This window comes from Theropithecus gelada, chromosome 2 (genome assembly GCF_003255815.1).
Source record: "Theropithecus gelada isolate Dixy chromosome 2, Tgel_1.0, whole genome shotgun sequence".
In the NCBI taxonomy this organism is placed as follows: Eukaryota; Metazoa; Chordata; class Mammalia; order Primates; family Cercopithecidae; genus Theropithecus; species Theropithecus gelada.
This window is the reverse complement of record NC_037669.1, coordinates 151,520,854-151,572,943: the sequence shown is the minus strand read 5'-3', so window position 1 is coordinate 151,572,943 and position 52,090 is coordinate 151,520,854. Positions and strand designations below refer to the sequence as shown.

General features: G+C 41.6%; 1 protein-coding gene across 1 annotated transcript; it reads left to right on the top strand.

Moving 5' to 3' along the window:
• The first annotated feature begins 7,979 nt into the window (after nt 1–7,979).
• TRIM42 (tripartite motif containing 42) lies at nt 7,980–30,479 on the top strand. The gene is made up of 5 exons (XM_025376921.1): nt 7,980–8,526; nt 12,406–13,103; nt 17,666–18,486; nt 20,877–21,101; nt 30,217–30,479. Exons 1-5 carry the CDS (start codon nt 8,186–8,188, stop codon nt 30,301–30,303), a joined length of 2,172 nt encoding a protein of 723 aa, XP_025232706.1. The 5' UTR covers nt 7,980–8,185; the 3' UTR covers nt 30,304–30,479.
• The last annotated feature ends 21,611 nt before the right edge of the window (nt 30,480–52,090 follow it).

Here is a 52,090-nt window from a genome sequence, read left to right as displayed (position 1 = left end):
GAATGTGTTTGCTCTTGCTTCTCTAGTTCTTTTAATTGCGATGTTAGAGTGTCAATTTTTGATCTTTCCTGCTTTCTCTTGTGGGCATTTAGTGCTATCAATTTCCCTCTACACACTGCTTTAAATGTGTCCCAGAGATTCTGGTATGTTGTATCTTTGTTCTCATTGGTTTCAAAGAACATCTTTATTTCTGCCTTCATTTCGTTATGTACCCAGTAGTCATTCAGGAGCAGGTTGTTCAGTTTCCATGTAGTGGAGCGGTTTTGATTGAGTTTCTTAGTCCTGAGTTCTAGTTTGATTGCACTGTGGTCTGAGAGACAGTTTGTTATAATTTCTGTTCTTGTACATTTGCTGAGGAGTGCTTTACTTCCAATTATATGGTCAATTTTGGAGTAAGTACGATGTGGTGCTGAGAAGAATGTATATTCTGTTGATTTGGGGTGGAGAGTTCTATAGATGTCTATTAGGTCTGCTTGCTGCAGAGATGAGTTCAATTCCTGGATATCCTTGTTAACTTTCTGTCTTGTTGATCTGTCTAATGTTGACAGTGGAGTGTTGAAGTCTCCATTATTGTATGGGAGTCTAAGTCTCTTTGTAAGTCTCTAAGGACTTGCTTTATGAATCTGGGTGCTCCTGTATTGGGTGCATATATATTTAGGATAGTTAGCTCTTCCTGTTGAATTGATCCCTTTACCATTATGTAATGGCCTTCTTTGTCTCTTTTGATCTTTGATGGTCTAAAGTCTGTTTTATCAGAGACTAGGATTGCAACTCCTGCTTTTTTTTGTTCTCCATTTGCTTGGTAAATCTTCCTCCATCCCTTTATTTTGAGCCTATGTATGTCTCTGCGTGTGAGATGGGTTTCCTGAATACAGCAGACTGATGGGTCTTGACTCTTTATCCAGTTTGCCAATCTGTGTCTTTTAATTGGACCATTTAGTCCATTTACATTTAAGGTTAATATTGTTATGTGTGAACTTGATCCTGCCATTATGATATTAACTGGTTATTTTGCTCGTTAGTTGATGCAGTTTCTTCCTAGCCTCGATGGTCTTTACATTTTGGCATGTTTTTGCAATGGCTGGTACCGGTTGTTCCTTTCCATGTTGAGTGCTTCCTTCAGGGTCTCTTGTAAGGCAGGCCTAGTGGTGACAAAATCTCTAAGCATTTGCTTATCTGTAAAGGATTTTATTTCTCCCTCACTTATGAAACTTAGTTTGGCTGGATATGAAATTCTGGGTTTAAAATTCTTTTCTTTAAGAATGTTGAATATTGGCCCCCACTCTCTTCTGGCTTGTAGAGTTTCTGCCGAGAGATCTGCTGTGAGTCTGATGGGCTTCCCTTTGTGGGTAACCCGACCTTTCTCTCTGGCTGCCCTTAAGATTTTTTCCTTCATTTCAACTTTGGTGATTCTGGCAATTATGTGTCTTGGAGTTGCTCTTCTCGAGGAGTATCTTTGTGGCGTTCTCTGTATTTCCTGGATTTGAATGTTGGCCTGCCCTACTAGGTTGGGGAAGTTCTCCTGGATGATATCCTGAAGAGTGTTTTCCAACTTGGTTCCATTTTCCCCCTCACTTTCAGGCACCCCAATCAGACGTAGATTTGGTCTTTTTACATAATCCCATACTTCTTGCAGGCTTTGTTCATTTCTTTTTCTTCTTTTTTCTTTTGGTTTCTCTTCTCGCTTCATTTCATTCATTTGATCCTCAATCGCTGATACTCTTTCTTCCAGTTGATCCAGTCGGTTACTGAAGCTTGTGCATTTGTCACGTATTTCTCGTGTCATGGTTTTCATCTCTTTCATTTCGTTTATGACCTTCTCTGCATTAATTACTCTAGCTATCAATTCTTCCACTTTTTTTTCAAGATTTTTAGTTTCTTTGCGCTGGGTACGTAATTCCTCCTTTAGCTCTGAGAAATTTGATGGACTGAAGCCTTCTTCTCTCATCTCGTCAAAGTCATTCTCCGTCCAGCTTTGATCCGTTGCTGGCGATGAGCTGCGCTCCTTTGCCGGGGGAGATGTGCTCTTATTTTTTGAATTTCCAGCTTTTCTGCCCTGCTTTTTCCCCATCTTTGTGGTTTTATCTGCCTCTGGTCTTTGATGATGGTGATGTACTGATGGGGTTTTGGTGTAGGTGTCCTTCCTGTTTGATAGTTTTCCTTCTAACAGTCAGGACCCTCAGCTGTAGGTCTGTTGGAGATTGCTTGAGGTCCACTCCAGACCCTGTTTGCCTGGGTATCAGCAGCAGAGGCTGCAGAAGATAGAATATTTCTGAACAGCGAGTGTACCTGTCTGATTCTTGCTTTGGAAGCTTCCTCTCAGGGGTGTACTCCACCCTGTGAGGTGTGGGGTGTCAGACTGCCCCTAGTGGGGGATGTCTCCCAGTTAGGCTACTCAGGGGTCAGGGACCCACTTGAGCAGGCAGTCTGTCCGTTCTCAGATCTCAGCCTCCGTGTTGGGAGATCCACTGCTCTCTTCAAAGCTGTCAGACAGAGTCGTTTGCGTCTGCAGAGGTTTCTGCTGCTTTGTTGTTGTTGTTGTTGTTGTTGTTGTGTAGCTGTGCCCTGTCCCCAGAGGTGGAGTCTCAGTTGAAAATGCAGAAATCACCGGTCTTCTGTGTCGCTGGCGCTGGGAGTTGGAGACTGGAGCTGTTCCTATTCGGCCATCTTGCTCCGCCCCCCCCTTAAATCCAAATATTTAAAGAAAAATTAACACCAATCCTTCACAAACCCTTCAAAAAAATAAAAGAGAAACATTTGATAACTCATTTATGAGGTCAGCATTATCTTGATACCAAAGACATCACAAGAAAATAAAACTGCAGACCAATAACCTTTATGAATATAAATATAAAATTTCTCAACAGACTCAGTCCAAAAAATTCCTTAAGCTGATAACTTCAGCAAAGTCTCAGGATACAAAATCAATGGGCAAAAATCACAAGCATTCCTATATACCAATAATAGAAAAGCAGAGAGTTAACTCATGAGTTATCTCCCAATCACTATTGCTACAAAGAAAATAAAACACCTAGGAATACAACTTACAAGGGACGTGAAGGACCTCTTCAAGAGAACTACAAACCACTGCTCAAGGAAATAAGAGAGGACAAAAACAAATGAAAAAACATTCCATGCTCATGGATAGGAAGAATATTGTGAAAATGGCCATATCCCCAAAGTAATTTATAGATTCAATGCTATCCCCATCAAGCTACCATTGACTTTCTTCACACAACTAGAAAAAAATGAACTACTTTAAATTTCATGTGGAACCAAAACAAGAGCCCATATAGCAAAGACAATCCTAAGCAAAAATAACAAATCTGGAGGCATCACACTACCAGACTTCAAACTATACTACAAGGCTACAGAAACCAAAACAGCATGGTACTGGTAGTAAAACAGATATACAGACCAAAGGAACAGAACAGAGACCTCAGAAATAACACCACACATCTACAACCACCTGATCTTCAACAAATCTGACAAAAACAAGCAATGGGGAAAAGATTCCCTATTTAACAAATGATGCTGGGAAAATTGGCTTGCCATATGTAGAAAACAGAAACTGGACCCCTTCCGTACACCTTATACAAAAATTAACATGAGATGGACTAAAGACTTAAACATAAAACCTAAAACCATAAAAACCCTAGAAGAAAACCTAGGTAGTACCATTCAGGACATAGGCATAGGCAAAGACTCATGACTAAACCACCAAAAGCATTTGCAAGAGAAGCCAAAGTTGACAAATGGGATCTAATGAAACTAAAGAGTTTCTGCTCAGCAAAAGAAACTATCATCAGAGTGAAAAGGCAATCTACAGAATGGGAGAAATTTTTTGCAATCTATCCATCTGACAAAGGTCTAATATCCAGAATCTACAAGGAACTTAAATAAATTTACAAGAAGAAAACAACCCCATCAAAAAGGGGGCAAAGGATATGAACAGACACTTCCCAAAAGGAGGCTTTTATGTGGCCAACAAACATATGAAAAAAAGGTCATTATCACTGGTCATTAGAGAAATGTAAATCAAGACCATAATGAGATACCATCTCATACCAGTTAGAATGGTGATCCTTAAAAAGTCTGGAAACAACAGATCCTGGTGAGGATATAGAGAAATAGGAGTGCTTTTACACTGTTGGTAGGAGTGTAAATTACTTCAACCATTGTGGAAGACAGTGTGGCAATTCCTCAAGGATCTAGAATCAGAAATAGCATTTGACCCAGCAATCCCATTATTAGGTATATACCCAAAGGATTATAAATCATTCTACTATAAAATCACATGCACACATATGTTTATTGCAGCACTATTTACAATAGCAAAGACTTGGAGCCAACCCAAATGCCCATCAATGACAGACTGCATAAAGAAAATGTGGCACATATACAACATGAAATGCTATGCAGCCATTGAAAAGAAGGAGTTCATGTGCTTTGCAGGGACATGGATGAACTTGGAAGCCACCATCCTCAGTAAACTAACACAGGAACAGAAAACCAAATACCGCATGTTCTCACTCATAAGTGAGAGTTGAACACAGGGAAGAGAACATCACACACCAGAGCCTATAGTGGGGTGAGGGGAAAGGGGAAGGAGAGCATTAGGACAAATACCTAATGCATACAGGGCTTAAAACCTAGATGATAGGTTGATAGGTGCAGCAAACCACCATGGCACATGTATACCTATGTAACAAACCTGCACATTCAGCACATGTATCCCAGAACTTAAAGTAAAATTTTTTTAAAAAAAAAGAGAAACCAATTTTTCTACAAATTAATTTGAGTGCCATTTTGTTCCTACCAGGAGCTTGATGGGAATCAGAGGTTCCTGTATATTTATAAACTGTATATTTACTTTAGAATAAATCATATTGTATTAGTCTGTTAAAAAACCCTTTAAAATAAATTTTAAAAATAGAGCTAACAGTAATTTCAGCAAGGTTGCAAGATACACATAGAAGTCAATATAAATGGCCCTATTAAAAATCAGCTGTATTTCTACACTAACAATGAACAATCCAAATATAAAGAAAATCAATTTTATTTACAGTAGCATCAAAAGAATACTTAGGAATAAATTTAACCATATAAGAGCAAGACCTGTACAATGGAAACTACAAAATATTGTTAAAAGAAATTAAAGATGACCTAAATAAATAATAAAATATTCTATGTTCATGGATCAGGAAACTTAATATGGCAATTCTCCCCAAATTTATCCACAGACTTAATGCAATAGCTATCAAAATTCTAGTGGACTTTTGTACAAAAAATAGTAGTGCTGATCCTAAAATTTATATGAAAATATAAGGTAATGTTAAAAGAGAAACAAAAGAGAAACTTTCCAATTTCAAAACATACTACAGAGCTGCAGTAATCAAGACGGTGTGACTAGCACAAGGATAGACATATAGATCAAAGGAATAGAATTCAGAGTCCAGTAATAAATCATATATGTATGGTGAGTTGATTTTCAACAAGGGTTTTAAGACTACTCAATGGGAAACAATAGTCTTTTCAACAAATGTTGCTATGGCAATTGGATATTCACATGCAACAGAATGAAACTGGGCCCCTAACTCCCACCAAATACAAAAGCAATTCAAAATAATTCAAATACCTCAGTGTAAGACCTCAAACTATAAAGCTATTATAGGATTACGTAGGTGTAAATCTTCATGGCCTTGGATTAGGCAGTGGTTTCTTAAATGACACCAAATGGGCAAGCTACAAAAAAATATAGAGATAAATTTGACTTCATCGAAATTAAAACCTTTTGTGCTTCAAAGGACACCATTTAAAAATGTAAAGACAACCACAGAATGGAGAAAATAGATGCAAATCATACCTGGTTAGGGTCTAGTATCTAGCTAATACAAAGAGCTCTGACAACTCAACAATAAAAGGATATTAACTCCATTTTAGAATGGGCAAAAGATTTAAAGAGACCTTTCTCTAAAGAAGGCATACAAATGGCCTATAAGGACATGAAAAGATTCTCAACATCACTAGCCATCAGGGAAATCCAAATGTAAATCACAATGAGATCCCACTTTATAACTACTATAATAGCTATAATCAGAAGAAAAAAAAAAAGACAAGAAGTTTGGGAAAAGATGTGGAGAAATGGTAATTCTCATACATTGCTGGTGGGAATGTAAAATTGTGCAGTCACTTTGAAAACAGCTTGGCATTTCCTCAAAAAGTTAAACATAGGGTTACCATATGATTCCACACCTAGGAACCTACCCAAAAGAACTGGAAACATATATTTCTACAAAAATGTATACAGAAATGCTCACAGAAACATTCAAACATTTAACAGCTAAACGGTGAAAACAATCTAAATGTCCATTAACCGACAATGAATACAATGTGGTATATCCACACGAAATTATTCAGCCACAAAAAACTAAATACTGATACATGCTATAACACGGATAAACCTTGAAAACATTATGCTAAATTAAAGCCAGACACAAAAGCCACATGTTATATGATAGCATTCATATGAAATTTCCAGAATAGACAAATCCATAAATACAGAAAAGTAGAGTATTTGCTAAGGGCTGGGGGAAAGGAGAAACAGGGAGAGACTGCTAATGAGTGTTTTACGGGGGTGATGAAAAGATTTTGGAATTAGATAATGGTGAGAGTTGCACAATTTTATGAATATACTGAAAACCATTTATGTGTTTACTCTAAAATGGTGAATTTAATGGTGAGTGAATTACATATTAATAAGTTTTTAATAAGACCTTATAGAAGGCAATCGTGAAAATGTATCATAAATCTGGGAATGAAACTCTAACCTGTGTGCCTGGAGAACAGAGAGAGATATTGATAAAACTGAGTTTTGGCAAACATGTGGGGAAAAGGTGTTTCACTTTTTTGAATGTCTTATATTCCTTGCTGGTATTAACTGGCACATTTGAGTAAGAAACTGAGCATTTTGCATTAAAAAAAAGACAGATAAAGCACATATCCTATGATCCAGGATTTTCACTTGTAGAAATCTAATATCGATGTGTGGCTGGCATAGTTGGCACTCAGTGATTTTCTCTCCTATTATAAAGGTGATAACCATAGGGAGAGATAATAAATTATGCAGTAAATTCCTGCAGCCAAATTCAGCTCTCACTTCTGCTTCTTTTTATAAAAATAAGACAGTATTCATACTCTAATGTACCATGACCATGAAATTTCTGTTCGTTTAATCTTTGCAAGTTGCATAAATGGGAAAGCGGAATTCTTCCCTAAAATATAGGGTCTTTTTTCTAGGGATACTGAGCGTATACTAGCAGAACAGTTAAAGATTTCACGTAGAGTTCCAGCCTCTTTTTGGAGTGGGAGTAGGATGGGAAAAGACAGAAAGCCTGAACCTCACCCAATCACCATGAAGCTACAAAAAAGCAAAGAAATATTCAGAGTGACTTATGTATAAAGCTTCATGAAAATGAGCAGTGTCTATGCATTGATAAAATCAAGTACTACTGAAAGAAGTTCCTAAGTGAACCTGTATATATTTTTTCTTTAACTCTCTCTCTGAATGGTAATATCTCTTTAAATATGACACTGCTATTATTTGTAAATACTGTCCTTCGTTCAAATAGAATTCTATCAATTCCTCTAACATGTGGAAAAACATGTGAATCTACTTTTCTAATTAACCATACCCAAGTCTTTCAGTCTATGAAGACATAATCTGAAGTCCACTTGCCCAAATCGCAGGCAGAACACCAAACAAGGAGAAATAGCTTCAGAAATCTACTCCATTATCCAAAAGGTGACAAATGACAACTAAACTTCCAGGATGCTCATTGCATCACCACTCCTCTACAGCTGGTTCCATGGAAGCATGGAGTGTCCACCAACATACCTGCTACCACCCACAAGGCCGCATCCTCCTACCCACCCAGCATGGTAGAGACACAGGGATTGTGACATAAGCAAATACCCTCAGACTGATATATGTAAATGCCAGCCTAGGAGCTTCCTGGTAGGGACACCAGCTGTGAAGGCCTCATAACAGCCAACTTCTTGCAACTCTCAAGCTGACAGCCTCACGAAGGGGAGGAAGGACTCCTCCACTGGAGAACTGATAGCAGTATTCTGGTAGAGGAGGCATCAAGAGCCCTAGGAGGCCAGCGGTAATCATGTAGGCGCTATGGAAACTGCTATGTGCGTTTGCTGTCCATGTTGTACATGGCAGAGATGTTGTCCTCAGTTATGCTCCTGTCTGTGCTGCAAGTTCATCTTCACCTCAGAGCGGAACTGCACCTGCTTCCCCTGCCCTTACAAAGATGAGCGGAACTGCCAGTTCTGCCACTGCACCTGTTCTGAGAGCCCCAACTGCCATTGGTGTTGCTGCTCTTGGGCCAATGATCCCAACTGTAAGTGCTGCTGCACAGCCAGCAGCAATGTTAGGTGCTACTACTATGAGAGTCGCTGCTGCCGCAATACCATCGTCACTTTCCACAAGGGCCGCCTCAGGAGCGTCCATATCTCGTAAGTGTCAGACACTGGATGTGGGGCCACATTGGCTCATGAAAACTAGGGACCACTTGCCAGCTGTGAAGTCCACAGGGCAGGCCAGTGCGCCTCTGAGTTCATTTCTTTATCTAAAAGAAGGAGCTAAGAATTTTGTAGCAATTAACTGTATCCTAAATGGTCACTATGTATGTAGACCATGAGTTCCAAATCTAAGCGCCATTAACTATGAAACTGAGCACTTCACTCCTCTGAACCCCAACTCTCTCATCTGTACAAAATAGTAATAGCTAATAGTTAGTGCTTAAGCAACTTGCCAGGAACTTCATGCATGACCCCAGCTAACCCCTCACCCTAAGTCCACTGTTTCCATGAGGAAACTGAGCCTTTGAGAAGTAAAGTTGCCCCAGGATCACACAGCTAGAAAGATGCAGTCAGGATTGGAACCTAAAATTTGGGATCTTAACTTTAAAATGCTATATTGCAAAATGGAGACAATACCCCCTTCCCATGATATTGTAGATATAAGGATTAATGTACGTGCTTTGTAATCTGTATGTGACATAAAAATATAAACTGCTCTTTCTCTTCCTATGAACTCTTAATACCTGCAACATTTAATGGAAAAGTAAGAATTTCTACAGGGCACTTTTGACCCTGAGGATCATATAAATACCCCATACATCCATGAACTCCTACTACCTTGTTTTTCCCATCCAGAAGTCATAGTACTCAGGGTCTCAATTACGCATTTGGAGTACTAACCCTCCATATTAGGTCCTACATTATCCTCACCTGCTCTACCAAACCAGTCTTTTTACGTCACAGATGAGGGGAGTCTGAAGTAGTAAGAGCACACTTCTTAGAAGGGGAAAGATGACATCACCATAAGACGACAGGATTAGAAGAGGCAGAAAAATAGAAGGCAGTTTGAAGGCTTTCAAGCCTGGAAAAGCAATTCTGTAAGCAAGGGTTCAGTGAATTCAGGGGAAAGATATTATCCATCTTGCAATTAAACATTTAGTAGATGTTTAACAAACATAACTCTCCACCCATGACCCTCTCATAGTGTTTGCATAAATAGGAAATCCAGGGATTCTCGATGCAAGTCTAGAAATCCTAAAGCATGGAAAATAGTGTCCACACTCCTCTCTTAACTACCTCATTTTCTGTGCAGCAGCAGCTGAACCTCTGAGCCCATTTCAACAGGAAAGGGATAAAATTGGTGCTTTAGGAAAATGCCTTAGGCTCAGTAGCTCCCCAACATTATTGTGCATTGAAGTCACCTGGGGATCTTTTAAAATTACTGATGCCTGATCCCCACCCCCAAAACATTGATTTTATTGGTCTGGTGTACCACCTGAGCATCTGAATTAATTAGAATCAACCCCCGCCTTCAGGTGATTCTAATGTGTAGAATGGCCTGCAGGGGGCTAGGAGGGAAGCCAGGAGATTTGACAGGTGATACATCAAGAATCCAGGTGCAAGAACAGGCCTGATTTTGGGAGAGAGGGGGCTGTGCAGAGGAGCAGAGACAGTATATCTCAGCAAGAAGATAAAAGCGCTGGGCTTGATGACTGTTTTGAAATGGAACCATGGCCACTGAATGCCCCATCCGAGCCTAAGGCTTTTGGAGGATGGGCAGGGATGCTATCACAAGTGTTAGGAGGTCAGCTGCGGGTGCTTTTCTTCAATCTAACCTCTCTCCTGGCTTCTGACCCTCTGCCTCCCCTGTTTCTCATCACCACTTTCTGTTCAGCACCTTGCTTGTCCTGCCTCACTCTGGTCTCATTCATCCCTCTCCATCTTAGTCTTTTTCTCACTTCCTTTTTCACCTCTAACACAGCTACCTAGGCCATTAATACCTGTCTCTTAGCCCTGAGACCTCTTTCTCGTCCTCCAACACCTCCCTCCCCCCTTCTTCTTTCTTTTTTGTGAAAATGCTAGCTCATGAGCTTCCTAGTAGAGATACCTGCTATGAAGGCCTCATAACAGTCTCTCTTTATGTTATACCTCCAGTCCTTACTTTTTTAGGAAACTAAAGTCCATCTGGGCACTACATGGACAATTGACCTGTACCTCCAGGTGATCCCTTAAGGACCCATGCAGGAATCTGGGAAAGCAGAGAGGAAACAGAGCTGAGAACATCGAGGCCAGCATGCCTGGAGTTCCCAGATCCCTAAGGGACAAATTTTCCAGTTGCCTTAATCCACACAGGAAGCATTCTCTGTCACCACAGGGCCACTCCATTCCAATATACTTGGGAAGCACCTGTGACTGTCTGGACTCAGACATAGGGAGTGGGGAAGACAGGGACACATAAGGAATGCAAGAAGACAAAAGTAGAAAGAAACACAGCCACAATGTCAAGATTAGTATCCAAATACTATTATGCAAACAGAGGAGATAGCAATAGCGGCAAATTGTGTGCCTATTTACACCTCCATTCCCACAGCTAATTCATTTATTTTTATACATTGCATTTGCTGATTTTAAGTTCTTAGAACAGGCACTTGAATTTTACAAGTATGCTTTTACTCCATAGTTCTTACAATTAAATATATGAAATCAGCCTCAGGCATTAGACAAATGGAGAGCTTTAACACACACAAATGAAACAGTAGAAACACATACTTTTCACAGACTTGGCCACTATTTTCCTTTACTGTGATTTCTCTCTACTGCAGACATTAGCTGGCTAGTAGCAAAGGGATGTAATTATAGTGGCCACATTTACTGATTGCTTACTATGTACCAGCAGTTAAGCACTTACATGGATTATCTCATTTAGACTTTATAAAAACCTCACAAAGCAAGTAGTACTGTGAGCTTTGATTTATAGTTAAGAAAACTGAACATGAGAGAGGTTTAAAAAAACATCTCAGAAGGTACAACTGTAAAGTGGTGCATTTTTATCACACACGCTCTGCCTCTCAAGCCCAGATCCATTACCATTACCTATTCGTCTGGTTGGCAGACCACACAGGTTCTAGGCTTGGCTCAGGTACAGACTTGCTCTGTGTTCCATCTATGTACAATAAATAATGTCAATGTCCTCCAGGAAAAAAAAAAAAAAGCCCTAAGAACACACCTGTAGTTGGACAAGATTGTATTTATTGACTCATTGCAACAAGTGAGAATATAAAGCATGGGAAAGTGTAAAGTACCTTGAAAAGTTATTACAGGATTTGAGCTCATGTTAGGTGAGGACACGGGAGTAAATCTATTGAATATTTTAATAAATCTTATCTAGAAGGTGGGAAGAACAGAGTGACCCGAAAGCTGCTAGAAAAAAAAGAAAAAAGAAAAAAACACCATTTTTTGGTTAAAAAAAAAAAAAAAAAATCAACCAGGATAGGGGGATGTTGGGTCATTTTTGTGATTTAGACAACGTTCTTGTCTGAGTCCAAACATTATAAAGTGGTCTTCTTTCTGCTTTGATCCAAAGTTACAGAGTGGCCTTCTCTGATACTGTGTTCTTTGATATTACCGATGTCCAACGGAACACCAAGGCCTAGCTGACAACGCCTGACCAGTCTCTGCGGCTTTTCCCTTGCTTAATAACAGCAAGCAGTTGCAGCACACTGGCTGTGTACCATGGACTGCTCTTAGTCCATACAAGCGTTAAACTCAATTTTAATCTTCTCAAGAAACTCTGACATGGGTACCAATTTTATAACAAGGAAACAGGCCGAGAGGTTAACTGGCTTACCTGAGGTCACCCCGCTGAAAAATGGTGGAGACAGGTTGAGAACGCAGGCACCTTGGCACTCAGCTCAGGCTCCTCACCACCACCCTAGACTGCCCCTCAGGAACCAAGAGTTCTTTCAGAGGTAGAGAGGCAGAGCAAGCTCTTGAGCCTGCCTCCTGAAACCCTGCCTTTGCTTCTCCTTTCAGCTCCAAGACTGCCCTGCGCATTGGGAGCAGCAATACCCAGCTGGATGAAGTGAAATCAGTACCAGCCAAGAGCCACCTGGTGAACCACCTCAATTGCCCCATGTGCAGCCGGCTGCGCCTGCACTCATTCATGCTGCCCTGCCATCACAGCCTGTGTGAGAAGTGCCTGCGGCAGCTGCAGAAGCACGCCGAGGTCACCGAGAATTTCTTCATCCTCATCTGCCCAGTGTGCGACCGCTCGCACTGCATGCCCTACAGCAACAAGATGCAGCTGCCGGAGAACTACCTGCGCGGGCGCCTCACCAAGCGCTACATGCAGCAGCACGGCTACCTCAAGTGGCGCTTTGACCGTTCCTCCGGGCCCATCCTCTGCCAGGTCTGCCGCAACAGGCGCATAGCATACAAGCGCTGCATCACCTGCCGCCTCAACCTGTGCAACGACTGCCTCAAGGCCTTCCACTCGGATGTGGCCATGCAAGACCACGTCTTTGTGGACACCAGCGCCGAGGAACAGGACGAGAAGATCTGCATCCACCACCCATCCAGCCGCATCATCGAGTACTGCCGCAATGACAACGAATTGCTCTGCACCTTCTGCAAGTTTTCTTTCCACAATGGCCACGACACCATCAGCCTCATCGACGCCTGCTCCGAAAGGGCCGCCTCACTCTTCAGCGCCATCGCCAAGTTCAAAGCAGGTCCTCCCCTTCTCCACTCCTTCAGCCTAACTTCTAGTTCAGGAACACATGGGGAAGATGGCGCGGGGCAATCTGTTAAGTGAGTGCCTTAACAGATTCCACCTAGTGGAGCAATCAAGGCACCAGGAAACACTGTGCTATCCTGCAAGTCACTATCCTGGTGTCCGCTCCTGGTAACCACTACCAGTCACTTAACTTCTCCGTGCCTTGCTTTTCTCACCTATGAAATAGGGGAATAGTAGTGACCCCCTCACTGGATTGCCGTGAGGATTAAGTGAGTTACTCTATGTAAAGAATGCAAAAAGTCATATGACAAGTGCATGAAGATTCTATAATCTTGATTATAATCTGCATGTCCTCAGGTCTCATTTTCTCCTTTGGAAAATGAAGACTTTGATCCTATAGTATACTGACGTTCTGTGACGTTCTAAGGTGTTCTGTCACTGTTGGATCGCTTTGGTTTTCCTAAATGTGCAGGGGGGAAGAATTAAGTCAGTGCTGAGGATTATCTCAATGTTAAATTTCCCTCCATGAATTTTTTCCAAAACTTGCAGATGCCAAAGTAAATAAACTGGCAGCAAACATATAACAACAGGGACAACTCATAACTAGCCAATGGTATTCTAGTCAACAGCTTGTTTTTCCTCTGCATTCTTGTTCGTGGTGATTTGGTTGTTTTATATTGTTACATATAATATTGCTTTAAGTGAAATAATATTTCAGTGATGGAACCAAGCGTAATAATATTTCACAGGATTCAGCAAAGAGCCCATAATTTCTTGTTTCAGTGACAAAACCAAGTATAATCATATTTCACAGGATTCAACAAAGAGCTGCATAATTTCTGGGTATGTCTCTACCTGGTCAGACATTAGAATCCAAAAGATTCCTTTAGTGCCCTTTACCCTCAGGAATAGTTCCTTGTATAAGGGCCAACTTTACTCAGGCCTGTGGAGCACATTTTGTCTAATCTCAATAGTGCTACAGTACAGGCATTAAAATGTCCTCCATGGATAAGCCAACTGCGGTTCAAAAAAATAATTAGGACAGGCAGCTAATAAGTGGCAGATGCAGTCTATTTGACTCCAGTGTCCACCATTAATTCCACAACATTTATTTGACAATCTACTCTGTGCTAAGCAGCGACCAGAATCTGAAGATGAAGAGATTGAAGGGGAGGAAGGGGGAACCACTGCCACCATCCATGGTCTGTTTCATTAAGGAGTGGCCTGCAGTCAGTTACCAAAGTGCACCAGATCAACCCAGGCCTTTCCCATTGTCAGATCTGTTAGTCTCCAACATTCAGATAGGCCTATACATTGGGAGGGAGGCAGCTTTTCCTTGAGCTGCACAGAAAGGTCCCACTGGATATAAAGGTGGGTCCAAAACAGGCTTTGCTAATGACCACATCACCCCTGACTTCTCAGCAGCTTCAGGAATACCTCGAGTTTTCGCAATTGCCACATACCTGGAAACATTGCTTGTCAATTGACATTTATTTAATTCTGGAACCACCACCAGGGAAGACTTCATATTAAAGGAACCCTGCAGGAGCCACATATTATCAAGAAAATGGTAGAACTGTTGGTTCCAAAAGGGTTTTCTGAAGGTGGGACTCACTGCTTCCCTAGGCCAGGGCTTGTCTGAATTCTTTGGCCAAGCATGGCAAGGGTGCTGCTCTCTACAGCCTATTGTGCCTTCCATCCCTCTGTAGGGAACCTTGTCCTTAATACATGTGAAACTTACAATAGTTTTCTGAGTCCAGGGCACCTAAAAGTCAGACAACAAAGCTCAATTCTAGGTGGGGGGGAAATGCCTGTCCAAATTCCAAGGAACCCAGCAGTTGGAAAGGGAAAAAGGGATAATAGGTAAATTAGATATTAGCTATAAGTAAATAATTTAACCTTTCATCCTTGACGAAGACAGAAACAGACACACAACATTTTTTTAACCAGGGTTCAAACTTGTTCGTGAGCACTTGATTCACTTTTCTGGGAGGTACCATAAATTGGCATTCTAAACAGATCTCCGTGTTATTCAAAAGCAAGTGATCTGGGAATACACATTGAGAAACTTGGGGACCTAGAGAGATCCATTTTAGAAGCTTTACTAAAAACTGATGCCCCTCTCCCATCCACACAGAGGTGCAGGCTCAGCAAGACGGACTTTTAAAAAACTCCTCATGTGATTCTATGGTGCAGGCAAGGTTGAGAACCACTGGAATAAAGGGAGCTCAAAAGTTTAGGTCCCTGCCACTCAAAGTGTGGTTCGAGGACCAGTAGCATCGGCATCACCTGAGAGCTCGTTAGAAATGCAGAATCTCAGGACCCACCCCAGGCCTAGTGCACTAGAATCTGCATCTTTAACATGATCCCAGGAGATTCTCTGGGTTAGCTTCTAAACCTCACTGCACACTGCCTCGCCTGGCTTCCTGAGCCCCACTACAGGCCCGTTCATTCAGAATCTTAGCAGGTGAGTCCAAGGGAAGAGGTTTTTTTTTTTTTAACACTCTCTCAGGTTAATCTGGTAGTCACAGAGTGCTGAGAGCCACAGCTGAAGCAATTAAGAACCTAGTTTGGAGCTAGGCAAATAGAATTAGGGACAGAGCCAAGTTTCTCCCATTTACCTGATGTGTACCACTGTGCAGTCACTTCACTTCCCTGGGCCTCAAGCTTTTTCATCTATAAGTGGAAACAATATCTTCCTTGTAAGAAGATATATGTGATATATAATAACATATGGATCTGGTCCATAAAAAGTGTTTAATAAATAACAACTAGTTTTAAGTGTATTACCTAAAAAGAGAGCTTGATTTGACTTCATTTAAAATCAGCTCTTGCAGAGCTTTCATATTTGTAGAAGTTTGGGATGGGACATTTCTGGCTTCCTCTGTCTTTTTTCTCCTCCTGGAGATGCCTTTTTCCCCTCATCTAAGAAATTTTTATCCTGCTTCTCAGGACTTTGCCCTACATAAGCCTAATTAATCCCTCATACAGCAAGAAATTTCCTATCCAAGTATCTTTAACAGTAGGTAACTATTGAATAGTCAAAGAAAATAATGCACAAAGTAGAATTCTGGCTGCTATAGTCACAGTGCATTGGGGAGGGCAAGAAGCACTTCTCAGCACTGAAATCGCACCCTAGTAGTTTCCCTTTCAGTCTCACCTGCATCACCTCATCTTTTCTGAGCCACTGTGAGAAAGGAGATGGCAAGAAAACAGTGGGGCTTCAGGGAGTTAGCCAGAGAGTGACACTGCTGGCATTCACCAATGAGATGTTAGAAGACAGGAAAGAATGGCTTTTACTCAACAAATACATTTGCTCACCTCTACACACCATAGTCATAGTGGTAATGTGGTCCCTGTTCGCATGATCTGACAGAACTCTAGGGTTTCCCATACTCAAGTGCACACCCTTGTTATAATGACCACCACTCACAGAAGTCCAGCTTCCTATGAACCAGGATAGTGTTATGAACCAAGTCCAAAAATAGCTAGTCATCCCTACTTCTGAGTAAAATTTGATGAGGATTATGGCCCAGCAATTCACTGAAGAGTTTACCTTCATGAGAAGAATCTTATCTGTAGAAGATTGACATTCTTCTAACGGCCACAGAAGGTTGACATTCTTCAAATTGCTCCTTAATGCCTCAAATCCTCTAAAGCTAACAAAGGTATTCATTTCACCTTTCACATAAAGCCCATTTCACAGATAGAGATGTGCCACATGCTCACCCTGCTATAGCATCCTTCAATTATAGTATCTTTGGATTTATTCATAACTTGAGCACAGATGCCCTCTCATAATCACATCCATATCCTTAGTGCCTAAAAGATACATGGCATGTAACAGGACTCCAGTAAATGTTTGTTGAATGACTGAGTGAACTTAAAGTCCAAATACCATATGAGGGGCACAAGATAAATTGGTTTTCCTTGAAGTGTGACAGCAGACTCTTTTTTGAAAGCAGTGGGGGAAAGGCAAAGAGAAGTGACATAGCTGAACCACAAGACAAACAAAGGGGGGAAAGGGCATGTAAGAGAGCCACCTCAATGAAGGGAAGCTTTGCTAATTTCCCACTGTTGCATAGGGCTGGAGGCTTAGCGAATGATGCAAGACAACCTTTAGAAGTAGTCAGCAGAAACTTAGTTCTTCCTCTCACCATTGCAAAAGCTTAGGTTTCCGACAGGGAAAAGCAGGCACCAGTCACTTTGTGACTTCACCTCTTCTCAAGTCCAACTTGCAGACAATTGAAATCTGGTAAAAACCAATATCAAGGGTGGGCTTGAACTTCCAGTCTCAGACCCAAGGCCATAGGGATTACTGTTACAAGATAGAAATATCCCAGGGAAGGATCAGAGGGAGAAGAAGGGGAAGGTGTACTAAGGAGGCCAAATTCATTTCATAAACCTATTCTAGCCTGTTTCAGCCCAACTACAAGTGCCTTCCCTCCCTCTTCATTCACCTCCTTGGAGCCTAGGGTAATTTGTTCTAGCTTGCTACTGGCTTTGACACCTGGGGAGATGAAAATTTTAAAAGTAACTAACTTGGCATTTTTGCAGTCCGATATGAAATTGATAATGACCTAATGGAATTCAACATCTTAAAAAACAGCTTTAAAGCTGACAAGGAGGCAAAGCGAAAAGAGATCAGAAATGGCTTTCTCAAGTTGCGCAGCATTCTTCAGGAGAAAGAGAAGATCATCATGGAGCAGATAGAGAATCTAGAAGTGTCCAGGCAGAAGGAAATTGAAAAATATGTGTATGTTACAACCATGAAAGTGAACGAGATGGATGGTCTGATCGCCTACTCCAAGGAAGCCCTGAAGGAGACTGGCCAGGTGGCATTCCTGCAGTCGGCCAAGATCCTGGTGGACCAGATTGAGGATGGCATCCAGACCACCTACAGGCCTGACCCACAGCTCCGGCTACACTCAATAAACTGCATGCCCTTGGACTTTGTTGAGCTTTCCAGTGCCATCCATGAGCTCTTCCCCACAGGGCCCAAGAAGGTATGCTCCTCAGGGGACTCACTGCCCTCCCGCTACCCCGTGCACTCAGAAACAATGATTGCCAGGAAGGTCACTTTCAGCACCCACAGCCTCGGCAACCAGCAGATATACCAGCGAAGCTCCTCCATCTTATCCTTCAGCAACACTGAGGAGAAGGCCAAGGTGGGTCTGGAGGCCTGTGGGAGAGCCCAGTCAGCCACCCCCGCCAAACCCACAGATGGCCTCTACACCTACTGGTGTGCTGGAGCAGACAGCCAGTCTGTACAGAACAGCAGCAGCTTCCACAACTGGTACTCATTCAACGATGGCTCTGTGAAGACCCCGGGCCCAATTGTTATCTACCAGACTCTGGTGTACCCAAGAGCTGCCAAGGTAAGAAAAGTTCTGGGCCCAGTGGGGAAGGTGGGAGGGTTTGGGGTACAGAGTAGAAGTGAGTAGTCAGGAAAAGTTGCACTTATCTCTTTGACCTCTAGGATCTGGTCACTCAAATCTGCTCCTCTAGACTCTTTGTGGTCATCCCATTCAAAAGGGATAAGTTCCGGGAATCTTAAGTAACCCAAGATTAGCTTAAACCAAACAGTCAATATATTTAACTTATAGTCGTAAATATATCTGAAAGCCCTACCTCCACTGCAAAGGCAACTTCTCAACTGAAAGAGAACCCAATTTGGGAACCTAAGTAATTTGAAGACACTACTTGGCAGTGTAATGTTTCCCAAAGGAAACCCTGTAATAGAGACAGCACAGAAATTGGAGTTACAAATGCAGGCTCCATTACCTACCAGCTGTTTCCTCTAAATTGCTACCTTTCCTAAAGCAAATATCCAGACTCTCTATGATTTGGAAAAATTGGGAGGATCATCCCCGATGAAATTTCAACTCTTCTGAGATTCAACCCGCCTTGAAGGCAGAGAGTGAAGAGTGGGGTCTCTCACAGATCTCTATAAGCGCCATTGCCTGGCTTCAAGGGACATGACTTCCCTTTGACCCTCTTGACCTAACATGAACAACATGAACAAATGACCTTTTCTTTAACATACCTTTCAAATCTAGTTTAACCCACATTGAATTGTTTGTAGAACACTTTATTAAGGTTTATGGAGGAAAAAAATTAACGTGCAATGAAATATTCTATTTGAGTGCCTCTTTCCTCCTCTTGGATTTTTTTCTAGAGTCAGCCCATGTCCTGCTCCCATGTGGCAGAGTTCATCTTTTGTCTCTCATAATCTGAGAACACTCCCAAAGACTTTTAGATCCTTGAGTTCTAAACTAGCAGTTCTCAAACATCGATGTGCACCTGGGGATCTTGTTAAAATGCAGATTCTATTTTAATAGGTTTCAATGGGGCCTGAGATTCAGGTTCTCACAAACTTCCAGGTGCTGCCAATGCTGCTGTCTACAGCCCACACTTTATTATTAAGGATCTAAAAAATGAAGGCCAGACACAGACCAAGCTCTACTTTTCCATTCTCCTGACACATCATAATCTATGTTTTGTTGTCTATAACTGACACAAAGAACAACCTATACTTTGCAAGATAGAACATTCCATGGGCTATTGACATAATGAAGTGTTTCTGCCCTTCACATAAGCAATGCCCATAACTGAGCAGCTGAACTACATTTCCAAATGATACTAGATCAGCAAGGCCTATAGTGTATGCTTATTACCTCAGGGATAGCACTGGGTCTCATCTCCTGACCAACTCAGACCTCTTGAGAAGTTGGCAGGCTCTTGCTATGGAGCCAGAGGATTGGTAGTATCTGCTCTATACCTGGGCATGGAAAACAGTCACCCCATGCCACCTATTAGTCACCCCTGATGAGCTCAAAAAAGGGACCTATGCAAAACAACTCAGTCAAGTCATTTGCTGTCAAAAGAGAACACCTAAACCTATTTCCAGACAGTGATATTTGATTTTAAAATATCATTGATTCATATTTTAGGATAATGGAATGGACTTCATACAGGAATCATAGTGTTTAGCAATGCAGAAGATTAAGTCTATGTTAACATCACTCTCAAATCTTTAGGATTTTAGCATGGAAAATATTCTAAAACTTAATGTTGTAACTTTTCAATATGTACTGTTAATATCCTAGAGATTTTTTAAACTCAATTTTAGTTCTAGGAATCTCTTCCAAGAAAATTCTTAAAAATTCAGACAAATATTTATGCCCAACAGTATTTATTACAGCATTTATTTATTAGAGTATAAAATTAGAAACAACCTAAATGTTCAACCATAGAAGGATTAAATTATTTCGGGAGAAATTTTAAAGATGGTAGTTTACTGAATTTTTAATGATTTAGGAAAACATACAACATAAGTAAAAGAAAATAGAAATCAAAGCAACATAATCCAAGTTATATATATATGTGTTTGTGTGTGTGTGTGTGTTCTGAAATTGCAAAGAAATAATAATGAATTAACTGAATTGTGAGATTACGAGTGATGTTTATTTTCTTCCCCTCTATTTTTCAGTATTTTTCAAGCAGGAGGACAATTGTCACCTCCACGTTGGCTGACAGTAACAGTCACAAACCTTCTGTTTGTGAAACTCATTACAAGCATGATGCCAGGCCTCATCACACAGCCTTTCAAGACTTGTGCATGGTCTAATTAAAAGTCTTCGGCAGCTACAGGGGATAGGGTCAGCTTAAACTCACCCCACAGATAGTCAACATCACAAATCTTTAATGGAAAGAAAACTGAATGATGTATACTAGTACCACACCAGTATGTTCATTTCTTCCATAGGTTTACTGGACATGTCCAACAGAAGACGTGGACTCTTTTGAGATGGAATTCTATGAAGTCATTACTTCCCCTCCTAACAACGTACAAATGGAGCTCTGCGGACAAATTCGGGACATAATGCAGCAGAATCTGGAGCTGCACAACCTGACCCCCAACACAGAATACGTGTTTAAAGTTAGAGCCATCAATGATAATGGTCCTGGGCAATGGAGTGATATCTGCAAGGTACTGTGTACATTATTTCTCAGATTTTTTTTTCTATGATAGGTTCTGGATGAGACCCTGTTAAGATGATCATAAGATTATAGAACTCACCATGGGACTCTTCCTCTAAGCACAGAACATTTGTTAACTTGAGGCCAAAGAGAGGGCTGCTGGCCTCAACCAGACTTCGCAGATGAAGCCTGAGAATTGTTCTATTTGATTCAAAAACATTTGTTCTAGGCATTGTGTAGAGATGTAGAGATTCAGAGGAAAATAAACATAATCCCTGCCTTCAAGGTGCTCAGGGTCCATAAAAAAATAAGTGTTATGTGAGAAGGATATGAAATGATTGTGGTATGAGAAAGATAAAAATGAGGTGCTATTCTCAGGCAAGGATGGGTGCCAGATTTAACAAATAAAAATATAGGATGCTCAATTAAATTTGAATTTCTGGCACACAATAATTTTTATAAAATATGTCCAGTGCAATATTTAGGACCTATTTATACTAAAAACAATTGTTCATCTGAAAGTTGAGAAACTGCCACTAAGCAGGTCAGTGTGGGTTCCAAAAAAGAAAGGACAAAATTATTCCTATCTTCTTTGTGATCCAAGACTGATTCTTCTTTATATCTCCAGGGAATACATATTCATGAGTATAATTTTACTGATATTAAAAGGAGAAAGAGAATAAAAATACCAAGACTGCCCAGAGCTGCTCTCTTACCATATAACCATAAGGATGTTCTTTGGAATCAGGGTCGATTATGTCTTAATCAGGAATTCTTTAGAAGCAAAAAAAAAAAAAAAATCCATTCATTTCAGCTTTTGAAAAGATAAATTTATGACAAAGATAGAGACCACTCCTAGGATATGCATCTGATCTGATGCCCAAGGGAACTAGAGAGTTGTCAGTTTCTCTCCCTCTCTCTCTTTCTCTTCTCTTCGTCTCTCCGTGCTTCCTTCTCTCTCTCACTCTCTCATTCTCTTTGCTTCTCTCTGGATCTGCACCATTTTGGGCTAGCCCTTAGTTTCTGCTCCCTAAAATTCAGCTTGTATATGGTTTTGAATTGTCATGGCCCAACCTCTGTGTGACCTTAAAGCTCCAATGCCCAACAGCATCTGACCAACCATACTGTCTTTGTTTCCTTAGTCAAATGTTCGAGGAAAAGAATCCAACTGGTTGCTACCTCTAGTAATAAAGGCAAAGCAGGAGTAAGGGTGGTCAGTATACCAATATCAAATCTCCTAGGGTGGGACTACTCATCCTGGTTGCCAGCCCCCGGGGGGGGCATGCTCTACCTCACAGAGTCCAGCACCCATAGACACACACACACACACACACACACAGAGAGAGAGAGAGAGAGAGAGAGAGAGAGAGAGAGAGAGACAGGTCAAACCTGGCACAGGAAGGGCGTGGGATGGGGAATTCTGCTAGTCACTCCTCCTGCCAGCCTCCAGCCAATTACACTGCTGCTCAGTTGCCCCAAAGTCCTTCTCATTCTTGATACCCTTCTCTTCAGAGCATGGAATGGGAATGCCCATGGCTGCCCCACATCCGCATGTCTTCTTGACTATGGATTTTTCCTTTCTTCTAATCCCATCTGCCTTCTCAGTTTTTAGGAATTCCTCAAAATTATCTTGCCCATGAAGGGCACTCAGTGCTGTTGCTAAATACATATATATATAATTTTCAGATGCCAGGGAAGGAACAGGTGGAGATACCAAAGTATGTCATCAGTCACCACCTCAGTCCCTCTTGGCTTTTCTTAGGTAGAGGTTTTTGTTGCCCTCTGAAACTATGGACTCCTTGAGAACAAAATTCACATCTAATTCATGGTTCTTTCTCCCACAGTGCTTACCACAGCACTTTGCAGATAGCAGGTTCTTAATGGTTATTGAATGAGTATATGAGTGAAAATGTGACCAAATAAATGAACATATAAAGAATGTCTAAATTAAAAAGCTAAGAAATAAATTGATAAATAAAATTAATAATTACAAAGTACCATAAGATGCCTGAAAGCTGTTAAGTGTTTTATACAATCAGTCAAGAAATGACATTCCCCTTGAAACTGTGTTTATGTGATTAATTTGCCCTCCCTGTAACAGAAGGAAATGCATTCCAGTCCCTTTCTTTTTTACACAATATCTAAATGAGCAGAGCCCTAATTAATGAGGTTTTCTGAAAGCTTCATTTTTATCTGACTTGAGGAGCTGCAATATAGATTTTTCCTTCAGAAGCAATTCTTCCTCCCTTCTTTGTGATTATATTAGCATTCCAGAGGAAAGACTGGTTTCCTTAACATTTGTCATGATTTGCATAAGTAAAGCCTTCAATACCAAATGAAAATAAGATGTGTGTTTGAATGACATTTATAAAGTTTCATAAAAGTAATGACTTCATTTCTTTCCTATAAAATCAAATTTTTTCCTTGGCATCAGTTCTATGCAGGTATTCCTGAAAGGTTTCACTTAAAATGTTGCAATGAGGCAGCAGAATCATTTCTTATTCAAAATGTGATATTCCTATCACATGTATTTTTGTTTTAAAAAGTGAAATAACACCTTTTATGTTTTATTTGCATAATCTAGGACTTGGTTTTTAAGAGATGTATTTGGTGTATAATACATGCAGCAAGAAAATTAACTTTAATCATTTTGAAAGATCCCTTTTGAAAGTCATCTTTATGTCAGATGGGGTATATTCACTATCACTAATCATCCCAACCACTGGGAAAGGAGGGAGTGATTGCTTCCATTTTACAGATAAGAAAAATGAGGCTGTAAGAAGCAAAGTGGCCTCATGGAAGGAAGCAAAGTGTCAGGCCTCATGGAAGGACGAGGTGAGTGGACACCTTGGTCCGCATCCAAGCCCACAGCCCTTTCTTCCCCCATACCACAATCAGATGGAACTAAGTCTGGAACAGGGTAGGCTCAGCCTTGGGGACATAGTACTTTACTCTGGGAGAATGATGTCAAAGCCAACAGCAGGGAGGGCTGAACTTTTATTTTTTGAAAGTCAACATTATGCATTGAAAAGAGCATTGTATTTGGTCTTGTGTGCCTGGATTCAAGTCCCAACTCCACTAGCTGCAAGTCCATGAGGATAGGTGTTGGTCTTACACACCCTTTTGTGCCCATTGTCCCTAACTGAAAGCTTCTAACGTCAAAGAGCCTAACTAGTATTTTTGAAGGGTAGAGAAATGTGTTTTTAGGTAAGTCATGTACGTGTTGACCTCAGTTTCTTCTCCTGCTCTTCCTCTGGTCCTCAATATATCTGTTGACCATCATTCCCATTTCTGAAAACAGTCTCCTTAGTTTGACTCACTGTCCTCCTCTGACTTTATATCTCAGCTGACTTCCATGAAAGCTTCCCACAACAAATCTAACTGCCCATCTGTGTTTTAGTTTCCTATTGTTGTTGTAACAAATTAGTAGTTTAAATAATACAAATTTTTTATTTCCTTACAATTCTGAAGAAGTCCAAATGCGTTTCACTGGGTAAAATCTGTGTCCGCCGTATTGTGTTCCTTCTGGAGGACCTGAGGGAGAATACATTTCCTTGCTTTTTTCCAGTTTCTAGAAGCCACCCGCATTCCTTTCATGCCCCTTCCTGAATCTTCAAAGCCAGCAATATTGGGCTGAGTCCTCACACTAGCATCTCTCTGGTTTTCTTCCACCTCCATCTTCTACCTTGAAGGTCCCTTGTGATTGCATTGAGCCCACCTGATAATTCAGGCTAGTCTCCCTACCTGAAGACCAGCTGGGCCAGGTGCAGTGGCTCACACTTGTAATCCTAGCACTTTGGGAGGCCGAGGGAGGAGAATCTCTTGAAGCCAGGAGTTTGAGACCAGACTGGGCAACATGGCAAAATCCTGTCTCTACTAAAAATAAAAAAAAAAGTCAGCCGGGTGTGGTGGTGTGTGCCTGTCATCCCAGCTACTCGGGAGGTTGAGGCACGAGACTCGCTTAAGTCTGGGAGGCAGAGGTTGCAGTGGGCGAAGATCATGCCACTGCACTCCAGCCTGGGTGACAGAGTGAGACTCCAAGTAAAAAAGTAAAAAAGACCAGTTGACTAGCAACCTTAATTCCTCTTTGCTCTGTGTGTAACATAACATATTTAAAGATTCTGGGATTGGGACATGGACATCTCTGGGGTCCATTATTCTGTCTACCACAGTACGTAAAGTGGATGTCCTTGGTGTCTGATGTAGCTCAGGAAGTAGTCCTGCCAGCTGCCCTGAATCTCTGCAGTGCTGCTGTCTTCCTACTCAGCCTGCTGAAACCCCAGCCACACAGCAGGACTGCCTGTCCATCGTGAAATTCCCTTCCTGATTTTTCCTCTTCCTGCTGCAGACTCTCAGGGTGAGCCACACACCTTCAAAGATTAGGGTTGGAGGTCATTCAATCTGAATGACCACCAATATTTCACACTCAGAATAACTACCCCAAGCCTACCCGCACAGCCACCCACACACTCATAGTGGCTCTGTGCCCTAAAAGGAAACCAAGATGGTTTGCATTCTTTATCTTCTTAGAATTTATTCTTTTCCAAAGAGCTCCTGACCTTTCATGTAAGTAGAACCCTGTTGGTCCTTCCTTTACTTGCCCTGCAGATAGGCTTGAATCCTGGAACAAGTATAATTTAGGATCATGCTGGACCTGATTTCTTTTTAACCTCATGTACAGAGGTCTGAATTAATTATACACCTCAGTTATGGTCCATCGTTAGCACTGATCTATACAAAGATCTATTCTTATTTATATATTCCCTTTTGTGACATTCATTCTGTTTTATGTGTTCTTCCATGATTTGCATTGTTGTTTTCAATGTGTCATTAATTTACACAATTAGCATTGTGTTACATATCTTACTTTGTCTCTTGCCTGTTCTTAAATGTTGTGTTTTTATGTTCCATCCATGTTGTTATGGGCATTTTGTCTTTTATTCCTTATAATACATGATCTTTCAGAATGTGCATTTGTTCACCGCATGTTACCTCTCTATTTCAGGCAGGATGGACACCCAGGTGACCTCCAATAATGCTGTGGTGAACAGCCTTATATATGACACCTTATGGACACGATAGGGGTGTAAGGGTTCTCTGAGTTATTGATCAGTTTGCTAAGGCTTCCATAAGAAAATGCCACAGACTAGGTGGCTTAAACAAAAATTAGTTTTTGCACAGTTCTCGAGGCTGGAAGTCCAAGATCAAAATGTTGGCAGGGTTGGTTTCTCCTGAGACCTCTCTCCTTGGTTCACAGATGGTCACCTTCTCACTGTGTTCTCACATAGTCCTTCCTCTGTGCATTGTGATATCTCTCTGTGTTTAAATTTCCTTTTCTTATAAAGACAAAAGTTAGGTTGGATTAGGGTCCACTTTAATGGCCTCATTTTAATTAAATCACCTCTTTAAAGGCCCTATCTCCAAATACAGTCACACTCTAAGTACTGGGGGTTAGGGCTTCAACATATAAATTTGGGGTCAGGTGCAATTCACCCCATATTAGATACATATTATGAGTGAAATTTCTAGGCCACTGACATGTGGATACTTAATTTGACCACATCCATGTACACTTCCATAAGGAGTAGATTAGAGCTACTATACCCTAGGCCCCACCTACATTTAGCAAGATCCAACTTTCTATTATTTTGCTAGCCCAATAGGTATAAAATGATATGTCCTTATTATTTTAAATTTAATTTTATATTTTTGTTAGTTTTCAGGATTTTCTTTTCTGTAAAGGACCTGTTGATATCCTTCACCCAATTTTCTATTGCATTTTTCTTTTTCTAAGTGATTTATAGGATGTCCTTATATATTCTAGGTAGTGGTTTTAGACATTGCTATTATCTTCTCTTCTGACATTTGCCTATCAGCTTTGTTCATAGTGTACTTCATAAAATAGCAGAAATATTTAATTTTGGTATAATCAAAATCATCAATTATTTTTTCCTTATGGCTTAACCTTTTGAAGTTTTATTTAAAAAGTCCTTTCTTAGAATTAGATCACAAAGATAACCTTCTATATATTCTTTTATTAAATTTACAGTTTCACCTTTCAAATTTAGCTATTTAATCCGTTCAGACTCTGCCTTTGTATGTATCAAATGTATGTATGTACTCTGCCTATGTAGTCTTAGGTAGGGATGTTCTTTTCCAACAAGTAGTGAACCAGTTTTCCCAATACCATCTACCAAGCAATGTCTATTCTTCATATTTATACAATGGCAATGCCACTTTTATATTCAGTTTCGATATATTTAGGGATATGTCTCTGAGCACTCTATTACATGCCACGGGCCTATATTCCTGCTCTTATATCAATACCATACTTGCTTTATTACTTTTGAACCTCAGCTTTCTGCCATGTCTATATGAACTGCTAAGGTAAGTATGCACATTACCCTTCTTTCTTTTTTAGAAATTATTTAGCTAGTCATAGAAATATATTTCTTCATATACATTTTGGAGTAACTTGAATTCTTAGAAAACATTCAGATAGAATTTATTCAGAAGGCATTGTGTTTCTAAATTAATTTGGAAACAAATGGTATTTTTATAATATGTTTGAACATTTACTCAAACCATAGTCTATGTTCTTTACTGGGGTGTTTAAGTTTTCCTACATAGGCACATGTATTCCTGGTTAAACTAGACTGTTTAGAGATCTAACATGCAGCATGAGGACTACAATTAATAATATTGTATTGATAGAAAATTTGTTAAGATTTTAGGTGCTCTTTTCACACACACACAAAAAGGTAACTATGTGAGATGATGGGCATGCTAATTTGCTTGCCTGTAGTAATTATTTTACTTTGTATACATATGTCAAAACATCATGTTGTATACCATAAATAAATAAGCCAAACAATTTACAGACTGTTGATATTATGAATGTTATTTTATTATATTTTCTAATAGATTACCAGTTTAGAATAAAGACTATTTCTGTTTGTAGGGTAATCTTGATTCCAGCAGTCTCAAAAACTCTCTTACTATTCTGAGACCCAATCTGCTATTTCTGCTTTTTTTTCCAGGCATATGATCCTATCTCCTATAAAGAATGATGGTTTTATCTGTTTACTTACAATTCTTGCAACTCTATTTCTTTTTCTTTCCTTATGACTTTGGCCAGAACCTTGAGTCATACATAAAATTGTGGCAGTGTTAGTAGATATCCTTGTCTTATTCCTGATATTAACGTTTCTCCATTGAGTTATTTTTATTTAGTTTGTATGGTATATAATCCTTATTAAGTTAAGGAAAATTACTTCTACTTCTAAGTTTCTGAGAAATAGGTACTTATTAAGTTTTTTGCATTATTTGAGGTAATTACATGATTTTTCTCCTTCAGGCCATTATTCATGAAGTGAATTACATTGATTGATTTTTCTGATACTAAATTCCACTTCCATTCATGGAATAAATCCTGTGTGTTCATGATGTATTACTTTTTAATACAGTTGACTTCGGTTAGCTCATGTTTTATTTCGGATTATTGCATCTATAATTATAAGGGAATTAGACTCAATTTTTGCTTATATTGTTTTTATCTGGTTCTGGAATCAATATATCACAAGCTTCATAATAAGAGCTGGGAAACTTTTGCTCTTCTATTTTCTAGAATAACTCTTTCTTAAGAGTTTGGTAGAATTCATCTGAAAAGCAATATGAGCCTGGGACATTTGGGGCAGGGAAGAGATGTCAACTATCATTTCAATTTCTTTAATATTCCAAGTTTTGTTTTTCTGTTTCTTCTGTCCTCCTTTCTACCTGATTCCCTTGTTCATAGACACACCTCAATTCTCACTGCTCCATTCACATCACATACAGTCTTTATCTTTGAAGATTCTGAGTATACTTTAAAGAAAAACCTCAATCTCCTATTTATGAGTTAATTCCTAGCCCCTCTAACACCATTCCATCTTCCTCATGCCCTCTGATAATTCTGTGTGTATCTTAGACATTATTTATTACTACTTTTATCAGGATTATCTCTATGCATTATTTCCATTTCTATTCAGCAATGGATAATCTAATATCATGTATATAATATGACCTTTGCCTTGCATGCAACCCTGTTTTCTCTAAAACCAAAAATTTTCTAAAAGTAGACAGCATAATGCTAATAAGGGTCTGGCTTCTTTGTTTTTGCCCTTTCCCTTTATATACAAATATAGAAGGTTAAAAGCTTTGTACATAGAGACCTGTGCCCTGTATAAACATTCCTCTTCACTATCCAAACCTCACCCCCATTCTATCTCAAGTCCTCATTCACCTCAGTAGAACCCATTGATCCAGTGGACTGTCTCATCCCTGGGTCTCGACCTCACTCCATAAATGTTTGGGGGGAAGGAATGGGAATGCTGCCAGACCAGACTAGTGAAGAAACCCAGTATCTTCAAGGTAAGACATGGAGGGCAACATCTAAGCTAACTTGGTGAGATTTCTAGGAGGGTTCTTCTTACCCCTTGTGCCCAGTACAGTCTTTCTTTTTCAGGTAGCACTGACCATTCACTGTGATTAAAGATAGTATGAAATGTTTCTGCTAGCATCAAAGGAAAACAATTCACAGATTTACAAATTATAGTTCTATTCACTGTTCATCTACTTCTCTAAGAATCTTCTCTTTTCCATAACTAGTGTTGGGACTACAGAGATGAAATACTGTCATTTCCCCCACACCCCAATCAAGGTGCTCATGGTCTGGTAAGAAAATCAGACACATTAGCTGAAACTTAACAACTGATAAGAGCTGTGACAGAACCAAGTTCTAATGACTGAGGAAGGATACAGGGGATCCTCTATGGTGAAGCTCACCTGCGGTCCAGCCCCCTCACTGTCATCAGCACTCAGTCACATGAGCTACCCTAAAAGGAAGTAGGATCTGACCTGTGGAATCACAATCCCAGCACACTGTAGCCGTGGGGCTTTGGGAGAGCTGCCTGGTCCTTCTGAGCCTCAGTTTCTTCGTCTATAAAGTGGTGCCAACAGCACTGGCCTCATGTGGTTGTCGTGAGGAGTTAATGAAATGATGTGTGTAGTGTCTGGCATGCAGAAGGGCCCAGGCTACTGGGAGCTGTTGTCTATTGGGTGCCATGACTCTTTGCTTCTGATTGCAGGTGGTAACACCAGATGGACATGGGAGGAACCGAGCTAAGTGGGGCCTGCTGAAGAATATCCAGTCTGCCCTCCAGAAGCACTTCTGAGCCCCTTCAGAGCAGGGAGCAACCTCAGACTCATCACAAAGTAGACATATATACACACACATATGTATGTATATTTTTCTCACCACATTCTTCAAGGAGGTTGTAGAAAAATGTTTCCGTGACCTCTCAGCTTTCCAACAGTAATCTTGTAAGAGCTAATAAAAGGAAATACCTGACATGGCTTGCTGTTTGTTCAGTGACAGCTATTCGTTATGATGGCAGTAATAAGCAAGACAGTCAGTAAGTCTGTATGTTTCCATCTGCTCAGGTCTAGTCCTAGGCTCAGAATTCTGTGGTGTTTTGTAGGAGCACCACCCAGCTTCTGGATGGTAAAAAGAGCACTGTATTTTCCAGTCAGGACCCCCTCGGTGTGCATTCTAATGCAGGCCTAACTAGCTTTGAGTGTTTGGGCAAGTCGCTGATTGCCGCGGAATTCATTACCTCACCAGGTAGTCTATTTTAAGTAGCCAACATTAAAATGTTTTTCCTAATTATTGAACTTGAATTTGCCTTTTCACAACTTTCAGCCCATGGTCTGAGGTCTACTCTAAGTCATAAGGAATGAGAGCCCTCCCTCTTCTTCTGGACATAGCAAAGGAAGAACGGTAGAATGCCCGGTTAGAGGATCCGCTATGGTCATTTGAAACAAGGCATGGAAGAATGACAAAATCATGTATCAGCTCCAACCTCGCTGAACTGAACTTGGCCTTTCAGACAATATGAAGTCCCTAGAATTTCTTGTCATACAAGGCCCTATCTGCCAGAAATGACGCTCTACTGAACCCCACGCCATTTCTTCCCAGAAAGGACCACCTGTCTTTCAAGACTCAGCTCCACCACTTTCCCCAGTGATCCTCCAAATGAGGATGACACCTTTCTCCCCTGGGTCCCCACTAAGCACAGGGCCCTCCTGTCTCACCCCTATTCCCCATAGAGACACCCATTCCAGCCCTATGATACTTAGGAGCCCTTATTTGCCCTGAGTCTTAGAGCAGAGATGGTGTCTCATTCATCTTCTATCCTCAGTGCTTGGGACAGTGAGGCACACATTACATGTTAGTACCAGGAGGGACACACCACAGCTGAAAGGCTGACACATAGAATGACTCTCCTCTGAACATCCCCAGGTGCCAGTTTGCACAGGAAGGTTTACACACAGAACTGGGACTGCCCATGAAAAGGACCAGGCAGTAACTGGTCTCCATTTCCTCTAACGCCATCCTTTTCAGGAGCTGTGCAACAGGCAGATGTGGTCAGCCCATCTAGCTTCACCAGTAAGACTTCAGCTCTGCAACCCTTTATTTTTCATCACTGCCAGAAAAGGGCTATTCCACAAAGAGATCCATAGTGAGGATCTTCTGATAATGTGAGAAAATGAAGCCAAGCAGATTCCTGCTCTACCCCCCAGCAGTATTACAACAAGGCATACCCCAGGGAGCTTCATTATGATCCTATTACTGTAAATGATGGCTGGAATCCACCATCAGATTTGATATTACCATATAATCATTTCTATAAAAGGCTTCAAAATCATTATTAGCACAGAGAACGAATTAAATGACACGCCAGCAGGGATTTTACTACTAACGAACTAAAATGAAATTAAACTAAAAAAAAAATAGAACTCTATGAATATTACATTGCAGTGATCACACCTACTCATGGTGCCAACAAGAACTAGGCTAGAATTAAATAAACCACAGCACCCTGATCTTGTGTCTCTAGAAAACATCGAAACTTGCGTTCAGTGACCAAGACAGCTAGCTAGATTCTTTAAGAAGCCCACTTAACCAGTAGCTGACCCATTCTACCAAATGCAATGTGGGTTTCTTAATGGCACAGAAACTGCACATTGTTTGGTCCCTGAGGTTATGGTTTACATCGCTTCCCTCCTCCCAGGCCCATGTCTGAGGTGCAAACATATATACGTGTGTGTGTGTGTGTCTCAAATATAATCAAGAGATGTGTAAGTATATGTTTATTAAAAATTTCACTAGTTGAGCATATTCTCTCTGTATACAGCTACACATTGTAACATCCCTAACAGCCTTTCTTTAGAGAAGTGTCTATGGCCCTAATTAGAGATAATTAGTGGCAGTGTCTACTTGAGAACATCTTGCAGCCTGTTAGAACAGTTGCTAGCTAAATTTGTAGAAGTTTTTCTTGCCCCTCCCTTTTTTTTTGATAACCATTCTAGATTCATTCTTCCTGTTAGCACATCTGTAATGAGACCAGGGGACTGTGGGGACAGTGGTGAATTAGAGAGAAACAGTCCCCACGCCATGGATGTTATAGTCTAATGAGTAAGATAAAATAAACGAAGATATAAGCATGTAGATGACTGGAAATGAGAAGTACTAGCGAGGAAAGAGGCATGGAGCTAAGAGGTACCAACTCTTAAGAGGATGCCAGTGAAAGTCTTCTCAAAGAGATGAATTACAAGATGCTTCCTCAAGAATAAGCAGGAGCCAGCCATGTACAAGCAGAGGAGAAAAGCATTTCTGGACAGAGGGGCAGTAGGTACCACAGCCCTGGGGCAGGAAAAGGCTTGGCATGTTCAGGTAACGAACACAGCTAGAGGCTGGAGTTCAGGGAACAAGGAGGGGAAAAAAGCAGGTAAATGGCCCTGGCAGAACTTTGGGCCATCACAGAGAGTAAGTGTCTCAGGAAGCTTGTGAAGGATGTGAAGCAAAATAACATCACACTTGTATTTCCAGTTTAGTAGCATTACTTTCAGTTCCATGTGAAAATGAGTTGTGGAGGGCCAAAGGAAAAGGCAGGAAGACTGTTAATAAATCGACGGTCACTTAGGCTGGGAGGTGGGCTCCAGAAGGAGTCAGCAGCCCTCTCTGACCAATAGGGTACATGTGAGTGAGTGGGAGAGAGCAATGCCTATGAAGGATGAGGCCTGTGATTCTGGATTAAGCACTGGGTGATGGTAGATCCAGACAGGATAGGATGACAAGTTTCTGGAAAATATCAGAGTTCTGCCTTGGGTGAGTGAAGTGTGAGCTGCTTGAGGAACAGCCAAGCAGAATCAAATAGCAGCAGCTGGGTATTGTAACAGTTCAACTGAGTCAGGAAAACAGAGACCACACCAGTTATTTTAAACAGAGAGAACTGAAGATGGGGACTTGGTTAAACAGGTATTATAGGACTTTGAATAGAAAAGGGACACTGGGATAACACAGAGATGGCAGCTGCAGGGAGCTGCTATCACCCCTTGGGCTGGTGGAATGAAAGAAACAGCCTCTTAGATGGGATCCACATCTCTGAGGAGGGGTCACTGCCTGGCTGTTGCAAGTATATCTGAGAGGCTTTCAAGAGGCTGGTTCTAGGAGTGTGGGAAAAAGTTGGAAACTGACAGCAACTGCCATACTGCCAATGCCCAAGAGAGACAATTGCAGTGACGGTGTCCAGAATAGTGAACAAACAGAAAGAAGCTCTTTCCTTCTCCCCCCTTCCAGGCTTGCAGTCTTCCTGTATTCTTCTTGTGTCCCCTCATTGCAGAGCCTAGTGGAGCTAGTTGGCCAAGGAAAAAATGTCATCTGCAAGAGCCCCAGCTCCAGCATTGCAGACTAAGTCCAAAAAAAGTTTCAGGGTTAAGAGGAAACAGCTTCATAATTAGCACAATTATGCAAGGCTAGAGCCCAAAGGATAAGCCTGGGATGGGGATACAAACTCAGAAAATATCAGTGGATGTACTCTGATTTTCTAGAGTTCTCATGACATTGAATGTCCTGACCTCAGCTAGGGTCTGCAGGGTAAACCAAAAAGGCACAAAACCAGTTCTTGTCTTCAGGTGGCTTTCCATATTAGTCCAGTTTGCCTTGCTGTAAAGAAGTACCTGAGGCTGGATAATTTATAAAGAAAAGAAGTCTATTTGGCTTACAGTTCTGTAGGTTGAACATGAAGTAGAGTGCTGGCATCTGCACAGGAGAGGGCCTCAGGAATTTTCCAGTCATGGCAGAAGGCCACAGCAAGAGAGGGAGCAAGAGAGAGAGAGAGAGAGGCAAAGGTGCCAGGCTCTTTTAAACAGCTGGAACTCACATGAACTGCAGTGGGGGCACCAAGCCATTCATGTTGGATCCACCCCCATAACTCAAACATCTTCCACCAGGCCCCACTTTCAACAGTGGTGATTACATTTCAACACGAGATTTGGAGGGGACAAACATCCAAACTATATATCATTCTGCCTTTTGCCCCCTCCCCCTGCTGCAAATCTCATTTCCTTCTCACATTGCAAAATAAAACCATCCCTTCATAATAGTCCCTTGAAGTCTTAACTCATTCCAGCATTAATTCAAAAGTCCAGTCTCATTTGAGACTCTAGGTAAGCTCCTTCTATCAATGAGACTGTAAAATCAAAAATAAGTTTATTTACTTCCAAGATATAATAGTGGTATAGGCATTTGGTAAATATTCCTGTTCCAAAAAAGAGAAATAAGCCAAAAGAAAGGGGCCACAGGCTCTATACAAGTCCAAAACCCAGCAAGGCAGACAATATACCTTGAAGCTTCAAAATAATCCCTTTTGACACCATGTTTCACATCCAGGGCACAGTGGTGCAAGGAGTGGGTCTCCAAGGCCTGGAGCATCCCTGCCCTTGTGGCTTTGCAGGTTGCAAAACCCCTGGCTCATAAGTTATAGTTGAGTGCCTGTGATTTTTTTCCAGCTGAGGGTGCAAGCTGCCAGAGGCTCTACCATTCTCAGGTGTCAGGGGTGTTGGCCCTATTTACACAGCTCCACTAAGCAACGCCCCAGTAAGGATTCTGTGTGAGGACTCCAACCCCACATTTCTCCTTTGCACTGACCTAGTAGAGTCTCTCTGTGAGGGCTCCACCCCTGTGGCTGGCTTCTGCCATATCCTTGTTTTCAATACATCCTCTGAAATCCAGGTAGAAACTGCCAAGTTTCCTTCACTCTTGCATTCTGCATGCCTGCAGGGTTAGCACCATGTGGAAGCCCCCAAGGCTTACAGCCTGCACCTTCCAAAGCAGCAGTCTGAACTGTACCTAGAGCCTTTTGAGCCACAGCTGGAGCTGGAGCAGCCAGAATGTGGGGAGCAGTGTCCTGAGTCTGAGTAGGCCAGCAGCGTCTTGTGCCTGGCCCCTGCAACCATTTTTTCCTCCTAGGCCCCTGGGCCTTTGATGGGAGGGGGGGCCTGGAAGATTTCTGAAATGCCTTTGAGGCCTTTTTTCCATTATCTTGGATATTAGCACTTGGCTCCCTTTTATTCATGCTAATTGAGCTAGCAAGTGGTTACTCCACAGCCTGCTTGTATTCCCCTCCTGAAAACACTATTTCCTTCTCTATTATATGTCCAGGCTGCAAATTTTCCAAACTGTTATACTCAGCTTCCTTTTTATTATAAGTTTCATTTTTAAGCCATTCCTTTGCCCCCATATCTGATCATAGGTTGTCAGAGGCAGCCATGTCAACTCCAACTCTTGAATGCTTAGAAATTTCTTCCATGATGTATCCTAGGTCATCATTCTTACATTCCAACTTCCAACAAATCCCTAGGGCATGGACACAATGCAGCCAAGTTCTTTGCTAAGGCATAACAAGAGTGGCCTTTGCTTTACTTCCCAACAAATTCTTCATTTCCATCTGAAACCTCATCAGACTGGCCTTCACTGTGCATATTTCTATCAGCATTTTAGTCACAACAACTTAACGAGTTTCTAAGAAATTCCAAACTTTCCCTTGTCCTCTTGCCTTCTTCTGAGCCTTCTAAACTCTTCCAACCTCTGTCCATTACCCAGATCCAAAGCCACTTTCACATCCTCAGTTATCTTTGTAGCAATGCCCCACTTCTCAGTACTAATGTTCTGTATTAGTCTATTTTGCATTGCTATAAAGAAATATGTGAAGCTGGGTAATTGATTAAAAAAAGAAGTTTATTTGGCTCATGGTTCAGCAGGTTGTACATGAAGCATAGTGCTGGTGTCTGCACTAGTGAGGATTTCAGGAATCTTCCAATCACGGCAGAAAGTAAAGAGGAACCAGCATGTCACATGGCAAGAGAAGGAGCAAGAAAGGCAGAGGTTCCAGGCTTTTTTAAATAACCAGATCTCATGTGAACTAATTACCATGGTGGCGGGCTGGGGATGGGGTCGGGGGAGGGGTGGGTGCTGGGGGTGGCAGGCACCAAGCTATTCGTGAGGAATCTGTTCCCATGATCTAAACACCTCCCACCAGGCCTCATCTCCAATACTGGAGATTACATTTCAACATGCGATTTAGAGGGGACCAACATCCAAACTACATCACTTTCTAACCACAAGAAAACCCCAAGGACAACTAGAAAGCAATTAGGCAGTTGCATATGTGGTTTTGCCTCTGGAGCAATGTGTCTCAAACCCAGATGAGCATCAGAATCACCTGCAGAGCTTTTAAAAATGTGGATTCCCGGGTCCCACACCAGACCCCATGATCAAATTCTACAGGGTAGGGCACAGGACATCTGTATTTTCCAAAAGTCTCTGGGCAATTCTGGTTAACAGCCCTTTCCCAACCCAACAAGCATTGGGAAACACTAGCTGGTGACCTGAATTGTTGAAAAATGGTTTTTAGCTGTAGGGCCAGAGTTAGGTTTTAAAGACTGGGCAGAAATTGGATGAGGTGAGAGCCAGAAGAAAGACTACAATGAAGAGAGGATATCATGCAAAAGAGCAGAGAAGAAGCAATGAAAGGGAAAATGAGCACCCAGAAAATGCTCGTTTATTTCCAATATTAAACTCTCAGAGTTTACTATGTGCCACGTCTCCCTTTTCTTGTTTTGAGAATGCCATGGTTTGAATGTGTCCCCCAAACAGCATATGTTGGAAACTTAATCCTCAGTGCAACAGTATTGAGAAGTGGGATCTTTTGGAGGTGATTATGCCACGAGGACTCTGCCCTCATGAGTGAACTGATGTTGTTACTATGGGAATGGGTTCCTTACAAAAGGACAAGTTTAGGTGTCCCCCGCCCCCTACCCCTTGCTCGCTCTCTCTCTCTCACTCTCTCACCCTCTCTTTGCCCTTCTGCCATGTGATGTCTTCCGTCATGTTATGATGTAGCAAGAAAGCCCTCAACAGACGCCAGCCCCTGGATCTTGGACTTCCTAGCCTCTAGAAATGTGAATCAATAAATTTCTGTTCATTATAAATTACTTAGTCTGTGGCATTCTGTTAAAGCAGCACAAAAGGGATTAAGACAGAAAGGTAATGAGAAACATGGCTTGTGGGGAAACGTTGATGTCATTTAAACTGTAGATATCATTTCCACATTGCCCAACTCTAAAACAAATAAATAAATCCCAGATTCCACTCAATGTATGTCTAATTAATAATATAATAAGTGCCTGAATTTAATATGGGAGCATTAGGAAAAAAGCACGAAGAGCTTCAGTGACAAGGCAGGGAATATCCACAGGGAACAAAAAGATAACCTGAGTCCCAAGGTGGTGGGAACACTGCTGCCTCTGAGTCTCCCCACTTCTGTCCATAGCCATGTCTTCCTGGGAAAAGTATTACCAGCACACAACCCCCCTTCCCCAGTGGTGAACACATATGTTCAGGCTCACACAAGCACATATGCATGCATGCACGAACATACACAGACACACACTCATATACACACAAACACACACACATCTGCAGTCACTGCTTCTGAACCACATCATCCATTCTGAGGTCAGTGAGAACTTATGAAACAATGCAGACCTACCTTGAGACTTAAAGGACTAGAAGAAGGAGGAGATGTGGTTCTAAGAGAACACTTTGATATCTGTAGCAAGAGAGAGGATGAGGAGGAAGGAAGGGCTGGCATAATGAAGAGACTGGAGTGAGGCACTTTCCTGTTACCCTGGTTTTCAAATGATCTGTGAGGCCATTTTCATTTGAAATCAAGGAGCCTCTCTGCCAGAAAATGACCAGAAAAATCAGGTTGTGTAGAAGTTCCCAGAAAAGCTAATACATTCCAAGGCAGATAATTGACTAAATCTAGGAAAACATGCAATTTGGAGAAAAGCCCACGGGGCACATGTTATTGCAAACGTGAACAGGGCCCAGAAGCCTGAATTGTTTATACCAAGTTGTAGAAGTTAGCAAAATAGGGTTCAAAAACTAGTTCTTCAGATGCTGTGAATTTGTGCATGACTTCATTTCCATTCCTTCAATTCCACCAGGAGCTATCTAATTTCTAAATTTTCTTTCAGGAAAAAATCATTTATTTCAGAAATAATGCTTTCTATATAAAAACAGTGGCTGTTGCAGGGATTATTTCTTTGATTTTTTTTCTTCCAAGAAAACCATTTAAAAAAAAAAAAAAGTCTTTCATCTTAAAGCCAGACATGGGAAGTTTCTCTCTGAGCACCAAAGCAGACAGCAAATTCACTCAATACAAACTGACTGAATGCTACATCGGCCTGACCCCAGGCATGAGGAGCAAATAAAGTTCCATGGGCTTACACACATGAAACAGCAGGAAAAAAGTCCAGTCTCACCCCATGGTGGCTTCAGTGTCCAGGCCAAGTTTTGTGGAAGGAGTGGAACATCCCAGACATCATGAAAATGTAAGAGAATTAGAGCAGCAGAGAAAGAGATGTAGGCATGCCAGGTAGGGGAACACCCTGAAGAAAGGTAAAGGGGCTGGACTAGTATGTTAGATGGATGAATGACAAGAGGGATCTGTGGCCAGATTGTAGAGGCCATTGAAGAACAGAATGCGAGTTTATCCTGTGGCTAATGAGAAGCATATACAGGTGGTTGAGTTGAAAATTAATAATAATAATAATAATAAGTATAAAAGTAATAGCAAACACTTGTAATTATATTCTAGTAACTATACCAAGTATTTTACATATATTAGCTCATTTAGTTCTCACAACAACCCTATTATTATTAAAAACACTATTATCATCACCTCCATTTTACTGACTTGTAAACTGAGGCACAGAGATGTTAAGTAACTTTCCCAAGGTCACACAGGCTGTAAGTGGCACAGAGAGGTTGAGATGGATCCCAGCTCTTGCTCTGTAGGCTGTGATGGATGAGGGTTCCATCCTGCTTTCACACTATGCCCTGTCTCACAGAGAACTGGTCTTGAAGAATGATGCTGAAAGGCAGGAGAAACTCAGGTGAGAGGTAGAAGGGACCCGGCTATGTTCCTGGTTCTGTATCAGTATCTACCCTGGCCTCTCAAATCCTCCTTCATGACTTAAGCTGGCTAGAGTAGGGGTTCTGCCATATACGAAATGCTTTCCCTTCACCCTTTACTATTATCAGATTGGGACTTCTCAGCTGGAAAACTGTGCCTTCCTCAGCAGCACTTTAGCAAGTGCTTACTAAACGCCAGGCACTCTGCTAATGCTGGAGCCACTGAGATGAGGGAGACACAACCCCCACCCACCATCAGGAGGGAAACTACAGCTGTCCTTCTCCCACCATGATCCTGCCTTGCCCTGCAGGCTGTGGCCTTGTTGCACAACTTCTGGCTTTCTCAGACAGATCCTTCCCCTTCCCCTGCATTGTGGTCTCACCTCAGTGGTGGCTTTTCCCCACAAAAAAAAAAAAAAAAGAAAAATAAAAAAAACAGTAATGACCACGAATGTCCAAAAGTCAGGTATTCACTGTCCCTAACTAAAGTGTTTGTTTCCCAGTTTAAAAGAAAGTCACAGGTCTTGTGCAAGTAAAAGTGAACAGTTATGGTTTACAGAAATGGAAGAGATGAGTTCTTGAAACAAGCCCATTGGCTCTGTGAGTTTAAAGATGAGAATCTTCCTACTGGGGTGGAGGAAACTCCACCTGAGACCTCTCCTGTGAGCAGCAGATTTTCTCAAAGGATTGGTTCCCAACTATAGAAACAAAGTCTTCCTTCTCAGCTCTCAGGAACAGCGGATGGGGAGGTGAAGTCCCTAACCCATCTGCAGCAATTTCCAGGGTAAATGACTCACTTGAACAAGTGTTGCCTTTCTGGGGTGGTGCTCGGAGAGCCCCAACATCAAGGTACCCAGACTGGGTCTATATGCCTGTTTCTGCCATTTTCCGTAGGACCTTGTCAAGGTGTTTACACTCTCTTTATCTCAGGGCTTTATTCTGTAAAAGGGGATAGTAACACCCCTTGGGAAGGATGGTCGTGAAGACTACAGGGCTTTGGAATGAGAATACATCCCCATAGTCTCAAGCACGGTGCCTGGCCTGTTGTTGCAGGTGCCCAATATTGAGAGTCATTGCTACAATTCCAGTGACAAGCCATGTGACTGCCATCATTCCAGCTAGACAAGCCTTGAGGTGGTCTGCATCTTTCAAGGCAGAGGCGTTCTGAACAATTTCCAGGGATACTGGACTCCGAGACTCTGGAAAAATGGCAGACCCCCATGAAAAGCAGATACATACAAGATTTTGCAAAGGATTTCAGTGAAGTCAAGAAGCCCCTAATCTCAGTGTTTTGCCTCCACAGGATTCCAGACATGCCAGGTTCAAAGGCCCTGCATTCGAGACAACTTGACTATCTCTGAGTTTGTTTATTTTGCACCGAGATCAGAGTGAGGTAACCTCCTTGCACTTTGGCCCAGGGCAGCCTCGGGAAGGCTATCATCACCTCCACTATGAACAGCTTAGAGGGATCTCCTGGACCAGGAAGGCCCAACATTTGGGGCACAGAGCCACCCACGAGCTCTAGGAATCATCATGTACACCAAGCACTGTGTGCAGACTGAGAAAAGAGCAGCAATTTTCCCACACATCAGCTTGTGTCTTTCAAATGCAGGAAGCTGCTGGGGCAATGAACAAATACAAAATACAAAGAGCTGCTAAAAGCACATGCATCAGCCGGTGGAGGTACGAGGAATATTTTGACATTTAAGGAGACCCTCAAACTTGACAACGTCAGAAATCCCTGCTGTGGTCCAACTGCCCTCTCCCTGGCCACTAATCCAGTGTAGGCATTGGTGATGGAGGGTTGCCTAGGCAATGCCTGAGAAATATGCCACCAGGAACAACTAATATAATTAAAGTGGAAACCTTTAAGAGCACGGTTTAAACAGAAGAGAATCATACCACATCCAAGGGCTCCTTTGTTTAGCTTCTGCAAATAAACCCCATTTTCAGAGTCCCTGGGTTGCAGTCTCTGCTTATAGCCACTTTGCCAGCTCTCCATACCTAGATTTTCATACACCAAGAGAAAGGTTTTGGTGGAGTTTATTTCTTTGTTTCTTTTTCCAAAATCATGCTATCTTAAAATCACAGGAACTAAAGTTAATGCTATGGTTTGGATGTGGTTTGTCGTCACCAAAACTCAGGTTGAAATTTAATTGCCAATGTAACAATGCAGGGAGGTGGCTCCTATTGGGAGGTGTTTGGGTTATTGCCTAGGCAACCCTCCATCACCAATGCCTACACTGGACTAGGGACCAGGGAGAGGGCGGTGTGTGGGTTATAGGGGCAGATTCCTCATGAATAGATTAATCCTATCTGGTGGGAATAAGTTCTTGCTCTCATGGGAGCAGATTAGCTGCCATGAAAGCGAGTTGTTGCAAAGCTAGGCTGCTCCTCGTGTTTGGTCTTTTTTGCATATGCCCACATCTTCTGCTCCCTGCCATGTTGTGACACAGCACAAGACCCTCACCAGATGCAACTGCCCATCTTGAACTTTCCAGCCTCCAGGATCATCAGTCAAATAAATCTCTTTTCTTTATAAATTACTCAGATTCAGGTATTCTGTTGTAGCCACAAAAAAATGGGCTAAGACAATTAAATTTAACAAAAACAGTTTTGTCTAATTTTCAAATTTGGGGAATCTATGGTTTAGTTTTCTCCCAAACCATTACTCAATCAAAATGTTAGGCTTAAACTGTTTTAAATGTACTGCCAAAACATCAAGAAATTTAACAATAGTAACAAGCGGAAATCCTGTACAGCAAGAAATTTAATAGTAATAAGCAGAGATACCTTATAACAAGAGAACTGAATAAATGAATCGTTTTTTGAAGCACTCCCCTTCACTTCTATGCATTCCTCCTCTGGTTCCAAGCCTGTGCTCCTTCCAGACTCTCCCTTCTCTCCACATAAATTTCTAGGGGCATTTGCCTTGAAATAAAGATGAACAAGCTTGCCACTTCCTTTTTTCCATTTCTTTCTTTGCAAATGACTGATCACCTTAATTACCTGTAATTTAGGAAATTTCCACCGGGGGTGGTACTTCATTATTGCAGACCCGGAAATAATATTTGTATGACTTCGGAATCAAACACCAACATGTTCTATATGTTTCTAGGTAGCAGGATTATAAGCAAATCTTTTTCTGCATCTTTATATTTTTCTTCTACTTTCAAGATAACGTTATCTATTTGATAATCAGAAAATAAATAAGTTGAAAATATTTTAAAGTTCTTAAATAACAAAGACAGCAAAATTGATGCCAGGATATAACCTTTTTTTACTATTAAATATAGGAGCATATGTTCCATGGTGTGCATGATAAATCCATGAACTGTGGATACAATCACAATCGATTGCTTGCCCATACCATTAATGGGCTGTTTATTGACTGAGTGTGGTGGTTTACACCTGTAACCCAAGCACTTTGGAAGGCCAAAGTGGGCAGATCGCTTAAGGTCAGGAGTTTGAGACTAGCCTGGCCAACGTGGCAAAACCCTGCCTCTACTAAAAATACAAAAATTAGCTGGGCATAGTGGCACATGCCTGTAGTCCTAGCTACTCGGAAGCTGAAGCAGGAGAATCTCTTGAATCTGGGAGGCAGAGGTTGCAGTGAGCCAAGATCATGCCGCTGACCTCCAGCCTGGGCAACAGAGTGAGACTCTGTCTCAAAAAAAAAAAAAAAAAAAAGAGGCTGTTTACTGCTTAGTCATTTTTGCTTCCCCTGTAGTCTGCATGTTAGTTGGGCTCAAGGAGGTAGGTGCCAACTGCTGCTGCTGCTGCTGCTGCAAAGAATCTGAATCCCATGGATTCCGATGTCTCATCTCTCCTTTGGCTTTAAGACACATGTTTACCTATGTAACTAACCTTCACATGTACCCCAAACCTAAAATAAAAGTTTAAAAAAAAGATACCCTTTCAATCTTTCACCGTCAGTCAGTGTACACATGACAAAAGAGGAAAGAAGGCAAGTGCGGTTTTTTATGGGTTTTCTTTTTTTTTTTTTTTTTTGGCCTTTATCTTCTCAACTCTAAATCAGATTCACCACTGAGGCCTTCCATTTTTACATCAGAATTGCCAGTCTACAAAGATTAAAGAGAGTAATAATGCCTCCTGCAATAGTGGTTTTAAAGAAATGTTATATAAAAATATGTTGGGTTTGAATTTCTCCACAAAAATGGTACAGTAAAAATTGGTACGATCTTTATTTATTAGAGTTTATTGCTAATTCAGCAATCCCACTTTTAGTAATAAATTCCATGGAAATAAAGTGTATAAAGATACACATCAGGAATGCTTATTGCAAAGTTATTCAAAGTAACAAAAATAAAATAAAAACAGCCTAGATCTCTCCTATTTAAGAGCTTTGTTATTTAAATAATGACATCTTCATACATTTAAAGGATTGAGGCCAGGAACAGTGGCTCACTCCTGTAATCTCAGCATTTAGGGAGGCCAAGGTGGGTAGATAGCTTGAGTCCAGGAGTTCAAGACCAGCCTAGGCAGCATGGCAAAACCCTGTCTGTACAAAAAAATACAAAAATTAGCTGGGTGTGGTGGCATGCGCCTGTAGTCCCAGCTACTTAGGAGGATGAGGTTGGAGGATCGCTTAAGGCCAGGAGGCAGAGGTTGCAGTGAGTCAAAATTGCACCACTACACTCCAACCTGGGTGACAGAGTGAGACCTTGTCTGGAAAAAAAAAAGAAAAAGCAGAAAGGAATGAGAGAAGTGTGAGCGAAGTGTTTATGTCTTGGCATGAAAAGATGTCTACTGATTGATATTAAGGGCGGAAAATTAAGCAGATAATATAAGAAGAATTATAGCATACCCGATTGATACGGGAGTTAAGAAGAAATTATTTAGGTAGATAGTGAGGGTACGGAAGTCCTTGGTAAGGTTCTTCTTTTAATGAAAAGCAGCCCAAATTATCACTTGCATGGGACCAGATTAGTTGTCATGAAAGCAAGTTGTTACAAACAAGTTGTTCCCTTTCAAATGAAGAGCAGCCTGTAAAATCGAGCTGCAGACATAGATACTGGCAGTTGTGACAGTCATGTTCAAGATGATGACTCCATCTTCCCTTCTCTTTGTCAGCCACATGTGCAATAAGGAGCAGACAAGAGGCCACAGATCAGCTGGGAAGCCCATCTGCATAATAAGATTAGGCTGGGGTGACCAGCCTTCCTGAGCTATGTAAACATCATACCTGATCGAACCAATCTGTGAGCCCTATGTAAATCAGACACCACCTCCTCAAACCTGACTATAAAATCCAGCACGTCTGCCATCCACCAGCCTTTTCCGCATGGAGACCCCCTTCTCCATAGAGAGAGCTATTTCTCTTTCTCTTCTCCTCTGCCTACTAAACCTCTGCTCCTAAACTCCTTGTGTGTGTCCATGTCCTAAATTTCCCTGGCCCATGACAAACCCCAGGGTATATACCCCAGATAATGTAGCTGCTTCACTATGGAAAGAGACTTTTCCTTTGATTGGGACTTTTTCCTTTGATTGGCTGAAGCTCCAAAGCTGAGATAAAAAGGTGACATATATATATCCACTCTAAAGAGAATCCCTAGACATATCCATGCAGGACTTGCTAAAAGACAGCAAAACCAGCCCAGTGACCATTTCTTCATTCTGGTTATAAATGAAAAGATGAGTCATTCAAACAGAGTTCATTGACTGTAAAGTAGGATTAAAGAATCAGTCTCCTCCCTTCCTTTATAATAGAGAGGAAGGGGTGGCCCCCTTAAGACAGGAAGAGGAGAATTGCTTGAAGAAATTGGTAACGTTTGGAAGTTGAGTTGCAGAAATGGGATCCCATCTCAGTGATTGTGGTAAACTAGATTTCTGTTGAGTTAATATTCCCTTCAATCAGCCGCCTCCACATTCTTTCCCACCCCACTGATGTTGGGCATGACATGTGACTTGTTTTCGCCCTACTGTGAGCAGAGCATACCTACCTCCTGACACCTGGATTTTGAACTCAGTCATGGGACTTGCTCTGGCCAGTGAGAAACTAGCAGACCTGATGTAAGCGGAGGTTTGAAGTGCACACGTGTGGTTTGTTCTGCACTTCTATCGTCTCCTGGGCATAGCTTCCTCTGGGTAACTGCTTCCCCTTTAGCTTTGGCAGGAAGGAACATATGTGGAGCAAACCTGAGCCCAACCAGCAGCGAGGGCCCAAGACCAGGAAGAACCACCACTTGAAGCCAAACTGCCCAGGCAAGGCCAACTTGCATTAATTGAACTGCAGCCCATGACTGTGAGAATAAATGTTTCTAGTTACACATCACTGAAGTTGGGAGTGGTTTCTTAAATAATATTACAGAAATAGCTAGCCCATACAATGGTGAGAGTTCTTCATATACCTTAATAATGTCCTTTGAGAGTTTGTGATATAATGAGCCTAGAGACTGTGTTTGATTCCTGCCTGGAAAACTATAAGGACAGAGGCTGGCAGAAGATACCTATGATGTTGGTACAAGAGGAGATGAGACGAAGTTGGGCAGGCTGCACTGCTACTATTTGGTTGGGCAAGGATGTATGGGATTCCCATGTGTCAAGTGAACACCACAGAAGTTAGTGGGTTTGAGTTATCCTAATGGAATCTGGCTCAAAAGTAGTATCTGCCAGGGCAGCAAGAGGACACAGGTATTCCTTTGGGGGAAAAAGCAGAGGGTACAGGAGCCAGTAGCAGGGAGGTGGGGGGACAGGGAGAAAGAGCAAAAAGTCACAGACCTTCTTTCTCACCGAAAGGCCCAAAGTTTGGGTCATCTAAACTGGGAGGAGAAGAGAAGTCAGATGTGAGATTAAAGTTTTGACTTATATTTGACTAGACCTTTTAATACCTGAAAATGGGACTGTTATAATCGAGAAGTGACCAGAAAGCTATGAATCTTCTGGAGGTAACATTAAGGGGACAGAAAGATCTAACAGTACATATTGGAAGACAAGGATGGAAATTTAAACTGGTCAACAAAATTATTACACCATTATATAAATTATATGTGTATATATGTATATACACTGATATATTTTTATAGATGTACATATATATATAATTTTTATATATAAACACACCAATAGAGATACTTGTATTTTGCAGAAATTGAATGGCCAGGGGTAGGTCTGAGCCAGGATTCTGGGTTCAGCAGGGGCTCCTGTGGTGGAGGCAGACCCCTTGGCTTCTCCTTTCCTTGAGTCTCTTGGCACCAACAATGGGGCTCATTCCTCAGCAAATTTTCCTTCAAATGTTCAGCCTGTGGCAATGAGATATTTTTATAGCTTTCTATTGAATACCCTCCTGAGAATGATCATTTGATTTTACAAGGTATTACCAAGAAACAGAGGCAACAAAAACACATTGTAATTGTTCAAGCAATTTGGCTCTTCCTCTTTCAGATAATGGAGAAATCAAAACCCTGGAGGCCAGAGAACTAGACCCAGGAGTCAGAAGATGGAATTCTTATCTGGCCAGTGGCCCAGACTCACTGTGTGGCTTTAACAAGGCCCTCAACCTCTCTGGGCTTCATTTTCTTTCTCATATAGATCATCTGTGAGTTATACCCCAAGCATCCTATGTACCAGGATAGCTTTTGTTGTGGAAAGACCCTCAGCTAGGTTGATAATCTGTGTTCCAGTCCTTCCTATTCCACCAAGGAGCACTATGACCTCAAACAAGTGATTTAATGTCTTTGAGCATCAGTTTCCTTATCTTCTTTCTTTCTTTCCTTCTTTCTTTCTTTCTTTCTTTTTTTTTTTTTTTTTTTTTTTTCTGAGACGGAGTGTTGCTCTGTTGCCAGGCCGGAGTGCAATGGTGCAATCTCGGCTCATTGCAACCTCCGCCTCCCGGGTTCAAGCGATTCTCCTATCTCAGCTTCCCGAGTAGCTGGGACTACAGGTGTGCACCACCACTCCAGGCTAATTTTTGTATTTTTAGTAAAGATGGGGTTTCACCATGTTGGCCAGGATGGTCTCGATATCTTGACCTCGTGATCTGCCTGCCTTGGCCTCCCAAAGTGCTGGGATTACAGGCATGAGCCACTGTACCCAGCCTCCTTATCTTTAAAATAAGAAAATAAGTCATGACTTTCTACCTCCCAGGTTTTGCTGTTTTTTGTATTTTTGTTGTCTAGTGCTACATAACATACTATCACAAAACATAGTGCTAAATAATCCTTTACTTTGTTCATGATTATGTGGTTCAAGAATTTGAGGAAGGACTCAGCTGGTTGTTTAATCTTAGCTCTATGTGGTATCAGCTGGGGTCACTAGAGCTGGACGATTCCATTCTATGGTGTGTCTTTACTCTCATATCTAGCACAAAGGCATTTCTTGATCAATTTCCGTCTCTCTCTTCTCCCTCTCTCAATCTCTCCCTCGATATCTCTCTATCGCTATCTCTGTACCTCTACCTCCCTTCTCTTCTCTTCTCTTCTTCTCCCTCTGCACAGTGTGTCTCATCCCAGGCTCTAAACACATCTCTTGCTTTCTCTCAACATGGAAATCTCAGTGCAGTCAGACTTCTTATACGGAGGCTGCCTCCCAATGGTAGGCAGGAATCAGAAGCTCCCAGTCAATGAGGGGCAACTCCTAGAGCTGGTACAGTGTAACTTCTGCTGTATTTATTCTATAGGCCAAAGTAGTCACCATCCCCACCCAGGTTCAAGGATGGAGAACTCAACTCCACCTCTTGATGGAGGAGTGCCAAGGTCACATTGCAGAAGAGCATATATTAGATGGCAGATATTAAGCCATCTTTGGAAAATAGAATCTGTCACATATTGTTTTTGTTATTACTGGAGGCAAAAATTATGGTAGATGCAGATGCTCTGAAAAGTCAAGTCATACATCAATCAAGTGCCATTATGATCTTCATTTCAATATTTTGTTTTTTTTATCTACTTTCGTTATTGTGACTTTGAGGTAACCAGTGGGTCAAAATCCAGATACAATGGTCTCCAAAGCATGATCCATCATTTAAATCAACTCCAATCAGGGACACAGGGTAATTCCTTCAACAGGGGAACATAGGGCTCTTTTGGCTAAAGAGACATACTAGATAACAATCAAGTAACTAACAACCCCAAAATCAATGGCTTAAGACAAGAAAAGTGTAACACTCCCTTACTCAGTGTCTATCACAGGTCGGCTGGGCCTCTGCAGCCTTAAGAGCCAGGTTCACACAGCATGACTTGCTGGGCACCACAGCAAAGAGAGGGAGCACAGCGAGTTGTATACTCACCCAGCAGTGAGACACCTCACCTTCACTCACATTCCACTGGCCAACACAAGTCACATGGCCACATCTGACCTCAAAGAAGCAGGTGCATGCCACTTGCTAATAACCAGAAAGAGGAGAACTGGAAATATTGGAGAATTGCATTCCAAACAACAACGCTTGGATTGGACATTTTCAGAGCTTTCCTCAAGGGTGTTTTCAGAGCCCTTTCTGAATGCAAAAGAAGCACCTGTATAAAGTTTCAGAAAGAAAATGCATGCAGTGATACTATATTTTCCTGCTGTAATATGCTGTAATTTTTTGCCAAGCTTTTCTTAGCTGTTTCTTGTAAGATATTTCCCAGGGGAGTAACAGCGTTTGAAATCCTGACCCTGCCTGGAGATTCACTGAGAACAAAATGTTCCCAGGGGGGAGTTTTACAATAGCATCCATCTGCCAGCTCCAGAGAACACATGGAGATGGCCCATGTGACCCACATTAGAGAGTCTCCACCCAAGGTTCATGTTCTGCCTTACATTGTGGCATGTTAGCAAGAGTCAGCACAGGAGAGTCCATAGAGCAGTTCAGTAGGAATCACACTGCCTGGATTCAAAACCACTACATTCTAGCACGTGACTTTCAACAACTTATTTTAAGCCTCAGTTTTCTCAGCTGTGAGATGAGAATAGTAATAGTACTTACTTTTTGGAGGTGTTAGGAAAATCAAATGAGATAATACGCATAGAACACTTAGAGCAGTGCCTAGAACTTTTAAAATTGCCATTGTTGTTGCTGGTGGTAGTGGTGTTACTTGGCCCATCTCTGCAAGCCCATGACTGGTGTTGAACTCTGTGGGAGGATTGATGGTTGCACTCAGACAGCTCATTAGACTGCATACCCAGTAAGTGCTGTGAGGATGAAATTTAAGAATACGTGAAAAGCAGAGGTATTTTATATTTAACTATCACAGAATGAGAAAGTTTTGTGCATAGGACCAGGAGGTAGTTATCCCTTCTGCTCAAAAATATCTCCCCTACCAACCTGCCAAGAAGCCTTGATATTTTATTATCAGAAATTCATTCCTTTGGCTTAGCCATTGCCCTGCGTAAGTGCCTCACAAATATTTATTGAGTAAATGAGAAACACAGGAAAAAGGCTTAATAGAACAGCTAAAGCTTTTTTTTTTTTTTTTTTTTGAGGTGGTGTCTCGCTTTGTTGCCCAGGCTGGAGGGCAGTGGCGCGATCTCAGCTCACCACAACCTCCGTCTCCCGGGTTCAAGCGATTCTCCTGCCGCAGCCTCCTGAGTAGCTGGGACTACAGGTGTGTGCCACCATGCTCAGCTAATTTTTGTATTTTTAGTAGACAGAGGGTTTCACTATGTTGGGCAGGCTGGTCTCGAACTCCTCACCTCATGATCTGCACCCCCTTGGCCTCCCAAAGTGCTGGGATTACAGGCATGAGCCACCATGCCCGGCCCCAGCCAAAGCATTTTTAACATACAGCTTAATGAAAAGGGCCAGAATGTTGTCCTGCCTATAATATTCTCCTAGTCACCCAACAGGAGTAACCAAAATTTCACCGCATGTGATGAAATTTAAAATTCTTACCAAAGTGACTTTTTTCAACGATATCACCAAAACGTTTTCTGAACCAGCATTCTTGTCTTCAATCAGTCTCCTCTAATTTAGCCTCTAAATTATTGTAGGGTAATCTTTCTGCAAATAGATATGATCATGGCATACCCTTGTTCTAATGCCATTTGCTTCAAGATGGGTATTAGTTCTTCTGTGTGGCACGGGATACCTTCCATCATCACACGCTTGTCCCCTCTTTAGCCTTGGCCTTGTCTTCTCTCTCCAGCTCCCTCATCACCAACCAACATTCTAACCCACCCCCAACACACACACACACACACACACACACACACACACACACACAATGTAGCCAGGAAACATCACATTCTTTGCCTGTCACCTTCACAGGAGTTGTCTTCTGCCTCTATCACATGCAATAGAAATAGTGGTCTGAGGAAAGTTTTTCCTCCTTCAGCATTGGCATGTGACTCCTGAGGGACGAATGATCACAATTCTTATTCTTTCCAGACATAAGAATGGGCATATGATCCAGGATCAGCCAACCAGAGAGCCACTTTCCCTTGGGAAACAAGATTGGCCATAAGATCCAAATAAGGTGAACCAACGTCTTTCCTTGTGATTTTTTTTTTATTCTCTGGTTGAATTTTCCTTCTGATTTTATTAAATGAGGAGGAGTAGGTTTTATCTTTTAGGTCAGGGAGCTGGAATAATGTAACAGGGTCTGCCAGATGCCATTCTCTGCTCTTGCTGCCAGTGGGTAAAGATCTGCCAGCTGTAGGAGCTAAAGCAGAAAAAGAAGCAAGAGTGAGTGAGAGAGAGAGAGATTGAGAGATAATGATGGACCTCATTTTTGACCCTGGATCCAGTGAAGTCTGAGGCTTGGTAAACGTAACATATGTCCACGAATTATTTGACACTCGACTCTTCAACTTTTCAGCAGATGAAGCCTAACTCCCCTCCCCTTACATGTGGGCCGAACCTAGTGACTTGCTTCTAATGAATAAAATGTGGTGGAAATGACTGAGCATGACTTTTGAGGGTAGGTCTTAAAGGCATTGTGGCTTCCGTCTTGCTCTCTCTGGGGTCACTTGCTCTGGGAGAAGCTAGCTGCCATGTCAGAGGACATTCAAACAGCCCTATTGAAATGCATACATGGGGAAGAACTGAGGCCTCCTGTCAACAGCCATAGAGGAACTGAGACCCCTTGGCTATAGCCACGTGAGTGAATCATCTTGGAAGTGGATCCTCCAGCCTCAGCCAAGCCTTCAGATGCCTCAGCCAACACCTTGTCTACAACCTCATGAGAGACCTTGAGCCAGAATCACCTCACTAAGCTGCTCCTTAAATCCCAACCCTCAGAGATTGTGAGATAAAGAATGTTTGTCAACCCCATCAAAAAGTGGGCAAAGGATATGAACAGACATTTCTCAAAAGAAGACATTCATACAGCCAACAGACACATGAAAAAAAATGCTCATCATCACTGGCCATCAGAGAAATGCAAATCAAAACCACAATGAGATACCATCTCACACCAGTTAGAATGGCAATCATTAAAAAGCCAGGAAACAACAGGTGCTGGAGAGGATGTGGAGAAATAGGAACACTTTTACACTGTTGGTGGGATTGTAAACTAGTTCAACCATTATGGAAAACAGTATGGCGATTCCTCAAGGATCTAGAACTAGATGTACCATATGACCCAGCCATCCCATTACTGGGTATATACCCAAAGGATTATAAATCATGCTGCTATAAAGACACATGCACATGTATGTTTATTGCGGCACTATTCACAATAGCAAAGACTTGGAATCAA

Bases quoted from the DNA above. Each gene is read 5' to 3' on its own strand.
- TRIM42 (XM_025376921.1), top strand. From the start codon at position 8,186: ATGGAAACTGCTATGTGCGTTTGCTGTCCATGTTGTACATGGCAGAGA. The intron at 13,104-17,665 runs GTCCTCCCCTTC...GCATTTTTGCAG, and splicing joins CATCGCCAAGTTCAAAGCAG to TCCGATATGAAATTGATAAT. The intron at 18,487-20,876 runs GTAAGAAAAGTT...TTTCTTCCATAG, and splicing joins TGTACCCAAGAGCTGCCAAG to GTTTACTGGACATGTCCAAC.